This window comes from Bidens hawaiensis, unplaced genomic scaffold, assembly GCF_021521415.1.
Source record: "Bidens hawaiensis isolate Kalapana, Puna unplaced genomic scaffold, B.hawaiensis_p1.1 tig00000458_1, whole genome shotgun sequence".
Lineage (NCBI taxonomy): Eukaryota > Viridiplantae > Streptophyta > Magnoliopsida > Asterales > Asteraceae > Bidens > Bidens hawaiensis.
The window spans coordinates 2,387,247-2,459,335 of NW_027491030.1; the positions used below are offsets into that span (position 1 = coordinate 2,387,247).

At 36.3% G+C, this 72,089-nt stretch overlaps 6 protein-coding genes across 6 annotated transcripts in view; 2 read left to right on the top strand and 4 right to left on the bottom strand.

The window, feature by feature from the left end:
• Positions 1-3,104: 3,104 nt before the first annotated feature.
• Positions 3,105-6,495, top strand: LOC143628111 (protein ROOT PRIMORDIUM DEFECTIVE 1-like). Its single transcript, XM_077097780.1, has 2 exons — positions 3,105-3,709; positions 5,470-6,495. The coding sequence occupies exons 1-2, from the start codon at positions 3,144-3,146 to the stop codon at positions 6,215-6,217; spliced, it is 1,314 nt and encodes a 437-aa protein (XP_076953895.1). The 5' UTR covers positions 3,105-3,143; the 3' UTR covers positions 6,218-6,495.
• Positions 6,496-7,764: 1,269 nt separating this feature from the next.
• LOC143628118 (large ribosomal subunit protein eL24) lies at positions 7,765-10,234 on the top strand. Its single transcript, XM_077097788.1, has 5 exons — positions 7,765-7,839; positions 8,703-8,778; positions 8,886-8,987; positions 9,716-9,864; positions 9,949-10,234. The coding sequence occupies exons 1-5, from the start codon at positions 7,829-7,831 to the stop codon at positions 10,094-10,096; spliced, it is 486 nt and encodes a 161-aa protein (XP_076953903.1). The 5' UTR covers positions 7,765-7,828; the 3' UTR covers positions 10,097-10,234.
• Positions 10,235-25,899: 15,665 nt separating this feature from the next.
• On the bottom strand, positions 25,900-27,669 carry LOC143628128 (putative (S)-N-methylcoclaurine 3'-hydroxylase isozyme 2). The gene is made up of 2 exons (XM_077097797.1): positions 26,732-27,669; positions 25,900-26,582 (listed from the first exon to the last, which is right to left on the bottom strand). Exons 1-2 carry the CDS (start codon positions 27,614-27,616, stop codon positions 25,962-25,964), a joined length of 1,506 nt encoding a protein of 501 aa, XP_076953912.1. The 5' UTR covers positions 27,617-27,669; the 3' UTR covers positions 25,900-25,961.
• A 5,037-nt stretch (positions 27,670-32,706) lies between these two features.
• LOC143628139 (putative (S)-N-methylcoclaurine 3'-hydroxylase isozyme 2) lies at positions 32,707-34,558 on the bottom strand. The gene is made up of 2 exons (XM_077097803.1): positions 33,545-34,558; positions 32,707-33,474 (listed from the first exon to the last, which is right to left on the bottom strand). Exons 1-2 carry the CDS (start codon positions 34,481-34,483, stop codon positions 32,854-32,856), a joined length of 1,560 nt encoding a protein of 519 aa, XP_076953918.1. The 5' UTR covers positions 34,484-34,558; the 3' UTR covers positions 32,707-32,853.
• A 14,965-nt stretch (positions 34,559-49,523) lies between these two features.
• Positions 49,524-51,374, bottom strand: LOC143628146 (putative (S)-N-methylcoclaurine 3'-hydroxylase isozyme 2). The gene is made up of 2 exons (XM_077097810.1): positions 50,446-51,374; positions 49,524-50,151 (listed from the first exon to the last, which is right to left on the bottom strand). The coding sequence occupies exons 1-2, from the start codon at positions 51,316-51,318 to the stop codon at positions 49,543-49,545; spliced, it is 1,482 nt and encodes a 493-aa protein (XP_076953925.1). The 5' UTR covers positions 51,319-51,374; the 3' UTR covers positions 49,524-49,542.
• An 18,633-nt stretch (positions 51,375-70,007) lies between these two features.
• LOC143626598 (putative (S)-N-methylcoclaurine 3'-hydroxylase isozyme 2) overlaps positions 70,008-72,089 on the bottom strand; it is a 2,404-nt gene continuing 322 nt past the window's right edge. Inside the window, exons 1-2 of the mRNA XM_077096647.1 lie at positions 71,527-72,089; positions 70,008-70,737 (exon numbers count right to left, since the gene is read on the bottom strand). The exon at positions 71,527-72,089 is cut by the window's right edge and continues 322 nt beyond it. Of these exons, the coding sequence (XP_076952762.1) occupies positions 70,147-70,737; positions 71,527-72,089 (1,154 nt within the window). The 3' untranslated portion in view covers positions 70,008-70,146. The remainder of the gene's footprint in view (positions 70,738-71,526) is intronic.

Here is a 72,089-nt window from a genome sequence, read left to right on the forward strand (position 1 = left end):
TATTACTATTAAACTATGCACTTGATTTAAAATGTGTACTTATAACATTATGGTGGGTGGTGCCAGAAATTTGAAATGGCTATGGTCAACAAATTCGTGTGTGGTTTTAATGTACATTGACAATAATGTACCTAGTTGTGGACTGGGAAGGTTTAGGTAGTTGGGTAAGGATTAAAGAGATATTTAAGTCAATTCAATAATAAGAGGAGTTCGACTGAAAAAAAAAAAGGCTACCATTTTTAGACAATATGCATAAATTCAAACTTATGTATAAGTTTTAATACATAAATAACAAATAATGTTGTCTTAAATAATATTTTATAATAGTATTTGAAACTACCTCTAATACTCGAATTTTATTGAGACGGTATATTAATTTTAGTCTTTCAGATCTGACTTACACAGGAACATCATTAAGACAGAAAACTTACCACAGTAGGAAAACATTTTTGAATCAGGTTTCAAATCAGATACCTCAAAGATTCCAAGTATTAGTCGTTACTCTCATCCCCACTTGTGGTATAGTGGTAGGAGCCTTAGGTTCTTCAATGGAGACTCAGGTTCCACCCCCACCGGTGTCACTTTTAGTGGATTATGGTACCGAGGATTTGAGCTAACCTTTGCGAGGTTGTCCGTTCAAATCCCGGGTCTACACGGGTTTTTGTCCCACCGTGTGTTACGCCAAAATGTTCTTCTCTTGTGGTGGAACAACTGTTGTCAAGTGACAATCATTGATATGGTTTCCCGGGTAAACGCCAAAGTCATACTATGAAGCCAGTTTGGCCCGGTAATTACAACACAATATGGCAAAAGCAGGGCAACGACTCTTTAAATTTAGAAAACACGATGGTTTAACACATATGAAAATCGTCGTTCTAAAAGAATAAGCATTACTCTTATATTATTGAACCAGAAGAACAAGTTAAGGTGAGGATTGATTTCTCCGTCACCTTCAATGACGTTCACTTTTATGATTTGAATATATTTTGTTTTAGTTGGAAAAAAAACAAACAAAATAATAATTAGAGAACAGGTCACAGGCAGGCAACGTTAGCATCGTACAAAACTTACAACATATTTCATTGCAAATAAATTTCCAGGGCACTAATTGACTGACATTTTTCACATGTTGCTTTTATGCTTGCATCTCTTGCCAGAATTATATTGTTTGCTTTTGTGCTTACATAGTTACATCTATTGCCAGAATTATTAACCATCAAGGGAAATATTTATTCAATTATCTAAAAAACGTATTTAAAAAACTTTTTTTTTTAAAAAAAATATACGAATTAGGAAGGTTTAGGAAAGTATTTTTATTGATAATCTCATGTCCATTAAGTAAATGCTCTACAGGCATTTTTTTTAAAGAAGGTATACTTTTTAGCTTTTCTTGTAAAAGCCCCTAAACAATATTTTACACATAAAAACCAATATATGCTTTTTTCTATCACAAAACTGCCCTAACATGTTAAGATATAGAAAAGTATCTCTTAATTATGAACAGATAAAATCATTATTTGACATGTCACATTATAATAACGATAAAACCATTACTTTATAACGACTTTAAAATTGTACAAACTATTTTATATGTTTTTCATTTTATATGGACAAATACTTGACTATATGGAGGATTATGGACTAGGGGTGAGTAAAAAACGGTTCGGAACCGCCAGAACCGCGGAACCGGAACCGAACCGGTGTCTCAGAACCGCTAACATGTGTTACATTACGGTTATCGGTTCTCAGAATTTGCATTAAACGGTTCACGGTTCGGTTCCGGGTAAAACCGGCGGTTCTAGACTTGGAACCGAATAACCATAATATTAAAAACGTTTTAACTAAATTTACCAATACCCATTTTTTATAGAGTAACTTATTAACCCGCATCCTTTCAGTCATTATTTAATTCAAATCTTCTTTCTTTGCGTTCAAGACCTAACAACCATGATCAATTTTGATTTAAGCTATCAAGGTAATTTAATATAAAACGATATGATCTTCCTTTAATCTACTTTGCTAGTGATATATTTAACTTCAACAATTAGGTTTTAGTAAAAAATATAACGGATATTCATGTTATAATCTAAGATTAATTTTACCGTGAAAGAAGACATACAATTATATAAACTTGTTTCGTAATTTGCAAAATTTGCACAACATATTTGATAAATATACAACGGAAATGGTTCTGGCCAGAACCGACTTTACCGGTTCTGGAACCGAACCGCTTTACTATAATAGGTTCCGGTTCTAATTTTTAGTCATTCTCGGTTCCGGTTCGGTTCTCGCGGTTCTGAACCGTTGCACAGCCCTAATATGGACCCGGTTTTAACCTTTGTTGATCATACCCGGAACCATTTATGGTTCCTGAAAACACATGGCTTATGCACCTTTAATTAGAGGTGCACATTTCGGTTAATTTTCTAACCGGTTAATTATTTGGCTGGAAATAACTGGTTAGACTGGTTAATCGGGTCGGATACTAACAGTTTGGAGACAAGAAACCCCTACACGGTATAACCGGTTTCAGGTATAAAATCGAACCAGTTAACCGGTGAATAATCAGAAAAAACCGGTTTTAAATAAAATAATAATAAAAAAATCGGTTAACCCATAACTGGTTTCTAATCAACGGTTAGATTCGAGTATAAACTGGTTAGTGACGACCGGTTAGCTTATGCACCTAAGCACCTCTAATGTAACTGTAAACTAACCTTAGGGTTTAGGCCCAAGGTATGTCATTGATATATGGCCTGACTGGGCTACTGGCCCAAGGCCCAAGTCATCAATCAGAGAACACAGAAACCTTCACTTCACATCTACACACACACCACTGCACAGCCGCCGTCCTCCGCCGCAGTCTACCGCCACATCATACGGCAGCTCCGCCGCATCGCCGCGACTAAAAACCCTCAACCGATCCTCTGTTTCGGTAAAGTTTCTTACTTTATTTTCAGGGTTTTCTTATTTAAATGTTTAATTTTATTTGCAAATTATAACTTGTTTGATTAAATGTCATAAACCCTGATTCATTAAGCTTATGCAATTTTAATATGCCCCTTAATATTATTAATTCAATCCAAACTCTCAGGTACAAACCCTTAAACCCTAAACCCTGAACCCGAAACCCGATTATCAAAATGCACAAAATCTTCCACCTTTCAATCCAATTTTCAAAACCCATCTCCAAATCTGTAAACCCATTTAAGATTATTATTAATAACTTTTCACAATCAACCTCAATACCCAAGAACCAACAGCGCGTTAGAGACCACGCGTACGACAACTACATGGAAATCGAGAAGAAAACCCGTAAAGTCCTTAAACTTCAAGAACTCATTCTGTCCCAGCCCAATACAATGTTGACATCAGCTCGTTTAGACAACCTTTCGCGCCGACTTGGGTTTAAACAATACGAAGCAGGCCGGTTTGTGCTTAAGTTTCCGCATATATTTGATGTGTTTGAACACCCGGTGCAAAGGATACTTTACTGCAGACTTACAAGAAAAGCCCTTGTTCAAATACAGCAAGAGAACGAAGCGGTAATGGCCCAGATTGATGACTGTGTGACCCGGTTAAGAAAGCTTCTGATGCTGTCGAACACTAAATGGGTCGGGCTCGAGCATGTGCGGATTGCGAGGCGAGAGTTCGGGTTCCCTGAGGATTTTGAGTATTCTGTGATTTTAAAACACCCTCAGTTTTTCAGGTATTTGGAGATCAGTTTTTTAGGCTTTGGGCTTAGACCGAACCAGAAACCGAGAATTTGTCGGTTTTTGGTTTGAATTTGGCTCGGTTTTGGTTTTACCATTTTGGCTTGAAATTTTTTTATTGGCCCAAAATAATGAATTTAGACTTCAATCTTTTTGTTAATTAATAATTAGTTGATTATATTCATTTGGGTAACACTATATATTAATATTTGTATAAATTACTTAAAATTCAAAATTCATCATCATCATCATCATCGTACTCAGTATATCCCATCAATAGCAAAGCTATGGTAGGGTCTGAGGAGGGTAAGATGTAGACACCCTTACCTCTACCCTTTAGGAATAGAGAGGCTGCTTCCGGTGAGACCCCCGGCTCGATAGTAGTTTTGCATCAAGCCTTGGACATAAGGCACATAACAGTCAATCATCGGGACAACGGCTGATTGGTGCATGTACCCTAGTCTTTTGGCTATCAACGCCACCACATGATGCCTGATTAACCTTCCGCCACTTTTAACGTTATTTTCACGAGATTAGTAAAATAACGTCAAAATTAGTGCAATTTCACTTTTGCCCACCCGAGGTTCAAAATAACGTCAAAATTGTTAATCTTTGGAAAACAAAATAACTATTTAGATGACTAAGGGTAAATAGTTCAAAAATCAAAACTCTAGAAAAAGTATCCGTCTCCAAAAAAGAATTATAACCAAAAATAGTATAAATTAATGATTTTTTTGTTTTTCCGAAAGTAAACCTTGTGATTTTATATGCACATAATACCGTTGGTAGACAGTAACCAACTGTAACTTTGCCACACCGGTTTTGCAACCAAATACGTTTTAATCTCCACAAGAAATGTTTTGAAATGAAAAACACCTATATCCGGTTTATTCTTTAAAGATTAATATGCTGACCTGGCTCATTTCGCCTTTTAAACGGTTAATTCTATCTGCATTAGGGTCATTAGAGTAATACCGCATTTGTTGGCTCAAAATCCTTGAAAATTCATCATTCATGCTATAAGCTTGAGCTGATAATATTGCTCGACCATAAGTCCTCACAAATCTTTGATGTATGTCTTCAAGAAAAGCAAATGGAATCCTTCCTCACACTGGAAATAATTGGAAGATGACTCTGAACCTCCACCCATTGCTCCATTTGCCAAAGCATTTTTTCGGGGTCTTGCGTCAGCTATGTATAACTTCCTCCATCCTTCTTTCCCTTTAGAATGTCGAGTATAAGGTGCACCAACTAAACTCTCATCGGCATTGCTCCTCATATTCATCATGAGGCCAACTAACAGTTGAGATGACAGAGCAGACTGCTCCAGTGCCATGATATTACAGGCAGTCTACACTGTGCACGATTCAGCAGATCTGTCCCTGATGGATTTTAAAACTGAAATTTATAATTTTAGTATGAGTTATTTTTTTCAGGTTATTTGAAGATCATTTTTTTTTCATGTTTTTTGCTTAAACCGTACCAAAAACTGAGAATTCGGTTTTTGAGTTTTTGTAAACCATTCGGTGTCAGTTTTTACATTTAGGCCAAAAAAGATTGGCTAAATGCTCAACCTCACGAACTTGGGCCTAAATCTTATTGATAATCAATAAATAATTGATTATTATACATTCAAGTAACAATGTTTGTTAAACTTTCATAAAAGCTTGGATGGGTTTTTGAAAGTTAAAAATTAGAAATGAAAACTCATGAATATGGTTCGGTTTTTAATTCCAAAACACCCGCAAATTTTCAGGTTATTTGAAGACAAGGAAAGCAAAAGTAAATACATTGAGTTAGTAGAAACCGACCCGAAACTCGGTGTTTGCGCTATAGAAAAAGTTCGGGAACACGAGTATCGAGAAAAAGGCGGAGACGCCGAAAACATAAGATTTTCATTCATTATCAATTTCCCGTCCGGGTTCAAAACGGGAAAATATTACAAAATTGCTGTTTGGAAATGGCAACGGCTTCCGTATTGGTCACCGTACGAAGACGTGTCCGGCTACGATATGCGATCACTTGAGGCCCAAAAGCGGATGGAAAAACGGGCGGTTGCCATGATTCATGAAATATTATCTTTAACGGTTGAGAAAAAGATTAGTTTGGAAAGAATTGCACATTTTAGGGTTACCATGAATTTGCCAAAAAAGCTTAAAGATTTTCTTCTTCAACATCAAGGAATATTTTATATTTCTACGCGAGGAAATTATGGGAAGCTTCATACGATATTTTTGCGCGAGGCGTATAATAAAGGCGAGTTGGTTGAACCGAATGAGGTGTATTTGGCGAGAAGGAATTTGGCTAAATTAATTACTTTGAGGAGACCGAATACGGATCGTGAGTTTGTTTATCATAGGCGGGAAAGAGAGAGTGATCGTTTTGATGGAGTTGACTTTGACCGGGTTAAAGTTGTTGACGATCAAACCGAGGTTAAAATGAGCAATAATGAGCACGGGTGTGACGATTCAGAATCTGATATGGAAAGTGATGGAGAGTGTTGATCAATACATAAGCTAATGTGTCAAAATTGCCCTTTCTTGTCGGCTACATGATATTTTATATCAGTTCAGGTTTTCCGGTCCTCCTTGAAGTTGCGAGAATGCAGGCCCATCGATGGCTTTCTTTAGCATAATTTACAAAGAATAGGTGATGCACAATTAACCAATTTGTTTGTTTTTGCTGTATGTTGTTTTGTAAATACTCTGTTGATTGTAATATTGTACTGTTACAGAACTAGTGAAACAAAGATCAAAGAGTTTCCATGGTAAAAGAGACACTTGCAGTGTAAATATGTTTGCAGGCCTGTGAACTCTTTAATAAATTAGTTTATTGCTATGAACATTGAAAATGTATTATTTTACATAATTCAATCAATGTAACATGTGGGGCAATCATGAAAAAGAAGAAAAGATGATTAGTTGGCTAAATATGAGCATAAGCAGCTTTGTGATCATTGTCAACAAACACGAACCGATCAACTGTGGGACCCGTTGGAAAAGGTTGGAAATGGAACCAGGGCCTTTGCCAATTGTCAGTTTGATTCATTCGGGTTGGACTGCTAACCAGTGAACAAACTGTTTCTTTTTTACTTTGCAGTAGAATTGGCAAACAACATACCAAGTTGAGGCCGACCATGTCGGGTTGAACCCAATTTGGTTCAACGATTTTCTTAGATTCTCGATTTATAGAGGTTGGAACAAAAGAAACTTTTGATGACACACACAAAACAAATGCAAAAGACCGAACATAAGCAAACATAGCTTAGCTTACACTTTATTTTTTGACACTCAACTCACGGATTTTGAACTCTCACCACATAAATAGGCAAAGTGACATATTTATCTAAATAAATACTATTAGACAAGTCAAAAAGTTAAGTTAAACACAATGTTTAAATCACTATCATAAATCCATCTATGTTATTATTGCAAAACAATAACCCAAAAGGTAATTATACGTTGACCATGTGTAGCAACAGAGGTGGAAAACTCCTTCGTCGTTCTTTTTCATTGGCTGTATCATTCTTGGCCCCACCTTCTTCTCCTTCAAGTATTTTGGAGAGATTTTGAAGCCCAAAACCTAAGGAGCGGTGTTTTATGGCTTTTTTCACACACCACAACGTCCCACTACGTTTGGTCTTAAAATTGATTCTAATGATTTAAAAAAATGATATAAGACTGATTTTAAACTAATATATCAGTGATTTAAAATATCTATATGAATATTTAAATATACGTAATAGGTAAACGGTAAAAGGTAAACTTGGAAACATACAATAGACGAATGTAAATGAACGAACATTTACGAACGGATATGACATACGCTCATTTTCGTTCTATAATTAAAAAACACAAAAACTTATAATTACGTTGGTTCATTTATTAAAGGAACGGAAATAAATAAATGATCTTAATGTCAAACAATTTACTGAACGTTCGGTTCGTTTAAAAAGCATATCAGAAATGAATAAATAGGTTAACACATAATGGATAAACGGAAGGACTAAACGTGATCTTTTACATTTCACAAGTATAAAATGGCCTTACGTATTCCTGTTGCTAGGGTTTTATCTTTTCTTCGCATTACAGGTAGAGTAAGCAGCCGCCGTCAATATGGTTCTCAAGTACGATCTCTAATCTCTCTTATCAATCCTTCATTCAACTCTTATTATTCAATTAATTAAAACCTAATTGCTTATATTGTGTATCTGTATCTCAATTCTAAGTTGTTCGTTAGATCAAATTACAAAATGATAACAATATCACATCAATTTCACTCCATATCTTATTTGATTATAGTTACATGTTTTATTTGCAAAATTAGGGCTCAAACGCCATAGATTAAGTAGCGATTTATCTATTTTTCTTAACCTCAGCTTGGCTCGGCTCGGCTTCTTTATTAGTTATTAATAATTTTATATACATTTTTAACCATTTTTTTATTTATTTTGAGATAAGCTTTAAATGATAAATGAGCTAAAACTTAAGCTCGTGTAGTACATTAAATGAGCCAAACGTCGGCTCGTCTCGAGCTCGGCTGTGTAATGTGAAATTAATACATAGAAGTCTAAAAGAGATAAAATATAAAAAATAAAAAATAAACAGTGCTCAATTAGCCTAAATGAGCTTCTTAAAGTTCGGATTTGATAGATAAACGAGCTTTTTATCAATCCGAGCGAGCTTGAGTAGCGAGTGGCTCGGCTAGGATCAATTGCATATCTAGGCTCTGCGGCTTTCTAGTGATAGATTGGTTTACACGTTTAATACATAGAAGTCCAAAAGAGGTAAAACTTAAAAGTAAACAAGGCTCGCTGAGACTCGACGAGCCCAATTGAGCTTCTCATATATTGCTTGTGCTCGGGCTTGATAACTAAAGGCGCGTTATTTGAGGTTTGGGCTCGGCTTGTTTATTGATTCGTGCTTGAGTAGTTTATCGGTTTTCTAGTGATCGTTTAGTTTCCGCATTTGACACTTTCGTTTGTTATAGGACTGAGCTATGCCGATTCAGTGGCCAGAAAATTTATCCAGGAAGGGGTATTAGATTCATCCGATCTGACTCACAGGTAATTGATGTTTGTTTGTTGTTTTGATGCGTTTGTGGTTTGTATTTTGCATACGTTTTGGTTGCTGTTTGGATATAAAAAAGCGGACTTTTATGTTTTCAATTTAGGTCTTCTTGTTTGCGAATTCCAAATGCAAGAGGTACTTCCATAACAAGTTGAAGCCCTCAAAGCTCACATGGACCGCAATGTTCCGAAAGCAGCACAAGAAGGTAAGAAAACTTTGCTGAAATGCTACATGTGTTATTTGATAATATTATTTAATGCTTTGGGTTACTGTGTTAATTTTGCTAACATTATCAAAACTTTTAATGAATCATTTGCTGGGAAGTTTGTTTATTTTCGTTTATATAATAACGAATGGACATGAAGAAATTTTTTGTTCATTTAGTTAAATGATCAAACATGAACACACGTCTCCTTTTTTGTTTATGTTTGTGAATGTTCTTTCGTATAAAACTTGTTTATGCTCTTTTATATTATAGTGTAGACTAGTTTTTATTATTTTTTAACTTCTCAACAGATTGAGGTTCACGTTTACTTTTAGTTGGTGTTTTCTCATTTCTGGGTCATGTTTGTTCATCTACACTTAGTTATGTTTAATTGTTTGCATTCATGCAACGTTTGTTTGTACTATTATCAAAATTACACAAACGTACTATTTTTTTTAACGAACAAACAAGGTCAAGAAAATCTTGTTTGGTTAGTTTTGTGCGACTAAAAGGAATAAATACGAACATGCTCGGTTTACTTTTGTTCGGTTCATTTTGCATGCCTAGGCGTGAGGCGATCAAGAAATTGCCGTAGGGCCTAGAGGCTACACCTTATTATAAAAATGCTATTAATGTGTAATCTGTGAGACATGCATCTCACACCTTGCACTTTGGTTTTTGGGACCTAAACACCAAGATATTGATAATGGTTTTATTGGTTTTAATAGGATCAAGCTCAAGAGGCTGTGAGGAAAAGGCGTCGTGCTACCAAGAAGCCTTACTCAAGGGCTATTGTGGGGGCAACTTTGGAAGTCATTCAGAAGAAACGTAGTGAGAAACCAGAAGTTCGCGATGCTGCTAGGGAGGCCGCCCTTCGGTATAGTGCTTGACTTTTTAAAACAGGTTTTGGTCAGTTTGGTCTGGGTTCATTGACCTTTGACTTTTTTTATTCAAATTGCAGTGAAATCAAGGAAAGGATCAAGAAAACCAAGGACGAGAAGAAGGCGAAGAAAGCAGAGGTGGTGTCAAAACAGAAAGTTCAAGGCAAAAGTGGCAATGTGCCTAAAGGTAAGGGACCTAAGCTCGGTGGTGGCGGTGGAAAGCGTTGAATATCAATTAGTGCTTTTCTGAGATTATCATTTTGAGTGTTTTGGATTTGTTAATGTTGAGACAAAACTTTGTTTTAGATGTTTTTGATTATCTACAATATTTGCTTTTTGATATTCTAAGTTTTGTTTTGACTGGTATTTTATATGTTTATGGTACGCCTTAATATTTAGTATAGACGAAAATGCCTCTAGTTTAGAGGAGCTGATCTCGGGTCATAGTTGGTGTGCTTGTTGGCTTGTTAAACTTGACCACAGCTTTTTACATTTTATAGCAGTCTATACCGCAGATGAGTTTTGCATTGTCAAATCGTCGCCGAATGAATTGACAAACCCCAAATAAATTGACAACAGGCTAAACCTAAACTTTGTAATGACGCATTCGTGACCTGCCTATGTTCAGCAAACTGAATTGTAATGATAATGTAACAACCTGATAAAACAATTCAAAAAATAAGAAACAAACTGCAACCATAATCGTCTATAATCAAGCGTGATTTGGTTATTTGATCACGTTTGATATTAGCTATAAACATAAAACATGAATTTACAACGACCAATCTATCCATAATATGTGAAATGACAACAATTGATTAGAGCCAGATTCTGATGTCTTTAATGGTTAAATCTTAACCTATAATACCTAAAAAATAAAAATATATTTGGTTCTAAAACTAAGTTTATTCAGGTTTTCGGGCTGACCCGAAACCCATAAACCAGTCCCAAGAACCAACTTGAATTACTTCGATTCAGATTCATGTTAGTCTTTCTCGGGTTCGATTAAGGGTTTTTTTCAGGTTGAGTTTTGGGTAAAAATGACAGCCCTACACAGGGCTACAGGTCGAATTCGTCAACTTATATGTTTTCATCAAATAATTTTACAATTGTGTTCTTTAGCATGCTAGTCAAATATACAAGGCTGCATGGTCATTTATTATTAAACATAACGTATAGTATTTTAAATAGCCCTGCTTGCGGTGCGCACATATGATGTATATATATGTGAACCCTCGGGTGGGCAAAAGTGAAATTGCACTAATTTTGACGTTATTTTACTAATCTCGTGAAAATAACGTTAAAAGTGACGGACGGTTAATCAGGCATCATGTAGTGGCGTTGATAGCCGAAAGACAAGGGTACATGCACCGATCAGCCGGTGTCCCGATGATTGAGTGCTATGTGCCTTATGTCCAAGGCTTGATGCAAAACTACTATCGAGCCGGGGGTCTCACCGGAAGCAGCCTCTCTATCCTTATGGGGTAGAGGTAAGGCTGTCTACATCTTACCCTCCTCAGACCCTACTATAGCTTTGCTATTGGTGGGATATACTGAGTACGATGATGATGATGATGATGATGTATAGTATTTTAAAACATATGGCAACCAGGGGCGGACCCACGTAGTAACCATCGGTGTTCCGGGACACCAATGTTTTTTAAAAATTTCTTATAAGCGATATCATAAATTTTTTAAGGACCCCATAAGAATTAGTAGTTGGACCCCATATCCACATTACTCTTCTAGCCTGATGGAAACTCTCTTGCTTTTCCATGCGGAAAACGCGAGTTCGAGACTTGGCTGCTTCATTTTTTATGTTTTTCGCTTTTTTTTTTTTTGATAAACTCAATATTAGTTTTGGACTTTTGGCATTTGGGTGTTAACTTATCCCAACTTTATCAGACATTCAAAAACATACAACGACATAACAAAATTAAGAATTAGCATATTCCACCACACACCTCAAACCCACTGCTCAACCCTAACTCACGACCCTCTCAGATTTTCCGGCCTCCGCCCATCTCCGCCAGCCTCCGTCTCTCTCCAGCCACAGTTCACCCCTCTCTGGTCTTATATGTCTTTGTTTCCTCCGATTTGTCTCATACTAAAGGTAATTTTAGGGCTAATTAGTTGATTGAGTTTTTATATAATTATACTCATATTGGTTATTGTATGTTGTATATTGTTGTTAGATTGTGACTTAGTTTTCTTAAAAACTTGAAATTTAGGGCTAATTATGCAAGAATCATTAAAAAGAAAGTTTGAGACCTCGTTTTGAAACAACTTTAAGAATTTGTAATGTTTCTTTATCGTTTTGAATGATGTCGTATATTATGTGTGTTTTGTTATGATATTGTTTTTTATTATGTTTCTCGTCTCGACCCGACCTGACCCGACCCGACCCGACCCGACCCGAAAAGTTTGAACACCGAAAAAAATAGGACCCCGTTGTCAAAAAATCCTGGGTCCGCCACTGATGGCAACCAAATGCTTTGTAAAAGGTCGCTGTTAACATGGTACTGAATGTTTTGATGGATATGTTGGCAACTGAAGCCACTAGCCATTTTTTGATAGAGAAACTAAGCCGTTGTAAAATAACATTCTATCGTTACTATTCATGATCCTTGAACACGACTATATAGCTCTACAACTTCAAGCGTTGGGAAAACAAAAGTATCAAATGTGAAGTGCATAAACACGTATTGTATTTCAAGACATACTTTCTCGTGTCTGATCACTTTGCATGAGACAATTTTTAATACATTCTGACCCACCGTTAAAAACACTACTACCCAAGTCCACAAGAAGAAAACCGTGTCAGATAAGAATTGCAACTTTGGAAAACGACTGAATTTAATTTCCCACTCATAAAGTCCAACGAAAGAATAATTACACACTTTTTTCCAAGTCTTGGTCACTCTTTTCAATATGTGATCAAACTCCGGAGGTCATCTATGGAGTTTTGTTGCCATTTTCACATTCAAACAAGGCGGCTAACAAAGAAATGACACATAATCTACGGTGTTTAATTTTGTCACAAAACTTTTTTACATTCAAACAGGCGGCTGGGGTATACACACTAAGCCCATAGTGGTGGTGGTGTGGCGGTGAGCGAAAAAACACGCCGGAGGGATGAAGGTGGGTTGGTGCTAATGGAGATCAGGGTTTGATGGAGAAGAAAGATTAAGTGGTGGCGTGGAACCCATTTTTTTATTATTTCATTAAAATGTGTCACGCCAATAATAAATTAACGGAGTTAACGTCCCGTTAGTTTAAAAATGCCTGAAGAAAATAAGGTGAAAGTTGAGAGTGATGGTACATATTTCATTTGTTTCCAGTCAACAGTTGAAAGTTGAGGTATTTAAATTTAATAACCCTTATTTTAATTGTCTTAAACTAGTTAAAAAATCATAGAATACTCTTATGACCCTTTTAATATATACCGAAGCAGTCGTGTGTATTTACTATATTATTTCGCATACAACACTAGGTTTTCTGTAAATTACCGCTCATACTTCTCAATTTGCTTTCCATTAGGGGGAAGGGCCACCATTGAGGTATCTCGTTAGGAGTACTTCTTAAACAATGAGAGGAGCACCCCCCATCTACTTAGGATAGTGCGGAGGGTACTCCTTCGTGGTACCAGTACCTGATTAGGGTAGTGTAGATGGGGAATTGCAAGTGAGTCCGTAACCAATTATTCACCATTTTATATAACTTTTTTTTAAATGAAAATAATTTTAGGGTAATTGAGAGAAGTGTTGCATTTGATTAAGTTGTTTCAGAGTAGTTAAAAATGTAAATGACACGAGAATGTAAGAGTAATAGAACTTGAGGCACCCCTTCTCTATGTTACTTGAGAGAAACATCCAAAACTTTTAATTGCATCCTCTTTTTCTGATCTAGCCCGCAAATATATTAAATCAGGCCCATAACTTACCTTTTTATGAGAACCCACTAAGATTTGTATTGAAGCCCAACTACAATTCTCCATTCAAAATTTACTTTTAGTAAAACTTTAACCTTGTTTAAGCTCTAGCTTCTTGAACCTAGAAGATATAAAAACAACTTACTGTAATATACTTAATAACAAAAGCAATGCATATAATAACAATAAAGAAATACGCAAATTATTAAATGTATGGTCATCACCATTAAATTCGTTGGTAACTTGGTAAGGCTTTTATCAACCGTAATAGACCATCATATGTATGTGCACGGCAAGTAATCTTATTTGCGACAAAATACCGGAAAGTATGAACTGGTCGTTAGTATAGAGTTGTAACATCATGCTCACTCGCTATACAAAAGAGTATTGTACAGAAAAAATGTTTTGCAACCGTGTGTTCAAAGAGAGATTCCAAGTATGTTTTCGACAAACGAGAAATGTTTTGATGCATTTATTGGCAAGAGAAATTCACATGTGCTATACTGATATGGACAACTTTGACACTTATTATCCCATGTTTTTTTAACCACGAACACTTGACTAAACCCCTGGAAAGCTCTCAGGGGGTTCAATGTCGTGAGACCTAATCTAAGGTAAAACTCATGATCATCCCACTAAAGTGGTGACGACATTATTATACAATGTATCGAATGGGAAGAATGGCTAGAGAGCTTGTGGTGGAGTTGAAGTGTTAACTGCCACTGGTTACGGTGTAGTAATTTATGTGTACTACGTGTTTGTTTTAAATTGTGTCATAAATCGTTTTTTCATCAAAAAGAATTTGAAACGCGACATTTGGTTTAATTTTTATACATTGGAGTCCCTGTCCCCTTAACCCATGCCCTAGATTATACGAAAAGTTAAAAGTACCATCTCCCTCTTTTTTTGTATATATATAGAGAGAGGATAAGAAGCCATGTGTTTTTATAAAAGTGAACAAATTTTATGGATAAATGTGTATTTTAGTTCAATTATAAGAAAAAGTAGCAATTCGTGATCGGGTTCGAAATAATGTAAACAAATTCATCTTTGGTTTTTCTTCTTTTAAAATCTTAAAATTAATGATATTAATTGACAGGGATCGCATCACCACTACTTAATAAGCTGAACTGTATAAATAGAACTATATGTGATATTATCAAGAGGTTTTTGTTTCGACAAAGTCATGCTAAGGTGGCCTTCCTTGCGCGCTTCTTCTACTACCCGTAACACACAACCTAAGATAGTCAAGAGCATTTGAAGCCTAGGTTATAATATTTCTCCACGTAGACTTCTCTAGTTAATTAGTTGGTAGTAACCAAAACAGAATAAATAATCATATTATGTACACACTTTTTTTTATATAAAACGGAAACATAAATTTTATAAATCATATTATGTCATCGACTTTGATTTTTTGAGTCTTCTTGTTTGAATGTTGACTCATTTCACAATAAAATACGAATAAAAAATTTGAAAGTTCATCGTATATTTGCTTGAAGTCACAGCATAGAAATTAAATAAAATAAGGTTTCACATTGAAGAAACACTAATGGACCCCGGGCAGATTACGGATAATCTGGGGGTTAAATAGACGTTTCCCACGAGGGGTTAGACCCGGCAAAGATGGTTCTTCTGATAACCTGCAAAACAGACACCATGAGCTCGTCACTGAGAAGGGGGGGGTACCTCCTTGTGACCACCCTCCGGCGTGAGAATCAGACTAGATTGCTCTTGAATATAAGTGTATATTAAGAGATTGCTAGAGCAGATATCAGGTATAAGATGTAAGATACAAGATAAGATGAGATGATCATACCATTTGGGGTATTTATAGCCGAAGGTAGGTTTCCAAGAGGGTATAGCCGGTTGAATAGTATTCCTGTTCTACCAACTGTGGCCTACGCACGTGCCATGCTGGTAGTTGGTGGGTAGGCAGCGGCTGACAGTGACCAGGCCTGCTGTGTACTATTCCTTTTCCACCAACTGCAGGCTATGCACGTGGTATGACAGGAGTTGGTGAGTAGGTAGCGGCTAATAGTGACATACAGTACAAGAGCATGCTGCTCGCCATACTGTTGTCAATGGGCTGTCGTATCTCCGGTCAGATCTTTTGCCCATACCTTGTCAGGTACAGTACAAAAGATCTTCCAGTATCGTACGGACTGGCTCATTTGGGCGGGAGTATTCCCCCTCCCGCCTTTGTGCGGGATTGTTCCCGGCTTTGCTCATTCCTTCAGGTGACTATTGAATTATTGAGAGCTAAGTGCCTTGTGCGTGTAGCCTTGCTGCGCGGGTGGCCTTCCCTGATGGCTTGTATCCGCAGCTGCGGGAACAGGCGGAGTACACCATTGGGAGGCATTTCCTGCGGGAACAGCTTGCGTACTGCGCGTAAGGACGTCACGTCTCTGAGCATGGTGGGTCCTGCGGATCCAGTTGGTTTCTGCGCAGACGTCTCTCTTCAAGGTGAGTCCTGTGGGTCCAACTGGGCTCTGCTGGGACCTACCTCTTCAAGTCCCCCCAGTCCAATGTTCTTCTCATGAGTGTTTAATAAGTGAGGTGAACTTTTGGACTTAAGCAAAGGGTTTTTGAAAAGGGTTTAGTTTTAAGGTTTTCCATGGGGATTCTTCCCGCGGAAGTCCTTATGTCACTTGCAGAAATTCCCGACTTTCCTGCTTGATCTTTGGGTATGATGCGGGTAGGTCTGTAACCTCCTCGCAAGTCAGGAGCGTTGAGTCACACTTGTGTGGATTCTCCATGAGGTTTTGGTAGATTTGAACATAGTGATCAATTATGTTAAAACCACCAATTCCATCTTGAAGCTTCAAACAATGTAGTTCTCGACGTTCCCGCTATGCGGGGATGTTATTCCCGTTTTCGCAAGCATTGCCCAGAAGATCCTTCTTGGTTTCAATTCCCTGCGGAGCGCTAGGTATGTGAAGGGTTTTGCCTTGACACTGTACCCGCACTCGTCTTACGGTTACTTTACTTCCAAGGTATTCCTGGCGTCAATTCCCCGCGGGTGCTAAGTATGTGAAGGGTTTTGTCTTAACACTGTACCCGCACTCGTCTTACGGTTACTTTACTTCCAAGGTATTCCTGGCGTCAATTCCCTGCGGGTGCTAAGTATGTGAAGGGTTTTGTCTTAACACTGTACCCGCACCCGTCTTATAGTTACTTGGTCGCTGAGGTATTCTTGGCTTCAATTCCCTGCAGGTGCTAAGTATGCGAAGGGTTTTGCCTTAACACTGTACCCGCACCTGTCTTACAGTTACTTGGTTGCCAAGGTAAGGGGTATTTTCCCGCTTACTTTTGAATCTTTTTGAAATTCGAAGAGTTGGTGAAAGGATAAGAACAGTCCAAACTGTTGAAACGTCGTCCGACGGTTTCTTCTGACTGTGTCAGGACGTGCAGGAAGTTATGGTGACGTGACAGTACATGGTCATTCCAGACGCTTTTTCAGGCGCGTGGGCGCGATTTTTCGGGCGCGTGGCCGCGAAATTAATGGCACGCGTCCTTTTAACAGCTGTTGCCAGCTTGCTCTTTGCCACGTGTCATAGTTTCATTGCACCTGCGATTCCTCTCTCTTCCGCATTAAATTCATCGCATTGATTGCGATTAGTATATAAAGGGGGAGAGGGTCCTTTGTAATCCACACTTTCACTTTTCTCTTCATCTTCAAAACGATTTCCGGCGAATACTCACCTTTTCAGTCGAGCATTCTCTTGAAATCGTTCTCTTCTTTCATACCTGCAAGATGTCTTCTGCTCACGATCTTGAGGCTACAGCCGAGGAGGCTGGGGTGTACGCCGAGAACCCGTCATCCACGTCCGACAAGGATGACAAGAGTACTGCTGGCGAGTGCCAGTGTGCTCTGCCTGTCGATCTATATCAGTACATCGTTAGGAAGTTCATGCTCGAGTCTTTCGAGCCTGAGTTTCCTGAACCTCACCAGACGGTGTATGATGCCCCCAGAGGCAAGATCGGGGTATATGCCGCATTCTTTGTCTATGGGAATCTTAGGTTCCCCTTGACGAAGTTTGTGTACCGTGTTCTGTAGAGGCACGGTGTACACCTTACCGAGGTACACCCGATGGCGATCGCGAAGATTCGCCACTTCGAGTGGGTGTGCCGGATTCTGGGCGTTGAGCCCTTCGTCGACCGCCTGATGACCTTCTACTCTTGGAGGTGCATCCAGGGGTGGTATACTCTGATAACCCGGATCAAGGGTTTGAAGATTTGCGCAACCGAGCGCAGTCTTCGTTCATTGAAGCGGGAGTTCTTTTATATCTCCGCTTGCGCTATCCCCCTTGCCATGAAGTTCAAGAATGGGCAAGCACTCCCCATCCTTCACGCCTCCAACTACCAGGAGGCGGAATGGTTCTCAAAGATTTCCCGAGTCCAATCTCCGGTTTACCGCTTTGCGGAGTCCGGGATGGTGATGCTCGGGATGAGCCGGGTATGGAAGGATGCGGAGGCGCAAAAGATCCCGATCGTCCTTGAATACTGTTTGAACTCTGTCCCTTACGGTATGCTTCATTTCTTTTTGTTGATTTAGAATCTCTTCTAACTTCTTTCCTGTTTATTTTCAGAGGGAAACGATTTGCAGTCTCTCCTGCAGCCGCGGGAGAGTGATGGTCCCGCTCGGATGGGTACTCGTGCTCTCGATGAGAACGAGTTGCCCATCTTGGAGCAAACGAGGGATCGGTTTGTGGAGGTCTACCCGCCAGGCCACCCTATTCTGAGCGCCACGCGGCCAGGTAAGGCGTTATTCAACCCTCGATCTCTCAATGCTGAAACCTCTGGTGGAATTCCTCTAATTTTGTCATCTTCTGATGAGGAATCCGCAGATGGTCCTCCGTTGGTGCGGGAAGGGGAAGGCAAAGGTGGCCTCCACTGCCGATCCGGTGCCTCGGTCTGATTCAGAGACCGAGAGCGAGGAGGTGGCGGGGAACCCTGGTGGTGATAAGACCACTGCTCCGGAGGCTGCGACGACTGTCACCTCCGGAGAGCCCAGGATGACGACGGCGAGCGGCGTAAATAGGCCGGCTCCATCGGGTTCGTCCCCGCCTGTTCGCACTTTTAGGCTCAAGAAAACCCGTAAGTACAAACTTCCTTTATTTTTTAACTTCATATCTTTCCGCCAATATACTTGTATCTTCTTTGTGCAGGCGTGGATGCTACCGCATTCCAGGGTGGAGCGGGGAGGAGCACCTCCGGACCCATGACGGTAGGTTTGGTCAACCTACCTGAGGCGATGACCCAGGCGGCTGCGCCTGCTTCAGTTGTTGGTTCAGTTGCTCACCCAGTTGAGCCAACTGTTCCAACTGCGTTGACATCTCCGCCGGCTGTCAGTGCCATATTTACTGAATCTTTCACTGAGCCGGCGGTGACTATTTCTGCGGGTACCTCCGCAGCGGCGACCACGGTTGTGAGTTCACCTCCGATGAGTTCACCTCCGTTGGTTTCTACCGCGGCGGCGTCTATGCCTCCTCCGACGTCGGCAGCTACGGCCGATCCTTCGGGTATGTTTGGGGCTTCTCGCCAACCTCCGCCCCCTTCCCATCTGCCTGACCTCTTGGATGGATTTCCCTTGGGTTCAGGTGATGGGTTTGGCGGCTATCGGCCTGTTGTCGACCCTACAGGTGCGTAGGGTTTTTTTGGCCTTTTTTTTTTATTTTTATCATTTTTTCCTAACTGCTTTTTGTTTTTTGCAGTGTCGGATTCCAATGAAGTGTATGTTCCACGATGGGACATCCGCCGAGGAACAACCCTTCGCACGCTTGTGGAGTGCGTGGAGTGGGCTCGTGACGCAGCTCCCAGTGGTGCGTTGGAGGAAGCAATGGCTAGCTACCAGGAGGGTAGGCTAACCAATGAGCTTCGGATTCTCCTGGCCCGGATGCAGCCGCGCGTCGAGCTGCTTTGTCGTGAAAACGACAAGTTAAAAACAGCTCGTATTCAAGAAGTAGCTCAGGCGCGGGCTGTCCGGGAGGATAACAAGAGGCTTACCGCAGTGGCTGCGGAGAAGGAGAAGGCCTTCAAGGCCCTTGAGGTTGATGTTCAGGCCCGTCTCGAGGCCCGTTCCAAGGCTGCCCAAGCTGTTAACGAACAGCTTCGGCTGGCTAAGGAAACCGCACGGAACGCAACCGAGAGGGCCACCAAGGCTGAAGCTGTTGCTGAGCCTCTACGCCTCGAGAATAAGGAACTTAAAGCCAAACTAGAGGCGCTCCAGCAGGCTCATGATGCCTTGGCGATGAAAGACGCCAAGAAGCTCCAAGAGATCTTGGACCAGAGGGGCGTGCTTGACCATACTGAGCGGAAGCTAAAGGGCGTTGAAGAGGCTGCTGCAAAGGAAGTGTTGCTTGCCAACCTCAATAAAAGTGAAGCCGAACGCGCCCGTAACCAAGCTCAAGCCGCCCTCCAAGAGGCTTTGGTTGCCAAGGAATGGCTTCTTCGATAAGCGTTGTCTCAGGTAAGCTTAACTTCATAATGTCTTTACGCTTTTCTTTGTAAATAGAAAAGGTTTTGATACTTGTATTTTTTCTTTTTGTAGGTTGTGCATCGGGTCTTCACGGATACGTCTTATGACGATGCTATGAGCGCAGCCCTCAACGCTTCTCATGAGGATGGGGAAAAGGCCGGCTTCCTGCTTGGTCTAGGGTTCGTTGAGAAAGGCATCCCGCCTTCCAACTTCCCTTTATTTGATGTGGATACTGAAGCTGTATATGACCAAGCAGTGAATCAGTATGCCGCCTTCCCGCATCCGGTGGTGGAGAAGGTAAACGAAGTTGCCGCTGCTGATGATGGGCTAGCTATCCTTAAAGCTTTCTTTGAACCGCCACACTCTACTGATGGTGCGGGTCCAAGTGGAAGTGGTCCTGAAGCTTGATCCTGAAAATCCCTTTCCACCATTAGAGTAGATTTTTATTTTTGTATAGCTGCTTTTGTATGCGGGTATGTACCCAGCAATCTTTGTAATATTTGAATTTCGATGGAATAAAGATTATTTGCCAATCCCTTGCCTTGTTTATTTCACGCATATTCTGATTTAACTTAGCAATTTCTTTAGTACTTAGATAATTTAACTTTTCAACGTGGTAGATAATAAGTTAAAGTTTTGCGTCCTCTTTCATGATTGTGCGGATAAGACCGTCACTTGCACTTAGTAGGATGGCTAAACTTTACCTATATCTGACCTGCGTGGAAGTTTTCCTCATCTTTTCCTTTGAAATTTTCTAAGTGTTTAGAATAAGTTAACCTTTGAACGTGGTAGATAATAGGTTGAAGTTTTGCTTCCTCGTTCGTGATTGTGCGGGTAAGACCATCACTTGCACTTAGTAGGATGGCTAAACTTTACCTACATCTAACCTGCGTGGAGGTTTTCCTCATCCTTCTGTTAGAAATTTTCTAAAGTATTTTGAATAAGTTATCCGTTCGACGCGCGGTTGTCAATTGGTTCGATTTCCTCTCATGATTTGTGCGGTTAGGACCGGCACTTTCATTTAGTGGGATGACCAAAGTTTACCTATGACTGACCTGCGTGAAGGTTTACCGTTTTTTGGGTTTATGCGGGTTTTGCCGCCTTCCCCACGCAACGACTTTCCACGTAATTATGCGGTGAGTACCGGCATCAGCGTTGAATAAATTAACCGTTCGACGCGCGGTTGTTAATAGGTTAGTGTTCAGTTTCCTCTATCATGATTCGTGCGGATAGACCGGCACTTTCATTTAGTGGGATGACTGAACTTTACCTTTAACTGACCTGCGTGAAGGTTTGCCGTTTTTTGGGTTTATGCGGGTTTTGCCGCCTTCCCCATGCAACGACTTTCCACGTAATTATGCGTTGAAAACCGGCATATCCGTGTGGAAAGTTCATAAGTATAAATGTAAAATCATCAGCGTCGATGTTCTAAGGAGAATCATTTCCATTAGAAGTGGCTCTGGGCCTTTTCTTTACAAATTTGGAATTGATCTACATGCAAACTGTGTAATTGAGCTCCCTTCCATGTTGTTGGGATGGGAGTGCCATCGAGTCGATATGCACCTGGTTCGGGATCTCGTTGTTTACGCAGTATGTAGTCTCCGGCATTGAAGCTGCAATTTTATTCGTGTTTTCCCCAGCTGGGGTTCTACACGCATCAGTCTGCTCAGCGTTCGTTACGCCAAGAGGTGTGCGAGCGTCCCATCTCTGACAAATGCTTCGACGATGTCCTTTACGTCTGTGCATTCTTCAGTGTTGTGGCCTTTTGTCCTGTGAAAGTCACAGTATTTGCTCCGATCAGCATTGTGACGATGTCGGATTATTGGAGCCTTTGGCCATGGGAGCTCCTTAGTGGCGAATATCTCGGTGACGCTTTTGGTGAGTGGCGTCCATCTGGAGTTCTGGTTCGACTGTACGTTATCCCTTCCGCCTAACCGATGTTGCAAGCCGGATGAGGTGTCAAAGTTTACCCTTGACTGCCAAATGCCTAGCTTCCGCTTTTTGTTTAGTCGGGCGGTAAGGACGTTGTCTTCTCTTGTTTTCTAGGTGTAGAGGTTTGTGCTCTGGGGGAGGTCTCTACCCAGTTGCTTCTCCGTTTCCGCAAAGCGTTTAGCTGCTGTCATGATGGCATCCCATGTGGATGGCATGCCATCTTTACCCGTTAAGGTGCGGATGAGCCCCGGGTCGTTCGCGCCCTGGATGAAAGCAGCGCGAACAAGATCTTCGCTAATATTACCCAGACTTAGCTTCTTTGAGTTGAAGCGAGTGATGAAGTTTGGCAAAGATTCATCTTCCTCTCGAATGCATTTGAGGATTGTCCATTGCTCTTCGGTATACTTTCTTTGTTGGCTGAAGTGTTGGCTAAATTTCTGCTGGAAGTCTTCCCAATCGTAGATGTGGTGGACCGGTAGACGATCGAACCACGCTCTAGCTGCCCCAACAAGCGTCATTTGGAACATGTAACACCACGTAGGTCCGTCCAACTACTGACGGTTGCCCCCGCTATGAACCTGTTCAAATGATCGTCTGGATCAGATATACCATCATAAGTGCCAATGTTGGACATCTGTTTGGCACTTTTCGGGACGATTGCTTCCGCAATGTCCCTTGCAAATTTGGACGTTCCCGCCTTTGCAGCAGTTGGTGTAAATGTTTTGGAGAAGTCACGTGGGTTTCCACCTGCGTTTTTTGGTTTGAAGGCTTCTCCAAAACGCCTTCTCGGTTGGGAGTCCGTTTCCTTACGCTTCCCTTTCGCCCTATGACGAGGGTTTGCGTCACTATCGGATTCCTCCGAATCATTGTCCCAGTACTCTCCGAATTCCTCAGGCTGTTGGAGTGAACGTAAGCGTTCATCCAACTCGGCTTGGAATTCTTTTTGACGTGCTTCCGCCCACGCTTTAACTTCATCGAGTGTTTGGCGGGGGAGCCTCGTTCGTTGTCTCTCTAACTGGGTATCGGTGAATCCCAGTGAGCGATTATTTACTGCACTTGCCCCAGCTTGGGTAACTGGGGTAGTGTTCGTAAAATTTACTGCACTTGCCCCGGCTTGGGTGACCGGGGTAGTGTTCGTAAAAACTGTGTAGTCGCCGGTATTCCCCTCAGTAGCTGGGGTTGTGGTTACCGGAGTTTCTTTAACCATCTTTCCAGAAGTTTGAAAAAACTGAAAAGAAATGAAGTTCTAGCTTTTATGCACGGATGGCGCCAATGAAGAAACACTAATGGACCCCGGGCAGATTACGGATAATCTGGGGGTTAAATAGACGTTTCCCACGAGGGGTTAGACCCGGCAAAGATGGTTCTTCTGATAACCTGCAAAACAGACACCGTGAGCTCGTCACTGAGAAGGGGGGGTACCTCCTTGTGACCACCCTCCGGCGTGAGAATCAGACTAGATTGCTCTTGAATATAAGTGTATATTAAGAGATTGCTAGAGCAGATATCAGGTATAAGATGTAAGATACAAGATAAGATGAGATGATCATACCATTTGGGGTATTTATAGCCGAAGGTAGGTTTCCAAGAGGGTATAGCCGGTTGAATAGTATTCCTGTTCTACCAACTGTGGCCTACGCATGTGCCATGCTGGTAGTTGGTGGGTAGGCAGCGGCTGATAGTGACCAGGCCTGCTGTGTAGTATTCCTTTTCCACCAACTGCAGGCTATGCACGTGGTATGACAGGAGTTGGTGAGTAGGTAGCGGCTAATAGTGACATACAGTACAAGAGCATGCTGCTCGCCATACTGTTGTCAATGGGCTGTCGTATCTCCGGTCAGATCTTTTGCCCATACCTCGTCAGGTACAGTACAAAAGATCTTCCAGTATCGTACGGACTGGCTCATTTGGGCGGGAGTATTCCCCCTCCCGCCTTTGTGCGGGATTGTTCCCGGCTTTGCTCATTCCTTCAGGTGACTACTGAATTATTGAGAGCTAAGTGCCTTATGCGTGGCCTTGCTGCGCGGGTGGCCTTCCCTGATGGCTTGTATCCGCAGCTGCGGGAACAGGCGGAGTACACCATTGGGAGGCATTTCCTGCGGGAACAGCTTGCGTACTGCGCGTAAGGACGTCACGTCTCTGAGCATGGTGGGTCCTGCGGATCCAGTTGGTTTCTGCGCAGACGTCTCTCTTCAAGGTGAGTCCTGTGGGTCCAACTGGGCTTTGCTGGGACCTACCTCTTCACACATTGAAAAAATATATATATATATATATATTTTGTTCAGAAAGTTCCAAGTCCATGACGCCACCTCGCTACACTCCAACTATCCAAGACGAGCTGCACAGGTGACACGTCTGAGGCTCATTTTTCGTATTTGATATTTTTGGTTTCTATGCGTCTGAGGCTATGATGTTTCTTAGTCATTTCCAACGAACCAACTTATGTTCTATGAATGATATTTTAAACTAGTAAGTTTTTACTATTCAAAAAGGCTAGTTGCATAACTTGTTACCCGTTTAACCTATGTAACAATATAAACACAAACTTTAAATTAATGTATGAAAAAATTGTATTTAAAAAACTTGATACTTTATTTTCGAGTATATCCTTCATTATAAAGGATGTCACATAAGAATTCCGCCACGTTTTTGGCAAATTAAATATATTTACTTCAAATATTTAGGGGTGTACATGTGTCGGTTTGGTTCGATATTAAGCATATTTAAGGTACTGCCTAGAAGGTTAGTTGATTAGAGAATGAATAGAAGATTATCACACATTATGAGATGCTCAAGATCCCATGTGTCTAATTGAACTGTCTAGAGGTTCATTCTTTCATCACAAATAACGACTACGCGATACAAAACACGGTGTAGGAGACATCAAATTTCATATATATATAAAAGCAAAGACATAAAATAGAAAAAAGATTAAAAAAAAGGAAACATAATTTGATTATAAAAAAGAAACTAAATAAAAGAAACTTAGTTAATAATAATAAACTTATTAATATAATAAGATCACGTCAACATCAAATTGAAACTAATGCTAAAAACAAAGACTATGTGAATTATACAAATCGTCCATTGATAAAAAAAAATCTTTGAAACATTTTTAGGTGGTTATCAAGACAATAAGACTATGCGTAGTGGAGTTGCTACAATTTGGGGCGAATTGCACCGTGTGGCGCCCAGTCAGCAAGGGGTAAGAATTTGTTTTTGGGGTGTAATGGTGTAGGGGCTACAACTAGTAATATAATAATAATATATATAATATATATATACATATATATATACATATATATATATATATATATATATATATATATATATATATATGTGTGTATATAACACACACACATCCATACATGCCGGCCCCACCACCCTGTAAATCGCCCCTTCTTCCAGGCAGGAGAAGACCTCGCCCCCGCCCCTTTTCGCCCAAAAATCGCCCAAGGGGGCGGCGTTTGCGTCCTTTCACGCCTAAATTATAGCCCCATTACATATGGACAAAGGTTATACGAGCTAGCACAATGTGTAACTGAAGTCAATGATCTTGATGATGATAATAATTTAGATGAACGGCAATTTTTTCAAATAAAGTTAATTAATTCAAAATCTGCAGCACTGATCAATGATCATGTGATATTGATTCAACTGCAAATAATTAAACATTTAACTAACCCATTAAAATCAAAAGTTTGATTCATTCAAAGAATTTTAAAGATAAAACTGCCAGACATTTGACATTACATATTAATTGATTCTTCTCTACGTTTGAAGATAAGCTCAAGAGGTTTTTCTTTCGACAAAGTCACACCGAATTTTTCAGCCATGTCGAGTTTTGTTGGATCCTCATTATTTGGAAGAGACCAATCATATTCGAGAACCAATAACGCTAACAAAGTTTGCAAACTCTTAACACCCGAAGGTAAACCGGGACACATTCTCCTCCCACCACCAAAAGGTAAGAACTCATAGTCATGCCCTGTAAAATCGATGCTTGAGCCAAGAAACCTTTCGGGTTTAAAAGTATGAGGGTCTTCCCAAATTTTTGGGTCATGACTTATCGCCCAAACGTTGACCCAAACTTGGGCATTTTGAGGAATCGTACAATTCATAACTTCACAAGCTTCAAGGGCGCGTCGAGGAATTAGAAGAGGAACAACAGGGTGTAATCTTAGTGTTTCCTTGATACAAGCATTGAAATACGCCAATTTAGAAAGGTCGGATTTCATGATACTGTCACGGTCGTGTTCATTTTTTAGCTCCTTGTAGACTTTACGCATGACGTCTTGGTTCTTTATCAATTCCGCTATAGCCCACTCAATGGTTGTTACCATAGTATCCGTACCAGCGGTGAATAATTCCTGCGGGTAGGGAAAGGTTAAAAGTCAGTATTACTTGTAAAATAATAATTACATCAATGTTTTGTTTCTTTAACAATCTTTGTGATTCACCTGAAAATGCATTTTAAAAATATAAAAAATAGTGTTTTATCAACATATAAAAGACTTACCATGATCAAGATGCTGATTTGAGCATCCGTGAAATTATTTTCTAGCAATCGGTCCAAGAAATCTTTTTCATGGCCCGCGTTCTTAGTGATTCCAGCCCTCCTTTCTTTAACCGTAGTTTCAAAATAGCTAGACATGTTGTTACAAAGATTCATGGAGTCCTTCCTTAACCCTTGAAGATCTAGGCCCCCAACTATGGGGAAAAAGTCGCTTACATTTGGTGCAACAGAATTCTCCAATATCTTAAACAACATGTGTTTTATCCCATGAGCAGTTTTCTCATCTTTCAAATCAAGCAAATCTTTGCTAAACAAAGTGTTGCTCAAAGTGTTAATCAATGTTGTAAAAACTAATTCCTCAATTTTCACAACCTTTCCTTGAGTGTTATTCAAGAAGTCTAACATATGACTCAACTTTTCATTTCTTAAGCTTGATTGAGCCTCTATTGCTTTAGCCGAGAACAACTCAAGACGAGACACGGTTCTACATGATTTCCAGTGTTCGTTACAATCCCTCGCCCATACGAGGTAGTTATCCATGTAACTAGTTAGGTGGAGTGCATGAGGTATGGTTCGACCAGAAAGAAGACGGTCTTGAGTCTTGAGAACTTCCTTGGCAGCCTCTGCTGAAGAGGCTACCACGAGAAATTGAGTACCTAGACGAAGAGAGATGAGCGGTCCATATTCGTTAGCGAATTTGGCAGCTGCGAGATGAGGGTTCTTGGCTATTTGGTGGATGTTCCCAATAATCGGCCATGGTCGCGGCCCCGGTGGGAGATTTTTGTTGGATGTGTGATGTTTGTGAGCCACAAACAATAAGAAGAGAGGTGTTACAAAAAGGAAAAGAGAAGTTAAGAGATTGAACTCCATAGAAATGAATGTGAACATATCTATTTGAGATGGTTGTGTGGTTCCCTTTGCACATTGACATGTGCATTTATAGGCTTCAACTTGATGACCAAAATTTAATGGTTCCTTCATAGAGCAATAATTAATTAATGAATTCAAATAATTAAGCCACCGACTTCTAGATTTAACCACGCCATCAACTAGTTTCTAGATTGTTTGACTTGAGTTATTAGGGACAGGGACGAAGCTTTGGTTATGTAATATTTTTAGTAATAATAATCTTGCCTTTAAACTAACTCCAAGATATATAATAAGTTGATCATCTATGTATGTAATTAGTATTTTTATTTATTAATGACCTAGATCAAAGAGATTATAAGATGGAGAGAGCACACTTGTAAAAAGTTGAACAAGAGATGTAACTCTTTTAAGTTAGATTGTCATGTACATCAAACGAAGCCAAGTGATATGGTTCCATGCACGCGTGGAACTCAAAATGGAGATGGCTTAGTTGTACACAAAACTATAAAAGCAAAGAGCACTCGTAACAATAAAGTTTCACAAACTGTCATATCAGCTAATACTTAAAAAAAACATTTACGCCGTGTCTCCTGATTTGTTTGATGAATGAATATTATGATTCATTTTTATCAATAGTCAATCTAATTAAACTTAAATGATATTGATGATACAAAATTCACCAAAATTAACTATGCTGATTAATTTCTTTTGTATCCAAGACATTTTGTAGCAATCGTTGACTATGTAGATATTCATGGAAAACGACTTAGGCTATGCGTGGTGAAGGGGCTACAAATTTGGGGCGTTTTGCGCCGTGTGGCGCCCAGCCAGTAAGGGGTGAGAATTTGTTTTTGGAGTGTAATGGTGTAGGGGCTACAATAGTAATAATATATATATATAACACATATTAATTATTTTATTATTTTTTTACTTCTTCCAGGCGACAAGAACAACTCGCCCCCGCCCCTTATCGCCTGAAAATTGCCCGGGGGCGGTGTTCCTCCTCCAAATCGCCCCAATTCGTCCCATATTGTCGCCCATTACGAATTGTCTTATTATATAATTTTCGACACATGATGACAAAAGAAATATTTTTTTTTCCTTATTAGTTATTAGTCGTTGACATCGTTCTCCCCATGGGCCTGGAGGTCATCCATGGAGTTTTCAGTCCTGTTGCAATTATTATATTCATATAAGGAGGCTAAGATATACACGCGACAAAAGAAACCATAATATACATTAGTTTTGAAAAAAAGAAAAACAAGAAAAGAAATAGTTTAGTGTCGTTTAGGATAAAAGTTTTAAAATGAAATTTGTTTCTTGTTGGAAAGTTGGATGCTGAGGCTTGTGTAGATTTAATTATTTATTACAGAAGTTGAATTCTATATTATTAATAGGGTTAGGCTAAAGTGTCAAACGTATCTCATTTGTGTATTTGTCATACTTCTCATAAACTTTCACTTTCTTTAATAATTTTATTTAGGGAATATCTCATAGAATAGTAATCAACTTTCAAAATTGTTCTAATTAGGTCAATTATACATATTTTTCTCAAATCGGGTCACCAAATCTTTAAATCGAGTCTCACCGATTTTTTGTTTGTTAAGAAAGAAATGGAGGATAAGATGTGGGGGTCGGAATTTGCAATATAGGTAGTTATATTTTTAAAAAATTAAAAAACGTTAATTATATTAAAATTCAAAAATAAAAAATAAAATCAACGCCGCCACTCAACGTCAACATAAAAAAAAAGATAAAAAGATTTTCTATGTGAAACAAAATTAAAAACGTTAAAAAAACATGTTAAAACCAATTTAATAAAATATGAAAGTTGAGTGACCTAATTGAAACACTTTTGAATCTTGGTTACTATTCTATGAAATTGCCCCTTTTATTTATCATATTATTACCCTTTGATTTTTTTAGTCACTTCAAGTCTTTTTTAAAATATTATCAAATACTATAAAGTTTATTCTTTTTTTTTATTTTTTTTCGTTTTCTATTTATTTGCGTTTATTGTTCTTTATCATAATAATAATAATAATAATTACTATCATTATAAATTGTATTTTTAGAATAATGATATAACATCTTTATAAAAATGATAAAACATTTTGTTTATATTTATATTATCATATGCCTCGCTCCCAACAAAAAGAACATTTAAATATTTTTTGATAGGTTCAAATGCATGAAATAAATATCACATGAGAAAAAAACCAACTTGTTGATCAAGTCTTATGTTGTTTAATAAGTTTTATTTATGAAAAAAATGTGTTTCTTTTTTAAAGTAAGCGATATCTAAAAATTATTTAAAAAGAAAAACACAACCTAAAATATTTTAAAACACTTGTAGGAAAATAATGTTTTTTTCTTTTTAAAATTAAAAAAACGTTTCACATAAACAATTTTTGTTATTTAAAAAAATATATATAATATGAAAAAAAAAGGAAAAGAAAAACTATTTAATATTTTTTTAATTAATAATGATAATAAAAATGACAAAATGACAAAGAATAAGTATAAAGGTTTAAATCTTATTAATGTAAAATTTGAAGTAGGGAGTACTTTTAGTAAAAATGAAGAGGAAGGGGTACGATTAGCAAAATCCTATTAATATCAATAGTATCATATTTTCAAAATGATACAAACAAAAAGAAAAAGAATGGTATTGGTGGTGGGGGTGGCGTCGTGGGAGTCATATTGCGGGGTCAATAAAGTAGGATGAAAAAGAGAAATGAAATGAAAAAAAATGAAAAAAAATAGTGGAGTGTGGAGGAGCCCTGCATCTGGGTTTCCCCTTTCGTTTATTGAAGTTTAATTTTCAAAAAAAAAAAAATAGTTTTGATGTAATATACAATTTCATTGTGTGATTCATTGTGTAATATACAATTTCATTCCATTAACTAATCAAACATCTATTTTTAATACACTTTAGCTCACCTATCATTCATGGATACCAAACAATACATGAATGATACTATATTCATTACCTAGTTTCTAACAAAACAATATACTTACAGTGCATGAGGCTAGATTCCTCTTCCTAATATTAAAAGAAAACACTTTTAACAAGGTAGTTTTAGTATCAAGTGTTGAATATTTACATTGATAATTTAAGAGATAATGATAAATGGTATAATATTCATATCAACACATCTAGCCTAATATATACTTCCTCTGTCCCATTATAGGTGTCATAGTTTGACTTTTCAAGTCTTTCTTTTGCAACTTTGACCGTAAATATTTTTGTCTGTGTCATATAATACTTGATGAAAATTGTATCAATGTAAAATACATTTAAAACCCAATCCATTCATATATTTTACATCAAGTATTATATAACACAAACAAAAATATTGTCGGTCAAAGTTAAACAAAAAAGACTTGAAAAATCAAACTATGACACTTATAATGAGACGGGGGGAGTACTTTTTACATATTGCTATTTGAAAATATGTTAATATTGTATTTTGTTCTTTAATATTGAACCTATTTGTTTCTACAAGGGAACGATTATTTAACTAGCATTCAAACTCAGTGATATAGGGTGATAATTAAAACTTGGGATTCTTTGGGTCTTAGGTTCGAAACCTGAATCAAGGTAGTTTTCCCACAGCGGTGGTGTTGATTTCCTCCTTGATGGTACTCCTAAGTGAATCAAACATGAAGCGTTAAAATCAGAATGGAACGTCGTTAAAAAAAGGGAATGATTATCAAAAGCATAACGTTACACCCGACCTCAGGGGCCTAGCCGTATGACTAATAGGTGATATCTGTTTTGTAAATAAATCATAGTTACCTTCTTTAGTAGAGGCCTTTCTTAAAATATTTTTTTTATAAAATCTCGGGATTTAAATAGTTGTCTTTTATTTAAAACATCTCTTTGGTTAAAAACAAAATTTACATTGTTTTATATTTTCAAATATCAGAATCATCAGATTGGATATAATGACTATATCTTCGATACTCTGTTATGTCTTTCTGTCTTTTTTTAATTTACTGAATTCCTGTAAAACAATTTTGAAATACGTCGGCTATTTCTTGATGAGTGTTCGACTGACTCAAAAACATTTTCATATCCAAAAGGTGCCATTTCACGATTCCTAAATTCATTAAAGTTTTCTTAATAATTTCTCAAACTCCGATGGCAATATATGTAATTATTTTTCTTCAGCTATGACGGTGGGCTCGCGACCGTGACACTCATAACGTTATAATATAATAATATTATTATATTACTCTCTAGTCTATAATATTAATATACCCAACTACTGAAGTACTAAACAATAATACACGAAAACCAACTATGAAAATATCTACACGTAGACTACTGACAACAATTAGTTGGAAACAATCAAAACATATTTATAAGCATATTAGGTACATATATTTTAAAAAAAACACAGCCACAAGATACATATATCGACTTTGATTTTTTGAGTCTTCTAGTTTGAATGTTGACTGTCACAATATAATACGAGTAAAAACTTAAAAAATCATAGATAAGAAGCAGCCAGTATATTTGACTAACTTGCTATTTAAAGTCAAGTCGGAGAAATGAAATTGAAGTTTCACATTGAAAAAATAGTTTACACAGAAAGTCCAAGTCAATGCATGACGTTTAGCAACACATAGCCTAAGCTATAGAAAAACTCTCAAGCATAAATATTTACCGACATAAACATGGATAATAAATAAATAATCAGAAATGGTGAAATTAAAATTTCAGGACATATGATCTAAAGTGAGGGGCTGTTTGTAGACTCTTAATGATTCTATTAAGAGGCAATCTTTAATCGGTAAGAGATAGAGCGTGTTTAATTCACTTAAAATACACATCTTAATAATTAATGGAGTTTTTTAATGGGTAAGTTTAGAAGCTTACCCGTTTAGATAAAGACAATGCGATAGAAAACATAATCTAGGAGACATCGAATTGAAATTTAAGGGCTTAGTGTAGATTCAAAAAATGGTTTGGTCGACATCAAACTGAAATTAATACTAAAAGCAAAGATCCATTCGTTCTAGCGTAACAAGCAGGACAAGTGTATTATACACCGTATCCTTTGGTAACATAATATTTGAAACGTTTATTGGTTATTATTAAGATAAAGACAATGAGGTTATAAACTGCGACATTGATAACATATTGATTCAACATGTGAATAATAAAGACATTTAACAAACCCCATTTAAATCAAGAGTTTGATTAATTTAAACATTGCTAAAAGATAAAAGTGCAAAGCTTAAAATTACATATTGATTGATTCTTCTCTACGTTTGAAGATAAGCTCAAGAGGTTTTTCTTTCGACAAAGTCACTCCAAATTTTTCAGCCATGTCGAGTTTTGCTGAATCCTCGTCATTTGGAAGAGACCAATCATATTCGAGAACCAATAACGCTAACAAAGTTTGCAAACTCTTAACACCCGAAGGTAAACCGGGACACATTCTCCTCCCACCACCAAAAGGTAAGAACTCATAGTCATGCCCTGTAAAATCGATGCTTGAGCCAAGAAACCTTTCGGGTTTAAAAGTATGAGGGTCCTCCCAAATTTTTGGGTCGTGACTTATCGCCCAAACGTTGACCCAAACTTGGGCATTTTGAGGAATCATATAATTCATAACTTCACAAGCTTCAAGGGCGCGTCGAGGAATTAGAAGAGGAACAACAGGGTGCAATCTTAGTGTTTCCTTGATACAAGCATTGAAATACGCCAACTTAGAAAGGTCGGATTTCATGATACTGTCACGGTTGTGTTCTCTTTTAAGCTCCTTGTAGACTTTGTGCATGATGTCTTGGTTCTTTATTAATTCGGCCAAAGCCCATTCAATGGTTGTTACCATAGTATCCGTACCAGCGGTGAACAATTCCTGCATACAGAGGAAATTTATCGGTCAATAATGCATTTAAATGCTTTGATCATTCATATGAAAGACTTACCAGGACCAAAATGCTGATTTGATCATTCGTGAAATTGTTTTCAAGCAATCGATCCAAGAAATCTTTTTCACCGGCCACGTTTTTGGTGATTCCGGCTCTCCTCTCCTTAATTATAGTTTCCGAATAGCTAGACAAGGTGTTATAATGATTCATGCAGTCCTTCCTTAACCCTTGAAGATCTAAGCCCCCAACGACGGGGAAAAAGTCGCTTACATTCGGTGTAACAGAATTCTCCAAAATCTTAAAGAGTCTATATTTCAGTCCATGAGCAGTTTTCTCATCTTTCAAGTCAAGAAAATCTTTGCTAAACAAAATGTTACTCAAAGTGTTAATTAATGTTGTGAAAACCAATTCCTCAATTTTCACAACTTTTCCTTGATTACTATTCAAGAAATCCAACATATGACTCAACTTTTCATTTCTCAACTTCGATTGCGCCTCTATGGCTTTAGCCGAAAACAAATCAGCCCGACACAAGGTTCTACATGTTTTCCAGTGTTCGTTGCAATCCCTTGCAAATACGACGTAGTAGTCCATGAAACTTAGGTGAAGTGCATCAGGTATTATGCGACCAGAAAGAATACGGTCTTGAGTCTTGAGAACTTCCTTGGCAGCCTCTACAGAAGAGGCTACCACAAGAAACCGAGTTCCTAGACGGAGAGAGATGAGCGGGCCAAATTCATTAGCGAATTTGGCAGCCGCGAGATGAGGGTTTTTGGCCATTTGGTGCATGTTCCCAATGATCGGCCATGGTCGTGGCCCCGGTGGGAGATTTTTGTTGGATGTGTAATGTTTGTGAGCCACAAACAATAAGAAGAGAGGTGTTACAAAAAGGAAAAGAGAAGTTAAGAGATTGAACTCCATAGAAACAAATGTGAACATATCTATATATCTATTTGTGATGGTTGTGTGGTTCCCTTTGTGCATGAACATGTGCATTTATAGGCAACTTGATGACTATAAATACGTACAATGGATCCTTCATATACAGAGCAGTGTTTTATGAAAAAATAATTGAGCCATCAACTAGTTTCGAGATTGTTTGACTAGAAATAAAGGGATGAAATATACGGACAATTTTTTAGAAAAATAATCTGCTTTGGAAAAATAATAATAACAATGTGGTTATCGGACAATTACTTCTTTTCAAAATATAGGATCTCGTGTGAAAAACATATTAATAACGTAAAATTAAAATATCATCTGCGTATAATAATAATAATAATAATAATAATAATAATAATAATAATAAGTGGTTATCGAATTAATTCATTTTTTTTCCTCAAAAAAGCCAATATTAATCAAGCGAGTAGCATATTATAATTTGAAAGACGATTGAAAGCATCCAATTTATAAGTCACAAATTCTGTTAACTACTTGGCAACTTGATACTATTTATTCATTTTATTCCTTCTATCTTTTACTAAGAGCATTCAACAATTGCCGCCATAAAGAACTTCATATCTAAATTTAAAGGATTAATCTCCCTGCTATTGTAGGAAGTGAGTTACATTATTACATATTAATAAAAGTAAGATACTCTCTTTATATCTTTAAAAAGTTATAGTACGTGCACCGTTTACATAATCAAAAGAAAATCGACATGCAATATATGTATACAACTTGATTCATACTGTGACTTTTACTAGTGCTCGAATCATGACTTTTTGAACAATCTTCGACGAATTGAAATCGGATTGGATCCGTGTTTGACCATCATGTTGAAATTGGTCCGAAACTGTGTTGACCATCGTCTAGCTTGTGTTGACCGACACCCAAACATCACATCTGAGTTACTACAAGAATGAACAAAATAGCATTGATGGTTGTGGATGAGGATTCGTGTTCAATACGAGTCCCTTCGAACAAATTTCGGGCCACATGGGTGAACCCGACTGTCCCAGTGTACAACAGCCGATGTAGTATGTATTGCCGGAATTAACCTAGCACCCGAACCATGGTTGAAACGCGAGCTTAGTTTCACGAGAGTTGGAAACAAACTTTGTTGAGAGTTTTCTGGTGTGCGTGCGTGTGTGTCTATTTCATCACACACTCATCATCTACTATTATAATAAAAAAAATCATTGTTGTGCCACATAGCACATAATTGTCCTATTTTTGTGCCAAGTGGCGTAATTATTATTCAACATTGAAAGTCAACACTATATAATTTAAACAATTAATAAATATATTAAACATAATATATTAATCATTTGTTTATGATTTTATAGTTATAAATAAAGTTAAAAAAGTTAAAATAAAAGAATTTATGCTAAATTTTTTTAAACTCATTTCAGTGTGTGTACGTTCGTATTGTATGTTTTTAATTTATTAGTGACCAGTTCAGAAGGTGTGAATTTTTTATGTCACGTGTTAAGTGATAGTGAAATCCATTGTGCTTATTATACTTCATTTGCAGGTGAATGTATTATACAAACTTGCATCAATTAGAGTTTCAGACCAAACTTATATAAAAATAGAGTTGTTTTGATCCCCGTAATACAATGGTACCATAGTGAGTTTTTGTTTATATTCATTTATATTCATGAAGCAAAATTCATATCTTCCTAGATGACTATCATTGTGCTGTCTATTACAATAACAACACTAATTTTTTTTTTAATTTCAAATATTGCAGGTTGAGACCATAAAGTATTTACTATTAGAAATGATAGGAAAATGTTTGTTATTATTGGTGTTGCAAACCGTTCCATAAAAAATCATTGTAAGATCATGAGCATGGCGTTTGAAATAATAATTTGTTTCTTTTAAGTTGGTTGTTTAATAATATAATTTATTTGTGTTTTATCTTTTATACAAGTATTTCGAAATTGTTTGATATAAGGGAGGAATGATGGTTTGGATTTTTTACTCTGATTTACGTATTTGGTCACAACAAGTTCCACTTGAAACATACTCACTTTTAGTTTGACTTGGAACATGTTGGGCAAATTCAACCTATATTCGACCCTTTAAGTAAACGGGTACATTTGCTACTTGTGTTCTCTTATAGCTGGCAAAATGGACGGGTCGTGTAAGTCGGCGCAACGCATAATAACCGATCTGGTCAGTACATTTTTTTTTACTTTTACACACAAATATAAAACTCACTATAACTGGTAAGTTTCTTTTATATTGTTGGATCAGAGTAAAATGTGTCAAGACCATCTAAAGTTATAATTTTAGCAAGAATGCATGTTTGAAACTGAAAAAATTGTTATAAAATGCCTATAACTTTATTTGTATTTAACTTTTTTGCCGATATAACCAAATATGCAGTTGTCATTGCTTATAATTTTATAACATAAGACATGAATTAGAAAAAAAGAATGAAATAAGCCACACAAGTTTATTTTTTATTAGTTATGAATGGTTAATAATTAATATCATTAAACACCCCGGTTTGAATACTTTGGTAAAAAATTTAACAATAGAAACTATTGCAGTTGTTGGTTAAGTAGAAAGATATATTGAGACTAAACGTACCACCCATTTCTCTACTTGTCATACCCTCTCCCCTAGACGTTTCATTCTTTTAACAATTTTATTTGACATATTACTCCTCTGTAATATTTTTTTTACATTTTATAATTTTCTTTTAAAATATCAAACCAAAAACTATAAAGTTTTTATTTTTATATTTATTTTTTATGTCACTCTTTTTGTGCTTATTTTTTTTATCATAATAATAATATTTTGTTATTGTCAGTGTGTGTATGTGTGTATTGATATATGTTTGGCTATATTAATGTAAATTAAAATGCTACATTAGAAATTTTCATAATATGAATTTTGTTTTAAAAAATGCAAACAATATGTAAAAACTATTAAAAGAAGCAACTACCTCGACATGACATGAGCATGAAGAGAGTTCAAGAGTCAATTTTCTTTTTATAAAAAAATTTAAATAATAAAAAATGTTTATTATTAATAAGAAAAGGTGATATTTTGTTATTTAAAAAAATCATTTCTAAAATATTAAAAACAATATTAATAATAAAAAATAACAAAAAGACAAAAAAAAAAGTTTGAATTGTATTAATGAAAAATTTAAAGGAGGGGGTATATTTAGTAAAAATGAGAGAGGTGATATACGTTTAGCAGCACCATTATTGCAATATAAAGAGCTATATTATACAATAAGATAATGAATGAGATTTAAATTTTCAAACCCGTGTAATACACGGGTTTCTAACCTAGTCCTTATATAAATGAAGTGAAGAGAGCTTCTCATAACAAGTGTCATACATGCATGTTTGATGGTGGACATGTGTCTTCACTCCTTGCATGGCTCACACGTGGCATGCATGCAACATGCATGCATGTCTAGTGACACGAGTAATTGACACATAGCAAGCATGCACTTACCTTTGGTTATGGCAAGTCATTGACCCTTGGCAAGCATTCTCTTACATTTAGTTATGACATGCAAGCCTTGACGACACATGGCATACAACACATGCATGCGTCACACATGGCGTTAAGCAAAAACACTGAGGCAACCCCGTACTCGGGCACGTCGAGTGCTCTACACCGTTGCTAATGCCACTAAAAGCGCTTTTGTCATAAAGTAATACAATCTTTGCGAGTTCCCCCATTTATAAGCAACTCACAAGATCATAACATTGTGGGACTACACATTTCATCAATGTTCAATTCTCAAACACACAATTGAAAATTTCGATATCACATTCATCTTTACTCTTTTAACACATTATTAACTAATTTATTCATAAAAAATACTTATAAATATTATTTGTCCAAAATTTTCCAACAATCCACGCGTCAAATATTTCATCCTCATCTCAATCACTTTTGGGGAAAACATCATATCTAAATTATTCACCCTCGTAACCAATTTTTCTAATATCTTTTGGTGATCGTTTGTGAGTAAAATAAATAAAAATAATACTAAAGTTAAATAAAAATATATTATTTAATTAAAATAGTGATTTGTATTGTGGAAGGGTTTGAAAAAAATAGGGGATACATTTGTAAGATGGTGATTTTTAGTTAGATATGAGGGATGAGAATGGGTAGTCTACTTTGAGTGCTTTTAATTTGTCCGCATTAAACTAACATGTCATAAGCCGGTGGTATGGTTTCTGGAGGACGTTCAAACCAAACTCTAAAGCTAGCGTGAGCCTGATTAAGATAATATAGTCCGGCCAGAGTAAGGCAATGAGATCTCCAATTTGAAAAGTGCGGTGACATAAACACAAGAAAGTCTCTGTTTCAGATAAATAAATAAAATAAAAATAACATGTCGCAAAACATATACTATTTTTATTGATAATAATCTTGCCTTAAAACTAACTACAAGATGGAACAAATAAAATGATTATTTAGGTATGTAATATGTTCACGTAATAGTGTTATCAGCTACCTAGTATTTTGTTTAATTGATCATATTAACGATTAGCTATTTAGCAGTTATCACACTTATAAGTTGTAAAAAGTTGACCCTTGTTAACACATGATATTTATTTAATAGAGTTTCTAATAAAAATGTCTTACGTATTAGCTTTTTGCAAAAGAAAAGACCTAATTGTGGGACATGCATGGAACTTAAAACACAGTGTAACTAGAACTATTTTACGGAAATCTAGATATTCTTTATTGAGTGATAATAGTATACTAACTATACAAGAGTTTGTAACTTAGTGAACAAGAAATTAATCTTAAACTGGTTAGGCTTAGGGGCAACCGCCCTTTCCTCTTCTTTTGACTTCAACTAAAACGAGACACAAACAAGGCCTAAGAGCCTAACGACTACGTCTTCTTTTACTTCTAACTTGATTTGGTTGATGTGTCAAGATATTTGATTGAATGTTAATCTTGAATTATTATTAACTTAAGGGTTTTAGTTTGTTAAGTTTTAGTAAGTTGAATTAATTTAGTTAATTGAATTATAATATGTTTAGGAAATATTTTGTCTTGGAGATAAAGTTTAGTAATTGTTTTGAAGATAAAGTTTAGTAGAACTATAAATATGGGTTTAGGTTGTTTTTTGTGTGTCAGAAAGTCACTTTCTTTGTATGTTCGTGAAGTTCGTTTGATTATTTGAAAAGAGCCGAGGGTTGTCACCCCAATATCTCGTATCCGTTCGTTTGATTGGATTGTTTGTTCCGTCTCGGCCAACAAAGATTAGATCCTAATATCCCTACCCCCCGACCCCCGATATTATGGGGATTTATTTAGGTTTTTGTTTTTAATCGTTTTCATTTTATATTTTGTAATGATTTGTTATATTTTTAACATAGTTTTGTTTGGATTTAATACGTATATATTAGACTGTTACGCTTATTTTATATTTTAATGTTTGGTCTTTTTTAATTAAGATGTGTTGGTTTCTTAGATTTCAACGAACTTACATAAACGAACACGGACATGTTGGTTTTTTTTAAATGAACAAACCCGAACACAAATATTTGTTTTATGAAAAGGACCGGTTGATGTAGGTCATGATGATGGTAGATACATGAGATGAGAAGTTGACGATGGTGGGCAGTAATCAGAAGTTAACCGGTGATGAAAAGGACATACCGACAATGGAGAATATTTAAAGAAGATAAATTAAATTATGGTTTTGATTATTAAAGTGTTTCACAAATAAATAAGATGTAATTACCCGCTTAAGGGCTATCCGAGTTTGGTGAACCCGTGACCTGCAAAAATTATTGTTTGATGATTAAGGAGTTAGTTCACAAATAAATGAGATGTTTTAACCCGTTTAAAGGCTATCCGGATTCACTGAGACCCATAACCCTCGGAAATTATTGTTTGATTTTATGAAAGAGTTTCAGAAATAAATGACGTGTTATAACCCATTTAAGGATTATCCGGGTTTGGTTAAACTCATACCCGTGAATTTGGGTCAAACACATAAGAAATGTCAAATCTCAAATCACAAATCAAGCAATCTGGTGGCTTGGGAAGGAAGCGACGAACAACTAGAGAGTGACACATATGATTTTTTGGTTGACATTTATATAGATAGCTTAGCTATATAGAAGCATGGGCGCCTCTTATGGTGTGCCAAGTAGGCGACCGCCCGGGGCACGTTCTTTTTGGGGGCACAAATTTTTAAAAAAATTACCAATGTTATATATGTATAATACCCGAACGTTTATAATCTCACTATTGTATAGTACTCAAACTCCTTTTAGACCCACTTTTTTTAGATTACTTAAAAGTTTATAAGCCCACTAAAATCAATATATGTTATATAAATAAATAAAAGAAACTTATAAGCGGGATAACAACAAAACGAATATGCAGAATGGAGTTTTTCGGGGTTATAGATATTAAAATGTTATTTTCGATCCATAATGCCCCAAGAAAGATTTAGTGGGTTGTTGATGATAGCTATCAAGATCGAAACATTAGAGAGCATAGATTGCGAAAAGTTAATTCACCAATTTGCTACCAAGAATGGTAAGAGAACCTCACAAATCCACAATTAGCTATTAGCATATTCAGTATGTCATAAAATCCTTCTAATCAGGGGCGGACACACGCTTTCAGGAAGGGGGCAGCCGCCCACCTTAAAATTTTTCTTTTTAGCGTAATAAGTACGTGAAAATCGTGAGCGTCCCCATCAAATTTTACAGTCACCCCCTTTGAACTTTTGAAACTATTGAAGAAAAGAAAAGAGTAAATTTTGATTGATCGGAAAAAAATTTCGACAAAGTCTGTATGCATGTTCTCTATAAATGGAGAAGGTGACTTTCTTTCTTGTCCTTTTATGTAATAGTGTGAAAGTCTTAACACAAAAGCTGACATGCATCAATCTACTATTCAAACTTTAAATAATTTAATTATTTATTATAATCTAATAAAACTTTCTCATATGGAATTATTGTGTATTACGTTTTATAATTTTCATTATTCTTTTATTTATCTTTTTATAAGTATATATTCTAAATATACTGTAACTGATAAATATACATGAAACATAATATTACTTAACATATAATTTAAATGCAAACTAAAATAACATTAAAGAAAAAAAAATCATTTTCTCACTTGTTGTACATTTATAATTTATTTGTTTCTGTTCCGCCTTTAATTTGTTTTAATAAATTTATACTTTTTTAGTGTACAAAATTTAGTTTATAAGATGTTTAGATTTTTATGTTAAAAAGTATTTTATGTTATTACTTCATCAGTCTATTTTGCATCATTTAAAAACTTATTATCATACGGTACAACCTTTGATTAAAAGTTTATAGTTATGCCACTTATTATATATAAGTAATAATGTTTGATGTCTTTGTTAATTATATCAAATTTAGTTTGGCTATATTTTTTTTAAACTGCCAATCGAAATTTTTTTATATAATATTAGTCAAACGACCCCTAAAAATTTCCGCCCCCATAAAAATATTTCTAGGTCCACCACAGCTTCTAATACCATGATTTTGCTAATTGTTATGTTTAATGCTATAACTTTAATCGACGTGCAAAAAAGTGTGTACATTTCTTAATAAGCTAAGGATTAGTGAACATATTTTTGTGACTCGACGGACACGTGAAATTTTCAGAGCCGTCCCAGCATAGAAGTGGACAATATATTGTAAAAATATATCATGCGGCTGAAAATATATCTTCTAGAAGATGATGAAGTGATGGAACAATTATTAAATTTCTTTGCCATGCATATGTCACGTAATCTTAGATTCGTAGGCTTTATACATAATGCAATGAATTATTATCTGTAGTATATATAAACGAAAATATATAATCATACGTGTCGTGGTATGGTCGTTTCTTTTTTTTTTGGAATAATCAGATTTGCTTGATTTTTAAATGAAGGCTTCTCATGCATTTTAACCGAATTCACGGGTATGAGTCTTACCAAACCCAGATATTTCTTAAACGAGTTATAACATCTCATTAAATTAAAAATTATTCTTACCAAATTATTTATTTGAAAATCCTATAAAATAGGATATACTAAAAATTATTATATGATTTTTTTAAACATTATTTATAATTATAAAACAATTTTATAGTAAAAAATAAGCGGGTCTTGGATCTTACCTAACCTAGATAACTTTTAAACCGGGTTGTAACATCTTAGTTATTTGTGAATCATTTTTATCATCAAACTCTAAGTATGTTATAATTTAATTACAATAAATAAAATTAAACCCAAAAAAGTATATAAATATTAAAAACGAGTAATGTAAAACATCCCACGTAATACGGGGGATAAAAACTAGTTATAATATATAATATATTTAACAAGTTTGGTGTCGCAAAGCCCCGAATGGTCCACTTTACGGCACCGTATTGGTAGTATATACATATGTTTGTTTTTTATTTATTTAGTTTCGGCCATAATGAATGTAATGAAAACCTACCGAATGTGATTTTTGTTTTTGTTATGTTTATATTATTTTGTTTTAGTTACACTACCGCGCCGAAAGCGAAGGAAATCGACCGAATTCACGTAAACTCATCGCGTTTTGTTTTAGTTCTAGTACCGTAACGAAAATGACCGAATACTGATTTTTGTTTTTTATAGTTCTTCTACCGTAACGAACATGACGAAAACCGACTGAATTTGCGTAGACTCAACTGCATCAACGCCCAGGATCGATAACGGTCGGGTTTTACAAATAATTGAGTTTTACGACGCCACGTCATTGGTCCACCCCAATTTTTATAATATTTTTGTTTTATTTTTGTCTTAGTTCCAATACATACTGAAACGATCAATCAACGCTTGTGTACCGCCCGTGTCTTTCCGACCTATCCGGCACAACGAGCCGTGAAAAACACTAGTTATTTAAATAATAAGATTGTTGAATGCCTTGGAAACAAATCTTATAATTAATTGGGTCAAACTATTTTACAAAGGAAAACAAAAATGAAAGGGATGAAAATAATTTGTAGCCATACAAAAAAACTCCTAAAAAATTAAAAAAATTAGAAAATAATGATAACCCAAAATTTAATAAAAAACAAAAAAATAAAAACAAAATAATGTTTCAATCGTCTTTCTCATTCTAAAAAAAGACACAATAGTGAATGAAAAAAAATCATTATGTCGTTTTGTATATCATTGTGTTTTGTGTTTATTTTCGTCATTGATTGTGTTTTTTTTCCTTGTCATTGTGTCTTTTTTTTCTTTTATATTGTGATATATTACTATCAAAATTGTGCTATATTTTGTTTGACATTTGGTTATATTTTGCGATTTTATAAATTGCAATAGTATTAGTTGGCATTCTAGTTGACTATCTAACTGAATGATATATAGAAAAATAGTTTTGTTTTAATAATATAGGTAGATTAGGATAAATTTTGATATATCACGTTTTACACGATTTTATATTACGATAACTTACCACGTAACTTTTTCATGATTTCAGGATATACTGTGACCGCATATATTTTTATTTATGTTCAATGTATAAAACCGAGCCCTCACAACGAACCAAACTCAAGTAGATATCCTTTGGTCATATTACGACTTTTTTTGGATATTTTTTAGTTGCTATACGTGTACTGGTATAGTAACGACCGATAGCGACTGAATTTCCCCGCTGCAACAAGCGGGTTAAATTCCACTAGTTAATATCAAAAGAACAGTATTAAATTGTGATTAGAGAAGATATACATATATCATACGAACTAAAGGTTTCATTTTTCTTTTACATGAACACAACGTCAAATTGTATGGACTAAAACATGAAACCGGATATTCAGTAGCACGTGAATAATAAGATAATACTACGAGTATTATAAAATGGTTCATCGCGAGTTACTAATGATTCTCTTATTTACTTAATCTCTTTTGATCTCAGAACACACATGTCTCTACGTATTTCAAGACGTTTAGGATTAAGATGATTTGTAGAACTTATTCAACTAACACATGGATATGACGATCATATGGTTTCCACACATTATAGATTTGATACATATTTTTCTTATATTAATAGTTTACTTTAATACATCTTTAGAGATAATGAGCTTTAGCTCAACTCGTATTGTAGGGGAAACAAAGACTTGAATTGGAGGTCACATGGTCTTAAGTTCGAATTTGATCACAATCAGGTTTTACCGTAGTAGGACCTTTGGGTGACGGGTTTTTCCCGAAACAGGAGATAATGGGCTTTGGCAACCCAACGCTATTTGTGATTGCGGCATACTGGTCGTCTTTTGCAACCAGGTTACCTCGGGTAGCCGGGGCTTTATTCGTTGCTTAGTGAAGGTTAGAAGTTACACAGCTTGATTACAGATTCGTGGGTGCCGCCAAGCCCATAGTTGAAACTTGAAAGATGATCAAACCCAAATTCATACGTGTTGTTATTGCTGGGCTCCATAAAGGGGTTATCACATTCTTGTCCGACTTGATAATATTAGTGGGCTAAGAAATGAAACTAGGGCTGTTCATGAATCGAGCCGAACCGAGCGAAGGCTTGCTCGTTGCTTGGCTCGTTTACATCCGAACCAAACGGCTGAAATTTGAACCGAGTGAAAACCGTAACGTGCCAAAATCGAATCGAGCATTTTTCGATCGAACATCGAGCGATTTCGAGCATTTTTTTTTCACTATAAAGTTTTCAAAAAGAAACAAATTTGAAGGTTGTAAATAATATATTTTATAAATAAATTAATAGTTTTTGGACAAAGGTGTAATATATTGTAATTTTTATTAAAAATAAGTTTGAAATGAGATACAGTGATCATGCAAACATCTAGTATTCTAAAACCTTGAGCGAACAAATAAAACTATAAAGTTGACGGAATATGAAAAATTTTAAGTGGTTTAGAAAATTGTAATATTATATTTATGCATTTTGTCTATATATTTATACATTTGTTCATATATAATTATATCTAAAATAAATTAAAATATCTGAGCCGGACTGAACCAAACTGACTTTTGCTCGTTGCTTGGCTCGTTTACAAATTGAACCGAGCAGAGTGGCTCGTTTACAATCGAGCGAAAACCGAGCGAGTATTTTCCAAGCAATATCCGAGCGAGCGATGGGCGAGTTTGAGCGACGAGCGGTTTGGACGACCCTAAAGAGGACACAGGTCAAAACCATTGGGCTCATATCTAGAGATATTCACGAGCCGAACCGAACCAAACCAAACCAAACCGAGAAAGGTTTTTCTCGTGCTTGGCTTGTTTACAAACCGAACCGATCCGAGCGTCTCATTTACAAACCGAGCCAAAATAGAGCGAACATTTTTCGATTGGCATCGAGCAAGTTTTGATCATTACTTATTTATTTTTCCCTTTAAATATTTATATAAGAAACAAGTTTGAAGTTAAATAAATTAGTTGTTTTTCGACAAACTTTTAGTAGCTTGCAAATTGCTGTAAGAAAAAAGTTTAAAGTTGGAAATGATGGACATGAAAACTATCCTAAAAATTTATAGCAATTAAGCAAATGAAATTATAAACTGACAGAGAGAAATTTTAAAATGATTTAAAAAGTTACACAAACACACACCTACATACTAAACCTAACAGAGCGTACCTTTGCTAATGCTTGGCTTGTTTTCAAACAAAGCCAAGCTAAAAACGAGCTAGAATTTTTCAAGTTAGCGAGTAGCGAACGTTTGAACAACCATATCAATATCAGGAGCATCTTTTGTGACAAAAGATGCCCTCAAATGATTAATTAAATCACAAAAGATGCCCTCAAATGATTAATTAAATAATAATGAATTAATTACATTAGGATACGGTTTAATTATTGTGTGAATCTTGTGAGTATTCCAAATTAAGGGTCTCCCTAGGAATCTAAAATTTCAAGTTTGTGTACACATCGAGAAGGACTTGGCCTTACATTAATAAAGTATCTATTAAATTTTAGAACTGTTTAAATGACCCGCAGCCCACCATATTTGACTAACATAATACAAGTTAAATTCATGTCTCATAAATAAAACTAAAATAATCCTTGTAAAAAGAGAGCATACACTTTGTTTTCTTTGATGAGAGCCACACAAAACGACATCAAATAGTTATATTCTTTAGTGGCGGAATTTTATATAGACGAGCCATACAAGAACAAAAAACTACATAAACGATAGAACCGGCCAATGTCCCTATCCAAGTAGGGGCTGTTTGTTTACATCTGAATGAAACCATTCAGATGTAAATATCTGATTCATTCAGACTTCAGATTGTTTGGTTGAAAACAAAAAAACATCTAAATGGTTAAAATTAGATCTGAATCATTCAGACTCATTGTTGTTGCTGATGGGACAAATGCTTATTCAGATCTAACTCATTCAGATCTGAATGAACCAAACAGCCCCTTAGTTAGTTTGTACTTACTCTTTCGGTGCATATATACTTTTTCTCACTAGAAATTAACTTCGGAATGAACGAATGATATGATGAACATGGTGGCGGAGATGTTGTAGGGACTAATCCATTTTGGGAAATTTCCGAATAAAACCCTCTTAATTCTTTTCGTTAATCAAAATTATAATACGTAATTTTAATGTTACTTTAACTTTAACTTTATAACAATAATTCTAAACTACTTATTGCCCAATAAATATAAGACGTCCTTTTACGTATCACGTGTCTCCAAACTGCACTATGTGCATTGACAAGTGAATTGTGGTCAAACTAGGCGAATAAGAACATAACTCAATCAAAGATGAAATATGTAAAGGAATGAAATGACAAAATTTTATCTTCAGACTTCAATGGACTTGGACATTTAAAATTTGCACGAATATTTATATCACTAAGACCACCCGTAGTGGTAACGTTGCCACTGCGTTATGTGACGAAAACGTGGGGGTACACCGCCCCCTGCATTATGTGAAGCTTGTTTTTGGCTGCGTTGTATACAAAACGCGGGGGTTGGCACATAAATAAAAAAAAATAGCTGTTGGGTGGATGGGTTTGGAGCCGTTGGGAATTTAAAAAAAAATTATATTAATTATATTTATACTATATAAACAAACCAAACTCATTTTTTTAACACACTCCTTCCACTTCTATACGAATTTATATCTTTTACACAAATATTTCTACCATCATGTTTCCAAACAACAACCAAAATATTCTCGGTTTCGGCCAATATGCCCGTCAAGGCAACCAAAATCCACAACCGAACCAATCTACCGCCCCGACCCCAACCGTACCCGTCCCGCAAATGTTTGACCCGCAAATGGCCGCCTACTTTCAATATCTACAAAACTCTATGCCAAACGCGGTGCCCGGTTTCCAAACCCGACGACGAACATTTTTGCCGGTTCGGGTTCCCAACCCGCCCCGGAGACCCAACCCGAGGTCGAGTTCGTGCCGGAGACACAACCCGTCCCGGAGACCATAGGCGGTTCGAGCCAACGCGGACGTTCGAAAAAACACGCAAAGAAGCCCGCCGACGAACATCGGCTTAAAAAGACGGTGATAGCGTGGAGTATCGACGAGCGCGTACTATGTGCTCGTGCTTGGTGCCAGATATCGGAAGATGCCAAATGCGGTAGGTTTTTAAAATGCATAAATATTTTTTTAAATTTCTTATAACAAACATTAAACTTGTAATGTTTTTAATTTTTTAGCAAACTATCAAAAAACGGGGGTATTTTGGCACAAAATTATAGAGAGGTTTCACAACCTTGGCGGGGACTCGCGTCGAAAAAAAGATTAGTTACTGTCGAAATGGGGCGACATAAACAACAAATGCTTGGCTTTCCATACGGTTTTCTCTCGGATGAATCGAACTAGGAGTAGCGGTGTCTCGGACGCGGAAGTCATGGAAAACGCGTTGGTTGAGTTTCAACATAAGGTCGGCGGGACCTTCAACTACTTTGGCATTTGGAAAGACTATTGAGGTTTCACCCAAAATGGGGCTTGGTGTTGGATGCCGAAGCCGACGTGGCCCGAGTAAAAAAAAGTCTAAAACATCGTCTTCGGTTGATCCAGACACGCCCCGTTCCGACGCTCGAAACTTCAACTTAAGTGATAATGACCTCGTGAATACTACCGACATGCATCGGCCGGGGGTAGAAGAACCAAAGGCAAAGGAAAGGGGAAAGGGGCCGGTTCGTCGTCGGCAACGGGTTCGAATCCCGAATTGGAAAGCCAATTCCAATTAATGAACTCTCGACTCCAAGATTTACACCAACTTGGAACCCAACGGCTTCAAGTAAATTTGGACGTCGTCGACCTACTTCGAAGGAATGAGATGGACAAAGACATCGAGATTTTATCAAACGAGCTATCCGAAGACGACCCGATAGTTCAATCTCTAAAAGCCACTCGACGAGCGAAAATTTTAGAAAAATATAAATGAGTTTTAGTTTTATTAGTATTATTTGTGTTTTTTATTTTTAATTTGATGTATTTTTTTAATTTAGTTTAATGTATTTTTTATTTGGAAGTTTAATGTCATTTTTAATTTTATGTTAATTTATTTAAATGATTTAGTATTTAGAAAAACAAATAAAATTAATAATGACTGGGCGTCACATGGCGCATAATCCCTGGTAGTGGAGAGTTATGACTACAGCCTGTTTTTGTATAAAATCATAACTCTGACTGGGCGCCACGTAACGCATAACCCCTGGTAGTTGAGCTTTATGACTATACGTGGTTTAAAAGACATGATTAATATTATATAACTAAAAGACTCATGATTGTCGAATGACTGACTCGTAGCGCCCCATTTATTTGATTAATATTATATAACATGATGCTTGAAGTCAACACATGCAAATTATATTCTGCTGGCATTATTGAACTAAAGAAAACAATTGTTTTACGATTGTTTTTCTGTGATGAGAACGACTTAGCGAAGTCGACCAGCAGCCTCATAGAACACGACACTAAATTGAAAACAAGTGAAATAAAAAATAATAATAATAATAACAAAATTGGACATAGTTAATCAATAATCACATAATCAACCCTTGTATATCAAGAGAATTGAATTATTAATTTAGAAAACTTGATATTATTGCACATACACAACATAAATTGTAAAAATCCAAAAATTACAAGATTATTCTCTACGCTTAAAGATGAGTTCAAGCTGTTTCTCTTTTTGTAAAGTCACACCAAATTTTTCGGTCATGTCCAATGTTTCTGGATTCTCGCCGTTTGGTAGAGACCAATCGTATTCAAGAATCAAAACTGCTAACATAGTTTGCAAACTCTTAATACCAGAGGGTATACCAGGACACATCCTCCTCCCACCACCAAAAGGCAGGAACTCGTAGTCCTGGCCATAAAAATCAATGTTCAAGTCAAGAAACCTATCGGGATTAAACGTGTTAGGCTCCTCCCAAATTTTTGGGTCATGCATAATCGCCCAAACGTTCACCCATACGTTGGCATGTTTAGGAATCGTATAATTCATAACTTCACAAGCTTCAAGAGCGCGCCGAGGAATTAGGAGAGGAACAACAGGGTGCAATCTTAGTGTTTCCTTGATACAAGCATTCAAATATGCCAATCTAGAAAGGTCGGACTTCATGATATCGTTAGCGTTGATTTCTTCTCTTTTTAGCTCCTCGTGCACTTTTTGCAAGATGTTTTGGTTCTTTAACAATTCCGCCATAGCCCATTCAATCGTTGTTACCACTGTATCGGTACCCGCTATGAATAATTCCTGCACATAGGGACATATTTATGTTTTAACTTATAGCTCTAAATCAGTTAAGCATATTTTTGGCTATAAACTTAATATGTGTAGTTACATATGAACTTAACTTAGAATCAATGATTATATTTAAACTTATTGAGAATATCTCTTTTAACAAAAAATTACTGTAACTTAAAAATTTATAGTTCAAATCCTACCAATATATTTGTAGTCAGTCTATGTGATCAATCAAAGAAAGTTTTATTAAAAGTAAAAACAAAAAAACAAAGATTGTCATTAATCAAGGTATTAAAGACTTACCAACACAAAAATGTTGATTTGAGCATTTGTGAAGTTATTTTCAAGCAATCGATCCAAGAAATCTTTCTCTCGGTCTTCGATAACCAAGTTCTTGGCGAGTCGAGCTCTTCTTTCTTGAACTATAGTCTCCGAATAGCTAGCCAACTTGTTGAGATGATCCATGCAATCCTTCCTTAAACCTTGAAGATCTAGGCCTCCAATTATGGGGAAAAAGTCGCTTACATTCGGTTTAACCGTATTCTCCAATATCTTAAAGAGCCTGAATTTCAGTTGATGTGCTGATTCCTCATCTTTCAAATCAAGAAAATCTTTGCTGCACAAAACATTGCTAAGAGTGTTAATCAATGTTGTAAAAATTAGTTCCTCAATTTTCACAACTTTTCCTTGAGTGGTATTCAAGTAAGTTAACATATGATTCAACTTCTCGCTTCTTAAGTTCGACTGCGCCTCTATTGCTTTAGGCGAAAACAACTCAAGCCGAGACACGGTTCTACATGACTTCCAGTGATCTTTACATTCCCTAGCCCAAACAAAGTAATAGTCTATGAAACTTAGGTGAAGGCAATCGGGTAAAGCCCGACCCGAAAGTTGACGGTCATGAATCTTGAGAATTTCCTTGGCAGCCTCTGCGGTAGAGGCTACCACTAGGACTCTAGTTCCTAGACGAAGAGAGATGAGCGGGCCGTATTCGTTAGCGAAGGTGGCCGTTGCGATATGAGGGTTCTTGGCCAATTGGTGCATGTTTCCTATGATCGGCAATGGTCTTGGCCCTGGTGGGAGATTTTTGTTAGAGGTGTTATAATATTTTCGAGCCATGAACAACAAGAGAGGTGCTGCTAAAAGGAATAGAGAAGATAAGAGAGTGAACTCCATGGAAAAGATTGTGAGTTCAAGTGAGATGGATGCTTGGTGTGGCTTCCTTTGTACATGGACATGTGTTTATATAGGCCTCAAGTTGATGACAAGAAACACAACTGAACCTTCGTAGAGCAAAAAGTATATTCAAACAAAAATAAAATATTAAAGTTAACTAGGTAAATAACCCTTCACGTTACAGCGGCATAACTCGAATTCTGTTGGTATCGGTTAAGTTTATTACGACACCGACACTAATAAAAAATAAAATGTAAATGTCGAAATTAGTATTGACACACGTACAACTTATGATCATAATGACACGAACTTGGCTCCAATACCGGCACTCGTATAGCTAACATATTTAAAAAGATGTTTACTTGATCGTTAAAATCCGGGTATTATGGCGGTGAGTGGATGTGAACTCGGCCAATATCGGATATGTTCATTATGGTTCCGAAAATAAACCCTAATAATAAATTCCTCAAGATAAAATATTTAAAACAAATACAAAGAGGATCCATACTCCAACCATAGACATATGCAGCCATGACTCGAGCCAGCTGGGGCTATAGTTTTGTTTACAAGCCGATTTCGAGCGCCACAAACTTTTTGAACCGTTATCCCACCCATCCATTTATATATCAAATAAGAAAGTAAGAAAAATAACTTGTGGTTTGGTACTTAAAACGGGGCTCGAACTTGATTGTAAACATGGACAAAATCAAACATATTTAACAACCACCACCAAGTTACACATCCTTGTTGTTCAAACATCAAAATGTTATAACTAAATATCAAAGCTGAACTACTAAAATATTCAAAAATAAACTTTTGTGGCACCGAAATTTCAAATTTTATCTATACGAGGTATCTTACCCGGTGCGTTGCGTCGGGCTGGTGTTGTTTAGCTGTTATATGTGGCAAATGCAGTTTATGGGTTGCGGCGGTGAACCGACATGATTTCGGTCGGTATTGGATTATAGTGCCGGAACAAAAAAAGGTAAATACATCAATACCCAAATACAACAAATTAGCATATTTAAAACAAAAAGATAACTTGGAAATCAAAGGTGAGCCAACCTATCACACCAGACACTTTATCAATTTGATCAAACTTATATATAAATACTGAAACATAGGTTTCTAAGGAAAAATTGTGGCACCAGCCCACCGATTTTTATCTATAATAGGTTTAAATCCGCCGCGTTGCGGTGGCGGATTGACGCAAATTCGGTTAGCATCGGTTAAGTTAATCACGACACCTATTAGTAAACGTATAGCTTATGATACCCAAAATAATGTAAGTAAAATGACGTTTATTCGGTTGGAAAATTACAAGAGTTGTGACGAAAATTCGGTCGGCATCTATAGGTTCACCACAACACTGGAAGTAAACCCCAAAAATAATTTCGAAAACTTGACGTATTTAAAAAAAACAAACAAACACGGGCGTTGCAGCGGCGAGTTGACATACATTCGGTCGGTAACAATTAGGTTTGTTATCGTACCAGAAGCAAACATAAAAAATAATCTCGTTACTGGCTAGGCTGTTACAGTACCGAGACTAAATAAACAATAACACGGGTGCTGCGGCGATGATGCGTTGTGAGTTAGCGTCGCTTAAATTCGTTACGATACCAAAACTAAATCTAAAACTCAATTTTCTCAAATTATTCTTTAAAAAATATTGAAAGGCCTTTCAAAGATGTGATATCAAATTAAAAGAATAAATAGATGAAAAAATAAATGATGTATATGAACAACAAAAAGGATTAAAAGAATAAATAGATAAATAATAAATGATAGGATTCGAACCCTGTAGCTTAACCACAAAAAGAAGTTAGCAAAAAGCACTTGAGACAACACAACATCACTAATAAACTTGTTTAAATAATGAAACTAAAATCCTAAATACTGAAACAATAGGTTTCTAAAAAAGAGTTGTGACACCAACATTTGATCTTTATCTATATATAATACTGAACAAAAATCATATCATCATTTGATTCAAGCATTAAAGTTACGTGACATGGGCTCTTAATTCATTCTCTATTATAAGATGAATGAATGTTGTGTATACGGTGAACGACCCCCCCCCCTCGACCCACTCGAGTAGGTGGTCGAGTAGTCCCGTTGTTTCTGACTACCCACCCACCCCCCCCCCAAACCCCCCCCCCCTCCCTCCCCCACACACACCACATTTTAAAAGTAGTGGGGAGCGGGTTTGTCGGCCCAGCCACTCGAGTAGTTGGTCAACTAGTCCGGGTATCTTGGGTATATCCCTCCCCCTCTTTTAGTCGAGTAGTGGGGAGCGGGTTTGTGAACTCAGAGTGGACTAATTAGAATATTAAAAGACAAAAATCAATTTTAATATAAATACATAAAACCTTAAACTATTTCAATCAAGTTAAGCTGCTTCCAAGCTATACGAGATCGGATAGATAAAAAACTCAAAACAAGCTAAACTTTTTTGAGCTTGGGCCTTCAAATAAAGCACCTTAAGTTATCGAGCCCAAGCTCAAGTCTTGTATGGGAAGCTCGTGTAGGCTCGTCAAGCCTTAACAAACTTTGTGTTTTTTTAAAGTTTTACCTATTTTAGATTACTATGTATTAATTTCACATTGCACAATCAAGCTCGAGTCGAGCTTTGGCACGTTTAAGGTACTACACGAGCTCAAATCGAGGTTGTTTAAAGTTTTTCTCAAAACATATAAAATTAATTAAACACGCATATATGTTAATTAATAAATAATAAATGAGCCGATCAAAACTTACAAAAGAAATAACTCACAAACTATGCTTGAGTTTTAGACAAAGAGTTCGAAATAAATCAAGGTCAAACTCACGTAAATTAAATGACCCCATGATATTAAATTGGATAACCTTGATTGTTTTGTATTGATTTGAGGTAACACTATTCTATCGATTAGTTGAGTGAGCAGTTTCATTTAGAAGAGTAAAGTGTCATTTTCGTCTTTATGGTTTGATAAATGATGTAAATTTAGTCTAAAAAATTACTTTTTGTATATGGACTCTCCACGTTTCTCAGTTCTTGCTAATTACATCCAAATCATTAACCCCGTTAAATTTAATCTTTAAGTCAGGGGTAGACATGTCTTTTCACTCTTTATTTATATAATACTTATTTCAGTAAACTGTGGTTTTCGTCCATCTGGTTTGTCCAAATCTGCAGTTTTAGTTTAGTAGTTTCAAATTTGCAATTTTTCCCCATGGTTTCATTCCACTTGCAATTAAACCCGAATTCCCGAATCTCGTTAAATCTGGTCGTTAAACCCATCAGTGTGCCATTTATGTGAGGCCAGTTTTGTTTTTTTTTCCTTTTTCCCCAAATACGTGAGAGGGTTGCGAATTAGGACTGAGGTTTATTTTGGGGGTGGGGGGGGGGACGACAAAACTGATCGTCACATGAGGGACGCGCAAATGGGTTAACGACCAAACTTAACGAGGTTAATAATTTCGGGTTTAATTGCAAGTGAAATGAAATTATAAAGAAGAAAATTGCAAACTTGAAACTATTGGAATAAAACACATATTTGGACAAACCACAAGGACGAAATCCACAGTTAACTGAAATAAATATTATAATAAAGAAAGAGTGAAAAGACATATATACCCCTAACTTAACGATTAAATTTAACAGGGTTAGTGATTTGGATGTAATTGGTAAAAACTAAGAAACGCGAAGGGTTCATATGCAACAAACAAATTTTTTAGACTAAGTTCACATTATTTGTCAAGCTATATGAAAAAAATGACATTTTACTCCGATGAAAAAAATGACATTTTACTCCGATGAGTAAGTTGTAAGTACCCCACTTGGTCACCTAAAATTCAAAAGTCAAGTTATGTTTTTCTTCTGAGTCGCTTAAAGTTGCTGTGTTTCAATTGTAGGGAATTTTTTAATAAGCGTTAACTTTTTCCTCTATCAATCTTGTTAACTACTTGTACTTTGTCATTAGTTTCCCATTTTTCTTAAACCTTTTACTTCACATCCATTGTGTGAACAACTGGGCATCGATGTCCAGATCAGGTGTAGCTCCTCAAATTGCCAAACACCCTATCGTTTTGCAACCATTAAAATGCGAAAGTTAATTAATAAATTGCAATAACAGGGTTGGTGGTCTAGTGATGGAGACCTATGTTGCACGGGAACGGGTACGGGAACGGGAAACGGGCACGGGTACGGAAACGGAAAACGGCAAAACTCAAAAAAATCAAGAAATTGGTATGGCACGGGTACGGCAATAAATGCATACAAAAAAAATATATATATTATAGATAATGTATCACAAAGCCCAAAATATATTCATACGTTGATATAAACTTCAAAATTTATACATCTTCCAATGATAATCAATCATAAGTTTTTCAAAATTCATCAAATATTACACAACATAATACTTACGTAATTACACTAATTCATCAAAATTTTACACAACATGATAGCTTCTTTATGAACATCATCAGTTAACCTTTCTTTGATTTTTGTAATTGTAAATTTTGATGAATCAGTGTAATTACGTAAGTATTATGTTGTGTAATATTTGATGAATTTTGAAAAACTTATGATTGATTATTATTGGAAGATGTATAAATTTTGAAGTTTATATCAACGTATGAATATATTTTAGTCAAAATGATTGAACCGTTCGTTATAACCAGTTATACAATTTCTGAGCCCAACCTGTTAAGATTAAAAAAACTGGTGGTTTTTAACACATTGGTTAAAAGCTTTCTGCTGCCAGGTTATTATTAACTATTTATTCTTGATTTCTTCAAGATATTAAAACCATTGAGCAAACCGAAAAGGTATTGATTTTATTCTTGGTTAGAAGTAAGAGGAGACTTTTCTACCAAGACCCATCGCTATGGGCGCTAAAGAGATGTTGGTCGGGCGATGTTGGGTGCGGAACACATCCAAGGGCGCCATCCAAGGGGCGCCCTTGTTGGTGGGGCACGATGGGTGAGAATCGTTCCAACAATGGGCGCCAATGGGAGTGGAGGTGGGCCCCCTCTCCAACGGCTCTCTCCATCTCTCTCTCTCTCTCTCTCTCTCTCTCACACACACACATATATATATATGTAGAAAAAGGGTTAAAATAAAAATATATAGTTTTGTGGGAAGAGTAGGAAGAGCATAAAATTTAGAGTTAGGAAACTATGTAGCCTAAATCCCTGATCCTATGAAACTATTTGTTATTTTAAAAACTACCAATATCAACCACTAGATCCTAGATCTAAAGGCCTAGATTTATTCTTACTTTTCCTAAAAAACTATTTCTTTTTATTATAACTCACCCCTATATATGTATATGTATATGTATATGTGTGTATATATATATATATGTGTGTGTGTGTGTATACCTATATTATATATATATATATATAATATAGGTATACACACACACACATATATATATATACACACATATACATATACATATACATACATACATACATACATACATACACACACATATATATATATATATATACATACACACACACATATATATATATATATATATATATAAACAAGGGATGTATCTTGCGAGAAGTGCAAGAAGTGAATGTGTAACTCCATTAATATATATATATATATATATGGAAGGGTTATCCTAAAAACAAGTAGTTTCCTAGGAATACTAGAATAAATCATAGCCTTTGGATCATATCAATCAATGGTTGAGATTTAAAATTACCAATAACCGACATAGTTTCCTATAATTGTTCTTTCACCATAGTTTATAATGCCAAGTGTCAAAAATTTGTTGGTTCTTACCATTCCTAAGAAACTTCTAATTCTTATTTGAACCTTTATATATATATATATATATGAGTGCTCTTGGGGCATTCAATCATAGCGGAGCATTACTGGTTGAGGTTTCGATGTCCACATAACGGTTTTCCATTTCCCGGGTTACAAATTCCGTACGATCATCAATTTCCCTTCCGGTCATCTCTGACTTGATTACGATTCATGTCCAAAAACTACTAAAACAAATAACACTTATTGATTGATACTAAATTAATTTCAGTTATTACTACCACATGGTCCACATGTGATGTCAAATTATAATTAGTTTATTAATGTCCACTTGTGGTATCATGTCTTTCATGGAGAATTTTGTTCTGTTCATTACAATAATCATAGAATTATTATTATTATATATAATAAAAGAAGTCTTTGACGTCGCTGGAATATGAATGGTCCGTTTGGCGGCGCCTAACTCACCATAACAATGTTCGGAACAGACAACGTACGTGATTTACCAATGACTGGATTTTACGGACAATTTTGTTTTAGTACAAGGACCATGAAGAACGTAACCGAAACTGACCAAATTGATGTCGACTCACCACCGTAACCTCGGGAAGTTTTACAAACACCCGGGTTTTATCGCCCTAATAAATGTCATTTTATATATTTTTATTTTTGTATATGTTAATTTGACAAAAAAAATAATTTGTGTGTGTGTGTGTGTGTGGGTGGGTGGGGGGGGGGGGGTTGTTTAACGCTTAGGTTTTTTCAACATTGTTTTACTGTCTAGTAACAAACGTAGCTAAAATTGACCAAATTCGTGTCGACTCACCGCCACAACGCTAGATACTGACAATTCTCGGGTTTACCAACTTTCAGGTTTTAACGACCAAATTAGCGTCGTTTTAAAAATTTTATTTGTTTTAATGCTTGCATTTTAGGATTTAGGGTAACATGACAAGTATATAAGCATAACACGCCGGGTAATTTACTAGTTGATATCAAACAAGAATTTCAAATTGCTGATTAATGTCACAGCATGTGTAATTTTTGTTATATGTAGTTTTTGTGTTTTCGCATCTAAGTTTATAAATCATTAAGCTCAAAAGTTTGTAAAATATCCAACCACTTTCTCCACTATATGTCCTTCATTTAGCTAGTTTTAAAATAATATAAAGTTAAGTGAATGGGTTATATTACAATTGTAAGTCAACAAAACAGAATGAATATGTCGAAACATTTCAATATCCAAAATGCATCTTATTCAACATTTGTATGCGAATACTTAGGGCTGTAAACGAACATGAACAACGAACAAAACCTTATTCATGTTCGTTTATTAAGGAAATAATTTGTTCACGAACGGTTCACGAACACTTACCGAATGAGATTTTATGTTCATGTTCGTTTATTAAGGAAATTAATGTGTCCACGAACGGTTCACGAATACAAATAAAATCGGCAAAGCCTAGAAATTGAGACTTATATATTCATAAACATGAATAATGAAAGCATTAACAAATCGAACAAACATGATCAAGAGCATGTTAGTGTTCGCTCATTTAACTTTAAACAAACACGAATGCTTAATCAAACGAATATTTAAGTTTTTGTTCGTTTATTTAAAAAATGAACACTTGTGTTCGTGTAACATAATTGAACAAAGATAAACGAACATAAATGAACAAATGTAAACGAACACAAATAAATATAAATGAACACAAATTAACAAACACAAAACTTTGAAGTAGATCACTTATCCAAAAAAAATTTAATTATTTGCTATTAACACATAAACGAACATAAATAAACAAACATAAACGAACGTTCATGAACATAAAGGAACGAACGGAACATGTGTTCATGTTTGTTCGTTTAATTAAACGAACACAAATTTTTTGTTCGTGTTCGTTCGTTTATTAAATAAACGAACTTCTCGCCGAACGATTCACGAACAATTCACCGAACGTTTGGTTTGTTTAGAAGCCTACGAATACTTAAAAAAATATCCCTGTACTCGACAATTAAATGTATTTAAAAAGTTCTAGCCCCCCATGTTTTAATTTTTAATAATAGCAGCATATGAGTTTTATAGTTATCATGAACTCGATGTTTACTTCCTACACGTTTCGCAACATCGAACATACTAATATATGAATTTTATAATCCTAATGTAATAATAATCTGATTATTTAATTCCTCCATGTTATGTAGCATCGAACATATACTATTTTTCTGAACCTATGTGAAGAACCATCTAGGAAGAAACCCACGTCTAGAGAGCCTCCATAGCTTAATGCATAACAAATTGTTCTAGACAAGACTTTAACCCTCAATCTCTCCTGAATAAAGTAACAATGACGCTAGATCAAGTGGCCTTTGGTACCTTTATAAAACAAAAAACCTTAGAAAGGTGGGACTGCCAGCAGGAAATACCGGAGATGGGATTATTATTGGCCAATACGTTAAAGGTGAGATTATTTAAATCAAATTTTCCTATATTAAATAGCAAATGCTTTTTTCCTCTACAACTTCTACTTTCATTTGGTACAAGTATTATTGCTTTATGTACAAGTCGTTTTTGTTTCCATGTTCCCTCTTTAGGCTTTCCGTGTGTTAAAATTTTACAAGATAACGTTGCATAGTCGTTACTTGATTTTTAACAAAAGCTAAATATTTTTTCTTGAACTAATTTATATGGACTAAAGTACTAAATCAAAACCCGACAAAGTTACGCAATTATGCAATAACTCAAAGTCCTTTCCGGTTCAAAAAGGCTCTTATATTGGCTAAGAGCACTTACAATCGTTGGTCTGTTATGGGGTTTGCTCCTCAAAAACTAGTACATATTAAGCCACCGGTGATATAGATGTCGTGCTCTAATAAAAAAACAAGTATTTTAATTCACTTAAATACCTACCTATACTAGTACGATTACTAAGGTTGTTTTCACAGGGAATCAACGGAAAGTGCATGTAAAACTCATATTAATTAGTTATTAAAATAAGCAGATAGTCGATGTCAAGCAGTTTAGAAAACTGATTTGTAAGAACACACGATTATAAATTAAGAGTTGTAAACAATTATGAGAAAATGATTCACTACATGTTCAGGTAATGTGATAACCGACTAATCACATATTCATATAAATTAATTGCGCCGTAATTACTAAAATTAATAGTCGGGTTGTGATGACAAACGATACCTTAACCGAATTGTTGACACAATTGCCCGGTTTACCCAATTACCAGTTTAGTGTATGAAAATCAATTATAAGCAATGATTCACGATTATTTGTTCAATGAAATAAGAGCTAACCTTAAGTTTTGATGAACACAGCCAGAAAAATGATGCAAAGTTTGATAGTCAAAAGCACAAACTGTTTAAACAATCAATTTTTAATGTAAAACAAGATTAAAGAGAATTCAGTTAAGTTTATAATCATTCAAAACATAAATCTAATCAAAGTTGGATGTAACATCACGGGAATTTTGGGTAAAAAATGACAAATTTTCAATGTTGAGGGATTAATTCTGCCAACTTTCAAATTCTAAGGGCTAAAATGAAAAATCTGATTTCTTGTCCTCTCGCGCTACGCGACGGGACAAAAGACAAGCCCCATCGCGATAAAGTTTCTAGAAGATGTCAACAGCGATACGCGATCGTTGTTGAGCCTACGTCATCGCGTACCGCGATGACGTGGCCTGACACATCTGACACCTTTTCACCACGTGTTCACACGTGGCACACCGGTTGCCACGTGTCCCGACACGTGGCCACACGTGGCACGACATCCGCCAAGTGTCAACACGTGGCACACCGTCTGCCATGTGGCGACACGTGGCAGACCTACTGTCTGCGTCATCAGACCTACGTCGCGGTACGCGACGGGTTCCATGATTGTGGGCGCGTACCGCGATGGGTCACAAAATTTGCCTATAAATAGCAAAGTCCGGGTCTTCACAAACCACACCAAACTTTCAGTTTATATTCTCTCTCTCTAAACCTCGAAATTCGTGCCAACAATCCACCTCGAAAACCGTGCCCCGATTTCTCGGAAAACGTGCTATACCTCGATATTCATACCACTCCCGTACCGACGTCCCGACGATCATTCTCGAAGTACATGACGTGAAGCGTTGGTGTCTCGAGTTGCGTGCCGAAGTGAAGTGGCGATCAATACGAGGGTTGAAAAGGCTAAGCGGCGTAGAAGTGTTGCTCAAGTATATAGGGAATTATAAGCCGAGGAAAGGTAAGGCTTAATACCCGATTAAAATAATAATATAATATTAAAGGCTTAAACCCTAAGTCGAAAATATATACCTCGAGAATAAATGATATAACAAAGAAAAGAAATAAAGAAAGAAATGTGTATATATATATGTGTTATATACTCTTTGTTATAATTATTATTATTTAAGTATAATGTGCATTCTTAAATAATAAATAAAGAATACGTTTCTTAAAGAAAAAGAAACGTCGGGTTTTAAAATAAACTAAAGGTTTATAAATAATATTTTAAAACTAAAGGTTTTAAAGTAAAAGATTATTGAACTAAAGGTTCATCGAGGTAATAAGACTAAAGGTCTTAAGCCGGATTGTATATCCGACTAATAAAAATTATACTCGTACTATAGGTGCGAGATAGCAAGAAAGAGTACGCAAGGACGGTGTTGGAAACCGATCCCGATCAAAGGTGAATACGCCCGTATTTTACAAACTGTTTTCAAATAAATAAAACTGTTATGTGTAAAACTTTACATGAGACTAAGTGTCTCTAAAAAGATTATGAATAAGAGTAAAAGCCTAGCCCTCAGGCTGTAGTATACGTTTGTCTGGATCCTTACATATGTGGTTAAATGCGGTGGGCACATCGCAACACGCCTGGTCACGACCTCCAGCCACGATGGGCCGAACCAAAGTATGTTCGAGTGAGAATGACCTTGTGTATGTTTATGGTACCTAAGTACGTCGAAACGCTGCGGTGTCTTGCTGGGGTGACCTAGGTAGAGGCTTGAGTTTATAATGATATTGTTTTAACTTCGTTATTCCTAAGCCAAGATGGGCCGAGGCACGCGTAACCCTCGAGGGGTAACAAAGTAAAAGAAAATGTTTTCACGTCAGCATTTTCACCAGCAAATCTTTGCTGACTCATTTTTATAACATTTTGCAGGTAATCAAGATTAGAGATTAAAGGACGAAGGCTCAAGAATACGATGGCTCGGATAATTTTTGTTAAACTTAATTATGCATTAAAAGGTGGTTTTGTAAACATAAAACAAGTAAACGTAAATGAAACTTTCGTTCCATCGTTTGTATTGTAAATATTTTATAACTTTGATCCTTATATTTTATAAAGACTTCCGCTAATTAACCATAACTCTGATTTATATACAAATGTGGTACCAACTAATGAGTCGCACTCCTAGGCCCAGGATAGGGGTGTGACATTGGATACATAAAACCCTAGCCTAAAGTGAATACAATGGTTTTAGCCTAACATCAGCATCACGAAAGATTCGCTTATCTGATGAAATATTGAAAGCATGTGATGAACACACGAACCAGAGGCTTCGGGATAGTGAAAAATCGTCATAGGGCTTCTCTTTAACAGCTGGAATGAAAGATAGGCCGAAATATGGGCTCAAAACTGATTATATCAAGTTAGGGTTCTTTTTCCCATTTTTAAGCCCCTTTAGGTAGCGCGAAGGGATTCGGATTTGTCTCGTCGATTTCGTAACTCATTTTCTAGGCCGAGATATGCCCGTTTTACTAAAAGACTCTTTTCCGCTGACCGTCTTGTTCAGTTTTCTATTCGGCTCAGGGTTTCTCATTCAAACATTCCCTAATCCTTTTTAACCATCCATATATGTTTCCTTATGCTTCCGTCTTCTTCGGACTCGCTTAATCTTCATCTGGGTGGTTCGGAATTAGCTCGTTTAAGCTCTGAACACCTGCAATTATAAAAGAACTTAAAGTAATCGTGTTCACTAACTATAAACAGTTAAAATATATGAAATAACACAAATACACATGATTTATAGCCGACCATCAGTCAGCATTGTAACCAAAATTTATCCTTATCAAATCATGGGTTTACAAGAAGCTTTGGACGAGTCAATGGGGCCCCTCACTTTCGCGCGCGCACACACACACACACACACACACATATATATGGGAATAATATTTTGAGAACTTGATGAGTTGTAAAAACTTTAAGAACTTAATATGGATCACACATTTAATTAAATGAGTATACAATTTGTGATTGAGATTAAATTTAATTAAAAATAACTCAGGAGAGAGAATAAATATTTTTGATGATTACACACGTTTAAATGTTATTTACATATGTGTAAAAATTCGTTTCAGTGTGTAAAAAAATATTGTAATTTTTTTACGTTACTTACACTTACATATTACATATGTGTAAAAAAAATTCAAAAAAAAAAATTTGTTACGTTAAGTTCTTTCGAGTTCTTAAAACTTAAAGTGGTTCTCAAAAGAAATCAATAATATATATATATATATATATATATTGAAGTGACTGAAACCTTTGTACTAAAAACAAAGATCATGTAAATTCAGATATTCTTTTAGTACAACAATATAATACAAATTCTAACACAAAGATGAAAAGAACAGGAACCGAAACAACTTCCAACTCCATTTAGTCAATGAAATCCTGCGGTGTTTTTTTTTCGTCTAGAAAACTACTTTATTGATTGATTAATGTAAAAAATTTGATGGCTGGGCTTAGGGGGTGTTTGGTACAGAGAATGGAAAAGGAGAGAAAATAGAAATGGAAATGGAATTGTAAAGAAAGAGAATTGGTATGGAGAATGAGAATCATTTCTCTTGTTTGGTACACGAGAAAATAAACAGAGAACTCTACCATACCCAACCCCACATCCACCCAACCTGACACCACTCACCACCACAGCCCCACCACCACAGCCCCACACCACCAGCACCACCACCACAGCCCTTTCTTCAACCACAGCCCACCACCACCGGCTGCCGCCACCAAATCCCCTTCTTCAACCACAGTACACAAGAAATTAAAAAGATTCAAATTTTTGGAACATAAGATATAGAAAAAGGAGGTTCAGATCTGTCATCACTGCCTCTTTGGAGATTTTGTGGTGGTGGTTGTGGTGGCGATGATGATGATAATCAGAAGCCACCTGCGACCATCGCCGATTTCCACCACCACTGTCACCCACCTGCGACCACAATCACCCGACCATCTGAAAACCCTAACCTACCACGAACCACCACTTGAAACCCTAATCTCCGTTCACCCGTACCACCTGCAACCTACAATCGGTTACCATCTCTGTGTTCACCACTGCGAACGGCGGAGACGGGGTGGTGGTTGCAGACCTGGAGACGAGGAGGCGGTTGCAGACTTGGAGACGAGGTGGCGGTTGCAGACTTGGAGACGAGGTGGTGGCCGGAGACGGGGTGGTGGCCGGAGACGAGGTGGTGACATGCTATGAGGAGGCTGCTGAGAAATGGATTTCTCTTTGTTTTAAAGAGAAATGGAATTCTCTAGTTTTAGAAAAATGGAAAGAGAAATAGAAATGAAAAGTGAAAAACAAACAAAAGAAATATTTCTAATTCCATTTCTGAAGTGACTGAAACCTTTGTACCAAAAACAAAGATCATGTAAATTCAGATATTCTTTTAGTACAACAATATAATACAAATTCTAACACAAAGATGAAAAGAACAGGAACCGAAACAACTTCCAACTCCATTTAGTCAATGAAATCCTGCGGTGTGTTTTTTTTTTCGTCTAGAAAACTACTTTATTGATTGATTAATGTAAAAAATTTGATGGCCAGGCTTAGGGGGTGTTTAGTACAGAGAATGGAAAAGGAGAGAAAATAGAAATGGAAATGGAATTGTAAAGAAAGAGAATTGGTATGGAGAATGAGAATCATTTCTCTTGTTTGATACACGAGAAAATAAACAGAGAACTCTACCATACCCAACCCCACCTCCACCCAACCTGACACCACTCACCACCGCAGCCCCACCACCACAGCCCCACCACCACCAGCACCACCACCACAGCCCCACCACCACAGCCCCACACCACCACAGCCCTTTCTTCAACCACAGCCCACCACCACCGGCTGCCGCCACCAAATCCCCTTCTTCAACCACCGTACACAAGAAATTAAAAAGATTCAAATTTTTGGAACATAAGATATAGAAAAAGGAGGCTCAGATCTGTCATCACTGCCTCTTTGGAGATTTTGTGGTGGTGGTTGTGGTGGCGATGATGATGATAATCAGAAGCCACCTGCGACCACCACCGATTTCCACCACCACTGTCACCCACCTGCGACCACAATCACCCGACCATCTGAAAACCCTAACCTACCACGAACCACCACTTGAAACCCTAATCTCCGTTCACCCGTACCACCTGCAACCTACAACCGGTTACCATCTCTGTGTTCACCACTGCGAACGGCGGAGACGGGGTGGCGGTTGCAGACTTGGAGACGAGGTGGCGGTTGCAGACTTGGAGACGAGGTGGTGGCCGGAGACGGGGTGGTGGCCGGAGACGGGGTGGTGGTCGGAGACGAGGTGGTGGCCGGAGACGAGGTGGTGACATGCTATGAGGAGGCTGCTGAGAAATGGATTTCTCTTTGTTTTAAAAGAGAAATGGAATTCTCTAGTTTTAGAGAAATGGAAAGAGAAATAGAAATGAAAAGTGGAAAACAAACAAAAGAAATATTTCTAATTCCATTTCTCCCCAATCAAATCCCTCTACCAAACACCCCCTTAGATCATTTAAGTTGGCGTGCGTTTTACATTACCCAAAAATGATTCATTATGTCAGTGAATGTCAAAATCCATATAAACTAGTTTTATGCCCGTCCGGTGCATGGATAGTTTAATGTCATAAACATATTTATTTGCATTCTAAATAATATTAGTATTTGCTTAAAATTACTGTACAACACATTTAACTTTTGAGTACAAACTAACCAACTACATTAAAATAACCACAACAATAAAAATGGTAACCGGTGAACTAAAGAAATACGAAAGCATGTCGTATTTCTTATAATAAAAATGTCAATTAACACTTGTGTATGGTACACCATATAATGGCACACGTGAAGTGTTACAAATATCTGGACCAACACATAAAAAAGAACATAAATATAAACAGCCATGAAAAGCATTAAGCAATATTAGACATAAAATATTAACACTATTGTATCAAACATAAGTGTCATCAATCATGACAACTACATATATATGATACATTTTGGTATGTAAAGAAGAGGCCACTTCAATAACAATAATATTAGCATGATATGAGCATGCTGAACATGAAGTTTAACGCTTTGTATAGGTATAATAAAAATATACTCATCCCAGTCCGGGTTGTATAACTTGATAACATTCAAACTTAAGCAAAACGCTCACCAAAAACAAAAAAAAAAAAAAAAAAATACTAATGGGAGATCAACAATAGTTTACAAAAGTTAAAAAAGGAAAACAAAACAAACATTATTTATACACAACCGATAACAGCCACAGCTCGAGACTCAGGTCCTGAAAGACGCGCGGAAGAGATGCATGGGTAGCCATGAGCAAGCAGTAAATGTGGCATAATTAAAGTGGTCTCAAACAACAATCCATTTACATATACAACAAATGATCCACAGAGAGCATGTCCGGAAATAGAAGCATTTGCCTATGAAGTGATGGTATCAACCATTGAGATTCCATTTATCCTATCTAGCTCCAATTCCTTTAAATGTTTGAGCATGATATTACAATGAAAAGTTAATAAATAAAAAAATATTAGTAGCCATGAAAGAAAATAAAGTCACAACTGCATATAATAAGAGTGAGCTAATTAAGTAGAGGCACCTTAGATCCAAGCTTAGATCCTTCAACGTCTTCATCTGCACAAGTAATATTAGTCAACTTAATGTACCCATAAAAGCTATAATAATTAATCATGTTAGGATATTAATAACTAATGAGTTGGTTGTCAATTACTTTATCAATGAGGCACAAGACGATCATTGAAGCTGAGTTGTCTATTAGTTGCAGATGGATAAGAATCTTGATTGATTATAAAAGCTATGAGTTAGATGCAATGTCAATGACTAAATGTCAAGATCAAGATATAGAAATTGGATTGTACAGTAGTGAGTATAACAACAAAAAGTATAGATGATAAAATATTTATGAATACATAATCTATCTTTTTATTCTTATAAAAAGGTATTCACTATATTTAGTATTGTCAACGTAAACCGTAGAGAACAGTAGAACTGAACAGGGAGCTTATACGTACCCAATGAGTAACATATTAAAAGTCCAGTTAGTACATAACACTATTCACCAAACATATAATTTTGAAGTAAAAAACTGCTCGCGCATAAGTTGTGGTGAAGCTTGGACGATGACTCACACCGATTTTGACACGCATTTATGCATGTGATCTTCATTTATGACAGAGGCTTCCTTGACATGTACTGCCAGTGGTTGGTGGATTGTATAAAAACTAAATTTCTCAAATTTATAATATTTTTTAATAATTATGTGAAGTTGGTTGTAATTAAAATTTAAATATTTAATTGTTTTAATACAGTTCTTTAAAACTCAATAAGAAAATGAGATACCTAAAACAAATTAAAAAATCTTTAATACAATTCTAAGCCTGGAAATATGAAGTCAAACAAAATACAACATGATTCCTGCTTGGCTACTTTTATAATTCTATTCATCATAACTACACCTCATTTATAGCTGGGCCGACCTACAGGCGGTTTGGGGCTCGGGCGGGGTGTGCATCGTTTGGTTTGGTTATTAGCCTCAAACGAATTAATCATTTGGTTTTTAGTTAATTTGGTTTGTCTAATTTCGGTTAATAACCAAAATCAAAATTGGGTTAAATTTTTGCTAAGAAATACATCGAATGAATGCGAAAACACATGAAATCAAGTTATAACTACATGAAATGAATAAATAAATACATGTATAAAGGTATAAATATATATAAAATGAAGGTATTAATATATGAAATGGTGGTATAAGTACATGAAATATATGAAATAGAGGTATAAGAGTTAGAAAATATGAAAGATGCGGTTCGGTTCGGTTTGGTCAATTTGGTTCGGTTTTGATTATCGCTCACCCACATTCGGCAACCGTCTAGAGACTGATTTCTCAGAGCCGAAATAATAATTATCTAACAGGGTAACATACATCGTGTACGATGTTTTAACAGAACTCCAAACATGATACAATGATGCTTTCAAATCCGATGAACGAAGTGCACCTAAACATGTTTTATTTAAGACACGGTTTGGGGACAAGTTTTGTGGTGTGTGAGAAATAGTATATATAAAAGGGGAATATGTCAACATAATAGTAACCCAGTTTCAAAAGAATAGTATATATAAAAAAGGGAATATGTCACATAATAGTAGCCAAGTTTTAAAAGTATTACAATTAGGTCACTCATTCAATTTTTACTCAAATTGAGTCACTAAATCTTCAAATCGGGCCTCGTCAGATTTTTTGTACGTCAAATAAGCAATGGAGGAGAAAGATGTTAGGGTCGGGATTTGATGTTTGATATATATGCAGTTATATTTATAGCTTAAAAAAATGTTAATTTATATTAAAATTAAAAAATAAAATACACGTCACCACTCCACATCAACATAAAAATAAAAAAAAAAGATTTTGTCATTGAAACAACAAAAAAAGCATGTTTAAACCTATAATTTAAACCAAAATATGAAAGTTAATGACTTGATTGGAACACTTTTTAAACCTGAGTAACTTAATTAAAACACTTTTAAAACTTAGTTATCATTATACAAAATTACCCTATAAAAAGTATATTAGTTTCACATTGTCAATTTAAAATTTATAAAATTGATTTTTATCCAAAACTAGTTGCTGTACACACACATATATACATGCAAGTGAACCTATCTATCGTATATGTAGTATATATAGTAAGAGTAAGAACCAAGTACCGATCTGCTGGTGCAACTCTTGATATACATCTCGATTGAAATCTATATCAGTACACCTGAATAGTCGATGAACGCAACGACTAAAAACAGACTTGAAGAATCAAATGGGAGAAACTATCGTCCAGGTGTTGAATCCTCCTTGATTTAGCATTGATCACAAAATTCATTGAACTCACGTGAGTAGTATTGCGCCTCCGTGACACTGAAAATTTGTTTCACTTTCATCTGGGCCAATCTTAACCATGTCTCACAGATCTTGTGATTCATAAGGATTCGGTGTGCTTAAAAGAAACTACAAAACAAGTAGAACACAAGCACACAAGAATTTACATGTCCGCGGGACGCAACCAGGAATTACAATCGCCCTGCCTCTCACGACTCTCGTGAGGAATTTCAAGTTCAAGAATGAGAATACATTGATTATTGAGATACATTTAGGATTTATAACTTAGAAAACGAGAAAACTAAGCAGGCTCAAATAAAAGAGAATAAAAGTTGGCCCACAGCCTCCATTGTGTTTGATCTCCAATAAGTTGATAATCTTCTTGTCTTCACTAAGCCAAGCCCAAACCCTCAATACAGGCCTCCACAAACTCAGCAATGATCAGAGAAATGAGAATGACTTGCACGCTGATGCTCCAATACTCGTAGCCTTCGCCCATAAGCACAGGAATAATGGTTTGACCGGTATTAATTATTTTGTGTGCTTGATTTTCTAGCCAGAACATCAACATCGAATTGAATCTCTATGATTCATGAACATACTGAGGGCCTGATGCCAATCATACCATAATGTTGGTGCAATTCAAACTTACAAGAGATAAACAAGAACAAGAATACTAAGTCAAGAACAATACTTTGCACTCAAAAGCTACTCATATATTAAACTGGTAAATGGAAGAACATAAATGAAAAGAGACAGAATGAATATTTAAACCCATTTCTGCTCTAATCCAAGCTAGCAAATACGTTGAACATACTAAACATCTTATTTATTTACACTCAACATGTTATTTATACCAGAAATTATTCTAGATCTTCGAAAACGAGTTGAAGAGGCTTTTCCTTTTGCAAAGTAACCCCAAATTTTTCTTTCATGTCAAGCTTTGATGGATCTTCATCATCCGGGAGAACCCAACGGAATTCATTAATCAACGAGGCTATTATTAACTGAAGACTCTTGATACCAGAAGGCAAACCCGGACACATCCTTCTCCCTGCTCCAAACGGTATTAACTCGAAATCCTGGCCTTTAAAATCCAAATTCGAGCCAATAAATCTTTCTGGCTTAAACGAGAGAGGGTCGTCCCACACTTCCGGATTTCGACCGATTGCCCAAACATTGATAAAGATTTGTGCATTTTGAGGGATGGTATAGTTCATAACCTCACAAGCCTCGAAAGCTCGGCGGGGAATCAGGAAAGGTACCGCAGGGTGCAACCTTAAGGTTTCTTTGATACAAGCATTAAGATAAGAACAGTTGGACAGTTGTGATTCAGCAGTTTTGTACTTGAGCTCTTCTTGTAGTTTAGACATAGCTTCTTTGTTTTTCAGCAACTCGGCTATGGCCCATTCAATTGTTGAGGATGTAGTGTCTACACCTGCTATGAATAACTCCTGCCAATAAAAGTAAGATCAATTAGATTAAAAACAAAAAAAAACATATAGGTTTTACAAATTAAAATTTATTTTTATTTAAAACATATATAATAGCTTATAATAATTTATTTATTTAATCATGAATATATATATATATATATATATATATATATATATATATATATATATATATATATATATATATATGTGGAAAAGTTAACGTACAAATGAAATTAACATGCTAAACGTGAGAATCAAGTAGAGTAATTATATACACAAGTAGAGTAATTACTGTACTTGATTCTCACGTTTAGCACGTTAATATCATTTGTATTTGATCCAAACCTTATATATATATAGGCAAATTGGATTTAATTGTAATAATCCCATCTATACGTGGTTGGCTATTGATAATCTCACATACAAATATTTCTGTTGTAAATCCCACCTTTTTAAAATTTAGTCTTATTGGACCTTTATTATTATCCGAATTTCAAATTAATGTTTTCGACATTTTGGTCGTAAGGAAAATACATGTCAATTAATGTTAAACTTAATTACCTTGAAACACTGTTTCATATGTATTGATTTTTGTTAATTAAAAGTTTAAACACACGAATTAAAGCACCATTTCATTGCTTGAAGCACCTTGGTAGTGCAAGATCGATTTAAGGGATTTTAGGTGAAAAAAATTGCTATTAAAAAGATGTTAGGTAATTTTCAAATCTATAGGCATCTCCACAGCTATGGACAAGAACTATAAGCCAAATATATTATCAAAAAAGGAAAAGAGATCAAAAGGCTTACCAAAGCACATGCATTAATCTGGTCCTTAGAGAATCCATTTTCAAGCAACCGATCCAAGAAAGTCTTTTCTTCCTCCGCCACCGCCACCGCCATATCCTGAATCTGAGCTCTTCTTTCGGCTACAATGTCCTCCCAAAAGCTAAAAATCTCCCTGAGATTGTGCAAGTTTTCCCTCCTTATTCCCTGAAGATCCAATCTCTTAAACAATGGAAAAAAATCACTTATGTTCGCTTTTGTTCCATCCTTGAGTGCCCTAAACAGTTTCCCTTTCAACCCATCACTTGTTCCATGTTTTTCTTCATAACCAACAAGATCTTTTCCAAACAAAACATTGCTAATCATGTTGAACATCGTTGTGAACACAACATCCCCAATGTTCACAACTTCTTGTTTCTTGCCATGCAAGAAACACATCATTTGAGCTAGTTTCTCATCTCTCAATCTAGACTGGGCTTCCAAGGCTTTCGGTGAAAACATCTCGGTTCTACACAAGGTTCTTAACGTTTTCCAGTGATCACCGCAATCTGTTGACCAAACAAGGTAGAACGGCGAGAAACTATGCT

What these genes read in the sequence shown, in the direction of transcription:
- LOC143628139 (XM_077097803.1), bottom strand. Translation starts at nt 34,483, where the DNA reads ATGCACATGTTCATGCACAAAGGGAACCACACAACCATCACAAATAGA. An exon ending in AAATCAGCATTTTGGTCCTG is followed by an intron (nt 33,475 to 33,544) that starts GTAAGTCTTTCA and finishes CTCTGTATGCAG; the next exon opens with GAATTGTTCACCGCTGGTAC.
- LOC143628146 (XM_077097810.1), bottom strand. Translation starts at nt 51,318, where the DNA reads ATGGAGTTCACTCTCTTATCTTCTCTATTCCTTTTAGCAGCACCTCTC. An exon ending in AAATCAACATTTTTGTGTTG is followed by an intron (nt 50,152 to 50,445) that starts GTAAGTCTTTAA and finishes CCCTATGTGCAG; the next exon opens with GAATTATTCATAGCGGGTAC.
- LOC143628111 (XM_077097780.1), top strand. Translation starts at nt 3,144, where the DNA reads ATGCACAAAATCTTCCACCTTTCAATCCAATTTTCAAAACCCATCTCC. An exon ending in AAACACCCTCAGTTTTTCAG is followed by an intron (nt 3,710 to 5,469) that starts GTATTTGGAGAT and finishes GCAAATTTTCAG; the next exon opens with GTTATTTGAAGACAAGGAAA.
- LOC143628118 (XM_077097788.1), top strand. An exon ending in TCCGAAAGCAGCACAAGAAG is followed by an intron (nt 8,988 to 9,715) that starts GTAAGAAAACTT and finishes TGGTTTTAATAG; the next exon opens with GATCAAGCTCAAGAGGCTGT. An exon ending in GCTAGGGAGGCCGCCCTTCG is followed by an intron (nt 9,865 to 9,948) that starts GTATAGTGCTTG and finishes TTCAAATTGCAG; the next exon opens with TGAAATCAAGGAAAGGATCA.
- LOC143628128 (XM_077097797.1), bottom strand. Translation starts at nt 27,616, where the DNA reads ATGTTCACATTCATTTCTATGGAGTTCAATCTCTTAACTTCTCTTTTC. An exon ending in AAATCAGCATCTTGATCATG is followed by an intron (nt 26,583 to 26,731) that starts GTAAGTCTTTTA and finishes CCCTACCCGCAG; the next exon opens with GAATTATTCACCGCTGGTAC.